Source organism: Trichomycterus rosablanca, chromosome 8 (assembly GCF_030014385.1).
Source record: "Trichomycterus rosablanca isolate fTriRos1 chromosome 8, fTriRos1.hap1, whole genome shotgun sequence".
Taxonomy (NCBI): domain Eukaryota; kingdom Metazoa; phylum Chordata; class Actinopteri; order Siluriformes; family Trichomycteridae; genus Trichomycterus; species Trichomycterus rosablanca.
Genome location: NC_085995.1, coordinates 10,571,421 through 10,643,509, shown reverse-complemented (window position 1 = coordinate 10,643,509; position 72,089 = coordinate 10,571,421). Strand labels below are relative to the sequence as shown.

General features: G+C 40.6%; 4 protein-coding genes and 1 long non-coding RNA gene across 6 annotated transcripts in view; 4 read left to right on the top strand and 1 right to left on the bottom strand.

Moving 5' to 3' along the window:
- Positions 1-4,137, top strand: part of LOC134319192 (uncharacterized) — a 5,481-nt gene extending 1,344 nt beyond the window's left edge. Inside the window, exons 2-3 of the long non-coding RNA XR_010013474.1 lie at positions 2,443-2,531; positions 4,040-4,137. This is a non-coding gene — a long non-coding RNA (uncharacterized LOC134319192). The remainder of the gene's footprint in view (positions 1-2,442; positions 2,532-4,039) is intronic.
- Positions 4,138-9,157: 5,020 nt separating this feature from the next.
- Positions 9,158-11,801, top strand: zdhhc24 (zinc finger DHHC-type containing 24). The gene is made up of 3 exons (XM_062999851.1): positions 9,158-9,472; positions 9,651-9,928; positions 11,196-11,801. The coding sequence occupies exons 1-3, from the start codon at positions 9,168-9,170 to the stop codon at positions 11,486-11,488; spliced, it is 876 nt and encodes a 291-aa protein (XP_062855921.1). The 5' UTR covers positions 9,158-9,167; the 3' UTR covers positions 11,489-11,801.
- A 3,779-nt stretch (positions 11,802-15,580) lies between these two features.
- On the top strand, positions 15,581-40,674 carry slc24a6a (solute carrier family 24 member 6a). 2 transcript variants are annotated; one of them, XM_063000513.1, is made up of 17 exons: positions 15,581-16,031; positions 20,634-20,729; positions 23,213-23,289; positions 24,445-24,519; positions 24,606-24,690; positions 24,778-24,881; positions 25,736-25,810; positions 25,895-25,920; positions 26,028-26,081; positions 26,195-26,337; positions 30,926-31,011; positions 34,241-34,517; positions 37,924-38,090; positions 38,200-38,314; positions 38,553-38,665; positions 40,279-40,344; positions 40,489-40,674. In XM_063000513.1, exons 1-17 carry the CDS (start codon positions 15,944-15,946, stop codon positions 40,597-40,599), a joined length of 1,758 nt encoding a protein of 585 aa, XP_062856583.1. In that variant the 5' UTR covers positions 15,581-15,943; the 3' UTR covers positions 40,600-40,674. The 2 variants fall into 2 exon arrangements, with proteins under 2 accessions (XP_062856583.1, XP_062856582.1); XM_063000512.1 differs by having other exon boundaries at positions 30,926-31,092.
- Positions 40,675-49,309: 8,635 nt separating this feature from the next.
- Positions 49,310-55,965, top strand: urp1 (urotensin-related peptide 1). The gene is made up of 5 exons (XM_063000968.1): positions 49,310-49,406; positions 51,545-51,670; positions 51,754-51,794; positions 53,757-53,862; positions 55,815-55,965. Exons 1-5 carry the CDS (start codon positions 49,310-49,312, stop codon positions 55,844-55,846), a joined length of 402 nt encoding a protein of 133 aa, XP_062857038.1. The 3' UTR covers positions 55,847-55,965.
- Positions 55,966-60,776: 4,811 nt separating this feature from the next.
- clic2 (chloride intracellular channel 2) lies at positions 60,777-71,744 on the bottom strand. Its single transcript, XM_062999850.1, has 6 exons — positions 71,599-71,744; positions 67,248-67,357; positions 66,010-66,135; positions 63,730-63,830; positions 62,177-62,358; positions 60,777-61,101 (listed from the first exon to the last, which is right to left on the bottom strand). The coding sequence occupies exons 1-6, from the start codon at positions 71,638-71,640 to the stop codon at positions 60,940-60,942; spliced, it is 723 nt and encodes a 240-aa protein (XP_062855920.1). The 5' UTR covers positions 71,641-71,744; the 3' UTR covers positions 60,777-60,939.
- Between the last annotated feature and the right edge of the window lie 345 nt (positions 71,745-72,089).

The window sequence follows — 72,089 nt, the reverse complement described above, 5'->3', positions numbered from 1 at the left end:
TTTAACTCTCTATTTTCTCCTCCCAATGAGTTTCTACACTGCTGGACTTGTGAGTATGGGCTGTGGATTGGATTACTGGATACTTGATAAGGAGAAAGAAAAGATGACATCCAAGGTTTATAATCATTATGGAAGTTTACGGCTGTCTTTGAGATCTTGCTTTGCAGAGGTTTCTGCACTGGAGGTTGACACTGAGTTAACCATGTACAAGGAAAGTGATGCTCGATACAATTTTGAAGAGTTTCAGGCATATTTGGTTTGTTTTGTCGGTGGAATAAAGTACTTCTTGGGATCGAATTGAGAGCTGAAACAATACAAAATTGGAATAAATGAATAATATAGTTCTTTAACTGAATATTTAAGAAGAGTTTAAAATAAGAATATGCGCAATGCGCAATGTAGAAAGTTTGATGTAATTAATGTTGTGGCATGACCTGCTAATTACTTGCAAGTGTTCATTAATGATCAAAGACATTTAACTACACCCATTATGCCATGAATTAATAGCTGATGGAACGGAGGTGACACTGCCCATGGTCAAGCCAGCTTTACATCTTCATGAGCTATAGGCTGCCTTGAAGGAAAACAGCTTCTACTCTTAGTCAATGAGATTAGCAACAAACTTTAGGGTGCTCATATTGGAGCAACAGCTCATTTGGTTTCTTAGCAGCCCTTAAGTTCACGGTGATGTTGTCTGTTGACAGCGTCACCCGTGTTCCGACAGCAGTTTCTAATTAAAGGGAGATCTGTTTTGGTGGTTCTTGGGTGAGACATACTGTATATATTGACAATGAGACAATGAGAGACACTCCCTGCACATAGTTATCATAAAACAGAGATGCATATTCAGTGACAGACTGCTCTCACTGAGCTGCTCCACAGACAGACTAAAAAGGCCCTTTGTCCCCAGAGTCATTAGGTTCTACAACTCCAGCATTCGGGGACAGCAGGCGATAGCTAATACATACATTTAGCCATGTATGCATGTGTATATACATGTATATATATAGCCATAACATTAAAACCACTTCCTTGTTTCTACACTCACTGTCCATTTAATCAGCTCCACTTACCATATAAAAGCACTTTGTAGTTCTACAATTACTGACTGTAGTCCATCTGTTTCAGTGCATGCTTTGTTAGCCTGCTTTCACCCTGTTCTTCAATGGTCAGGACCACCACAGAGTAGGTATTATTTAGGTGGTGGATCATTCTCAGCACTGCAGTGACACTGACAAGGTGGTGGTGTGTTAGTGTGTGTTGTGCTGGTATGAGTGGATCAGACACAGCAGCGCTGCTGGAGTTTTTAAATACTGTGTCCACTCACTGTCCACTCTATTAGACACTCCTACCTAGTTGGTCCACCTTGTAGATGTAAAGTCAGAGACGATCACTTATCTATTGCTGCTGTTTGAGTCGGTCATCTTCTAGACCTTCATCAGTGATCACAGGACGCTGCCCACAAGGAGCTGTTGGCTGGATATTTTTGGTTGGTGGACCACTCATACCAGCACAACACACACTAACACACCACCACCATGTCAGTGTCACTGCTGTGCTGAGAATGATTCACCACCTAAATAATACCTGCTCTGTAGTGGTCCTGTGGGGGTCCTGACCATTGAAGAACAGGGTGAAAGCAGACTAAAAAGGTATGCAGGGAAATAGATGGACTCAAGTCAGTAATTGTAGAACTACAAAGTGCTTCTATATGGTAAGTGAGCTGATAAAATGGACAGTGAGTGTAGAAACAAGGAGGTGGTTATAATGTTATATATTTAGATATAAGAATATATCTATTAATTAAATGTATCGATTCCCAAATAAGAAGCATGATAAACGTAACATCATTCATCGTTCATCATTATTTGGTTCAGTCAGTATTAAAATAAAGCAACTCATGACCAGTTTGGCTTTCTTGTTAAAGCATTTAAGTATTTTTTCATGGGTGCATTTCAACTAGTCTTTTGAGTACAAAGAACTTACCAGCTAACTATTAAAGACCCAATACCAGGTTTATACCAGAACCAGAAGGTTTATAGACACAGTGTTCCAATTTTAGTCTCAGACTCAAACTGCCATGAAATTGCAAGTGTACGTGACCTTTTGTCGTAATCCTTAATTACGCAGGCCTAATTATCATAGCTAACATCTGCTGTAAATGAGACAGGTGATACAATGTTGTTACCTTCTCTCCTTTTGTCTCTATGTTCAGATGTGCATGGAAGTGAATAAGAGACGGGACAATGACATGGGTTATGAGAAATTGAAGCAGGAGAATTGACTCTAACATGTTCTTGTTGAGGCTTGTTGCCACCGACTTTTCTTTGATCGTCCTCCTCCTCCATCTTTTCTATACACACGCTCAGGTGCTGATCCATCCTCTGTAAAAGAAAATTGAACAGTGTGTTTATGATCGTTTTTAATGCTTTGTCATTTCAGATCAAAACGTCTCTGTAAAGTACCTTGCGCTGTTCTGACAACCTCTTGTCTCGCAGCTTCTGCTGCCATTGAGGGAACTTTTCCTCCAGGTATGTTTCATACTCCGCCTGCTCAAATGTAAAAAGTAAATTACTATATATTTTATACACTTGTAGTTACAGTGGGCCTGTAGCCCATTCTAGGAACACTAGGAACAAGGCAAAAATACATCTTGGACAGAGCATTAGTCCATTTAAACAAAGGAGAATTTAAAAAATACTTTTGGAATGATTTGATTTCTATTAGGCATTGTTGATTACTAGCCACTGTGGTAATAGTGGCTTGTTATTAGGCAGGATGGTGGATCCAGAAGACATCACAGGGTCCCTAAACACAAGACGTAAATAAACCTTGTGTAACATTCTGTTACACATAGGGTCAATACTTAAGACTAACCGATTCATTTACAAGAAATTAAAATAATAAAAATGGTGAGTACCCAGATAGAAACTCACACAAACACAATCATGCCAAATTTCACAAAAATGTTGAGAATTATTCATTCTTATTTCCAACTTCTTTTGCAAAATGTAGAAGCATATACCTTGCCAATACATGTTTGTACTCAGTTGTTTTTATTAATACTTTCCAAAAGGTTAGTTACTTAGCTGGGTAACACCCAAAACCATGTGTAACTGAGTATTTGGGTATCTTTCTCTCATATTATTGTCATCTGTCCCCATTTCATTCTTAGCTGATTCTTGGTCTGTTTAATCACAGGTTTGTAGTTAAAACTGTCAAGCAGAGATGAATATATGTAACCTACATCAACAGCTCCCAGCCTCTTAAACCCCCCTGTTATAAAAAAAATAATATTGGGACCCCCTTGACACAGGTTAGTCTAGGTGCCTGTATGCCGAGTGGATGGTTGACAGACAGAAAACAGTGTCTCTCCATAAGAGATATGACTGTGAGACTCCATCTCTGGCAGGTGAAAAGAAGCAGCTGGTGTCAAAATAGGTTTGGGAGGGGGTGTGTGATAGTGTTTGGCTCTCCACAATCAGGACAGCGGTGGTGCAGTGGTGAAGGAAGTTACAAACAGAGTACAAAATGCACAAATAGAATAATCAAGTGGCAGGCTAGAGGATGTTATACTGGGATTAAGGAAGAACCACAACTACATGCTCACCGCTTTTAGTGAAATAATACATACAAACAGCAAGTAAACATAGGTCTACTTTATATAAAGGTGTAAGGTGTTATAGTAAGATGATTTATGTGTGGTACTTAAATGTTTCAGCATGTTTTCCCCAACTTCTATCAAATGACATAAATAAAATAATAATGAAATTACAGAAAAACTTCCATTTGGGTTTGTATGTTATTATCAGTCCAAGCATTTCCACAAATACCAAATCTGTGAATACAAGGAGAGAGATATTTACAGACATCTTATCTTGGGTTTCTGCTCACCTGACAAAAATGGACCCCTGGATGGATTGGCTACTCTAAATTGCCCCCATTGTAACCAAGTATGTTAATGGTTAAGTCTGTAATACACTGAGATGGATGGGTGCCTTGTAATATATGTATCCTAACTTTGCATCCTGTGTTTCAGGGCTTCGGACTCAGAACCACCATAATTAGGATGAAGAGGTTTTTAAAGATGAACAAAATTATGTGCTCTCCCATTACAATGTACTCTGTAGATTGTCTTGTCCAATAATTAAAAATATGAGAAGTAGGCATTGTGGTTACTGACCCGTATGGAGTTCATAGCTTCGGTGCGAGCCACCAGATCACAGAGGGTTTCTTGTGCTCTCTGGAAATCCTGCAACAGTTTTCGGTTATGTGATTTTGCTATGCACTCTCTTTCACTGACCTCCTGCCATTGATACTGTAGTATTGCAGCCCTGTGACTATTACTACTATACACACACATATACACACACATCAGTATTTGTAGCAGAAGTCATGCCCATGTCCCATGTGCAGTTAACGTTACTTTGGTCATGTGAGGCAACTACATGATAACCTTGAAGGCAGTGTTATGACAGAACTTGTTAAAGGACTCAGAAGACGTGGAAAACTAAGACTAAGCTGGATTGACAACATCACAATATGTTGTGATGTATACACATATGACATAAGACGTTGGAGAAAGCTGGACCCATCTGTATTACATGACATGACTGATCAGCCATAACATTAAAACAACCTCCTTGTTTCTACACTCACTGTCCATTTTATCAGCTCCACTTACCATAGAAGCACTTTGTAGTTCTACAATTACTGACTGTAGTCCATCTATTTCTCTACATACTTTTTAACCTGCTTTCACCCTGTTCTTCAATGGTCAAGACCCCCAGAGGACCACCACAGAGCAGGTATTATTTAGGTTTTGGATGATTCTCAGCACTGCAGTGACACTGACATGGTGGTGGTGTGTTAGTGTGTGTTGTGCTGGTATGAATGGATCAGACACAGCAGCACTGCTCGAGCTTTTAAATACTGTGTCCATTCACTGTCCACTCTATTAGACACTCCTACCTAGTTGGTCCACCTTGTAGATGTAAAGTCAGAGATGATCGCTCATCTATTGCTGCTGTTTGAGTTGGTCATTTTCTAGACCTTCATCAGTGGTCACAGGACGCTGCACACTGGGCGCTGTTGGCTGGATATTTTTGGTTGGTGGACTATTCTCAGTCCGGCAGTGACAGTGAGGTGTTTAAAAGCTCCATCAGCATTGCTGTGTCTTTTCCACTCATACCAGCACAACACACACTAACACACCACCACCATGTCATTGAAGAACAGCATGAAAGGGGGCTAACAAAGCATGCAGAGAAACAGATGGACTACAGTCAGTAATTGTAAACTGGATAATGTGTGTAGAAACAAGGAGGTTGTTTTAATGCTATGGCTGATCAGTATATACTTATTCTAATCCTGTGTTAGATGTCTCCCTCTACTGTCTGCTCAATAACATTGGCATCATTCACACATAAGAGCACTGTTTTTCCCCTACCAGCTAAGGTAAAAATTGAATCCAGGTACCCAGGACCCATGTTACTATATGTTGTCCAATGCAGCAATATTATAAAAACTACATCACAACATGTTAAACATAGTCTGTTGTGTTAGTTTTAGTAGGTCTGAAGACAATGCTTGCTGGTTGTTTCTTCTGTACTCAGGCTGAATAGTGTAGATCTGACTTGATGAGAAGATTAGAGCAAAGCAGATAAGTCACAGTAAATTAAAATGAATAGGATCTTACCTTGTTAACTTGTTATCATTCCACCAGGTCATCTTTTTTTCAATGTGCCTCATACTACCAGTAAAAGATGTCAAAATATGGCTGATAAATTTCAACCACAAGCACAACCAGCACAGGCTGTAGAGATTAAATGGTGTTAGGATAATCCTCAGTGGAGTGGAGGAGGGCAAACAGGATGAGTAAGGTAAAGGAAAAACTTAAATCAGTGTCAGTAACAACCAACATAATAACATTAGTGTATTGCCTGGGTAGGGTACCAGCCCATAGCAGGGCATCAAACACTCACCCATTCATTCAGTCACTGACTGACACCTAGGGACAGTTAGGAGTAATTAATTCACCTTCTGTATTACTGTATTTTGGATTTTAGAAGGTTGGGGAAATCCGAAGTACCTTGAGAAATCCCACATGGAAGGACATGTCAGACTCAGACTATAAAAGACTTACCAGGGGAGAGTGATTAACTCAGGTCAAGCCTATTTATGCCTACTCAAGCCTACTTATGATCCATATCTGTGTACTGGCTGCTCGGGTGGCAAAGCATTAAAGTAAGCAAAACCACTACTGCTGAGATCCGGGGATACAAGGTTTAAATCTCAGTGGTGCTATCAGCCGGCCATGCATGGACATTATTGGCTAATATCAAAGGAGGGGCATGACCGGAACAGCCTAGGCTTTGAGAGATTTACTGGTTGGTGCGCTCTCAGTGCTGGTCCCAAGCCAGGATAGAAGTATGAGTGTCATGTCAGGAAGGTGGTGACCCTATATACGGGAGCAGCCGAAAGAAAAAAAAGATCCATACCTGTGTACTGTCTTTGCTGTAATAGCTACTATTATTATAGTACACAATATAGAGCATTTACATTTGTTGAACATAATGAAAAATGAATTAATAAATATGTGTATAGATATGCAGCATGGTGGCACAAGGGTCCTGGTAACCTGGACTTTATTCTTGCCTTCAGTCATTATAAGGATAACTTTTTTTATTCTTGTTTTGTCTCATTACCCCAGAAATACTGCAGCTAGTGCATTGGGTGCTCTAAGTTGCTTCTAGTGGAAAGATAGCTGAGTGATTCTCTGTGACTAATTACTGTGTCCAGGATATACAATAATAAGTATTCAGACGTACTGACTTTTTGTGTACTTTATTGTATTGTGTGTTGTTTTTGAATTGATATAATCCTATCCACCCACTAATCTACACAATCAATTATAGGTGATTTTTTAAAAAATATATTAAAAAGCAACAAATTAAATATCTTATTCACAAAAGCACCCTATATTTAATGTTATGTAGAAGCCCCTTGGTAGCAAGTACAGCTGCAAGTCTTCTTGGATACATCTCTACAAGCTTTGCACACCTGAATTTGGGCAGTTTATCCCATTCTTCATGGAAGAACCTCTCATCTTCCATCAGATTGGATGGCAAGTGTCTGTGAACTACCATTTTCTGTTATCTTCCAAGATGTTCCAAGGGAGGTATTAGCCAGTGCAGAGCCTGTTTTCACTAGACATACTGCTTGCTGTTCTGCCTTAAGGGTTTAATATCACAGTAACACGGGTCCTGCTGGTTTTGGTTTGGTCCTTCACTCTGACCACTACTCTGGTTTTGTACCTCCTCCCAAAAACATTTCAGTAGCTGGATTTAATGCTCTATTTTGCCCATAGGTGACATATTGCTGCCATATCCAGGGTCTGTTCTTGCCTTGGGGCCAGTGTTTTGGACTTAATGTGACATTGATTAAATGGCACAGTTATGTAATTATATACAGTAGGAGTAGAATCATAATGACATGACACACATGACATGATGATTAAACATGTCAATGCAACCATTTATAGCAGTGCCATACGGCTTTAGTTTATCGTACGAGTCCATAAGGCTCGGTTAAAGTACTGCTGATGATGCAGACGCCGAGCACACCGTTGGCGCACGTTCCACCGTTGCCACTAGAACCGCCACTGGCTATGGCCATAATATTTTAACTTTAATCTCATAATTATTTCGACTCAAATCTCGTAATTATTTCGACTTTAATCTCATAATTATTTTGACTTTAATCTCGTAATTATTTTGACTTTAATCTCGTAATTATTTGGACTTTAATCTCGTAATTATTTTGACTTTAATCTTGTAATTATTTGGACTTTAATCTCGTAATTATTTTGACTTTAATCTCGTAATTATTTCGACTTTAATCTCGTAATTATTTCGACTTTAATCTCGTAATCATTTCGACTTTAATCTCGTAATTATTTCGACTTTGATCTCATAATTATTTTGACTTTAATCTCGTAATTATTTTGACTTTAATCTCGTAATTATTTGGACTTTAATCTCGTAATTATTTGGACTTTAATCTCGTAATTATTTCGACTTTAATCTCGTAATCATTTCGACTTTAATCTCGTAATGATTTCGACTTTGATCTCATAATTATTTTGACTTTATTCTTGTAATTATTTCGATATTAATCTCGTAATTATTTTGACTTTAATCTCGTAATTATTTAAACTTTAATCTCATAACTATTTTAACTTTAATCTCGTAATTATTTCGATTTTAATCTCGTAATTATTTCGATATTAATCTCGTAATTATTTTGACTTCAATCTCATAATTATTTAAACTTTAATCTCGTTATTATTTAGACTTTAATCTCGTAATTATTTTGACTTTAATCTCATAATTATTTCGATATTAAACTCGTAATGATTTCGATTTTAATCTCGTAATATTTTGACTTTAATCTCGAAATCGAAACTTATCCGACTTTATTCTCAAAATCAAAACTTGAAATAATATTTTTCTTTAAAGTGGCCCTAATACGCTGTTAAGTGCTGTGCCCCCCCCCCCCCCCCCCAAGTAACCTTTTCGTGGACTTTAAAGTGTGACAAAAGTAATAATCTATAAATTAGACGAATGTTTTTAGTGTTTATGCTGCTCTAGTGTCCCTTATTTTTTGTACATAGGAACCTGTGTCGCAGCCATTGATCGTATGGGACGGCTTTAAGTGCAACACAATAATCAAGTATCGAACCAGGTCTTGTTGACTAGCCAATTAGCTCTTTAGCTTTCGTAATGTCACTTGAACTTTACTACAATAGAAATTATTAAATGAAGCGAGGAGCCGGTGTAAATAATACAAAACGATTATTTTAGCCGCTAACCGGCTGCTGGTGTGCAACAAGGCTGCTACCTGTAAAGTACTGTGTGTGGAGTTAGCTAGCGAACTGGCTAAGCTAAGCTATCAGTATTGTATTGCACTGCATATCATTATATTGTATTATATTTACACAGGCATTAATTGGTGAAGACTATCACCACAACTGCAGTATTTTATGAATTCACACTTGTCAATGGGGATCAGCTATGATTTTGTGGTATTACCAGTACCACAGTAATAAGTGCCTCTTTAAATAGTGCAGCAGTGTTGTTGTTATTAAGACAGATCCCATCATAATAATGGTCAGTTTTGGGAGCAGACTATGGTGTGGGGTGGAGAAGTGGTGCCGCCACCTGCCCATCATGCTCAATACAGCTCTGGTATTCTCCATCACTGCTGAAGTGAGCTATCTGGTGTTGGTGGAGGCCCCCCTCGAACCAGATCAAAAGAAATCACAGTGGTCAGTTTATTGGAAGACCATGCACCTGTTGGCGCAGTGCTTCATGCTGGGAAGCATCACCTGGAACGCCTCGCTGTTTGTTAAAACCAGCCCGAGTATCCGAGGAGTCTTCCTCAGTGGGGATAGTGTCGGGCAGGGGTGGAGGTAATTGACCTAATCGTATTAGTAAAGCATTTGACTCATCTTTTCTTCTGTTCGGCTCGGCCTGGATCTAATTTAAAAGCCAGCAGCTCTCACTTGGTCTAACCTTTATTGACATGATGTTGAATTTGATACTTTGAGTGGTGTTACATTAAGAAGCTATTTCTGTTTCGTTCGACAGATATTGTTACACCTGTGAGGCGCACACACCTCCACGCTGCTCGCATTGCTACGACTGCAACGTGTGCGTGCTGCGCCGTGACCACCACTGCGTTTTCTTCGGCCAGTGCGTGGGCTTCCGCAATTACCGCTACTTCCTGAGCTGTTTGCTGTTCATGTGGGCCGGTCTGTTCTATGCTGTTGTGATGAATGCTGGGGTGTTTATCGTCATTCTAAAGGAAGGAGTCACCTTGCACAGTTTGATGCTGCTTTTAGTTCCCTGGATTATGCTGGTCACAGGTACAGCTACACAGTACGCAATTGATCTTATGACCTAATCTGTCACTTCTCTAGATGTTTGTTTAAATGTGCATGGAGTTAAATATTGGTTATAGTGATTACACAGTGAACTACAAAGGCAGATCATGTTTTTCCACTACAAACATTTCCCCATGTTGCCAGAGTCCTTTACATACACTGGTCAACCATAACATTGAAACCACCTATACACTCACTGTCCATTTTATCAGCTCCACTTACCATATAGGAGCACTTTGTAGTTCTACAATTACTGACTGTAGTCCATCTGTTTCTCTACATACTTTTTTAGTCTGCTTTCACCCTGTTCTTCAATGGTCAGGACCCCCACAGGGCAGGTATTATTTAGGTGGTGGATCATTCTCAGCACTGCAGTGACTCTGACATGGTGGTGGTGTGTTAGTGTGTGTTGTGCTGGTATGAGTGGATCAGACACAGCAGTTCTGCTGGAGGTTTTAAAAACCGTGTCCGCTCACTGTCCACTCTTTTAGACACTCTTACCTAGTTGGTCCACCTTGTAGATGTAAAGTCAGAGACGATCGCTCATCTATTGCTGCTGTTTGAGTCGGTCATGTTTGAGATCTTTATCAGAGGTCACAGGACGCTGCCCACGGGTTTTTGGTTGATGGACTATTCTCAGTCCAGTAGTGACAGTGAGGTGTTAAAAACTCCATCAGTATTGCTGTGTCTTATCTACAGTGTCACTGCAGTGCCGAGAATGATCCACCACCTAAATAATACATACTTTGTGGTGGTCCTGTGAGAGTCCTGACCATTAAAGAACAGCATGAAAGGGGGCTAACAAAGCATGCAGAAAAACAGATGGACTACAGTCAGTAATTGTAGAACTAAGTGCTTTTATATGGTAAGTGGAGCTGATAAAATGGACAGTGAGTGTAGAAACAAGGAGGTGGTTTTAATGTTATGGCTGATTGGTGTATATGTAACATGTTTTATTTAGTCATTATGGGTAAATAAATTAATTGAATAAATCATTTTAGATTCATTAATAAACATGTCAATTATGTCCATTTGAAATCGAATCCACAACACAGTATAAGTGTCCAAAATTTAAGGGATCCACTGTAGCTCTAATCTGCCTGTCCATATCTTCACAGTAACTAATGGGATCTTCACAGATTGGTTTTCCATAGCAAAATAACCACACACAAGGCTAAGAGTCACTAAGTGCATTGCTGTGCATCGACCAGAAATATTCACCTTATTTACCTTTGTTCTCTCTGACCAGGTCAGGTGACGGCGCAGGCTTTCGCCTTTGCGTTCATCGCCGACACCTGCGTGGTGGGATTCCTACTGGTCTCTGCCTTCCTATTTTTTCACGTGGGACTGATGCTGAGAGGGCAGACGACGAGGGAATGGTACTCGACCCGAAGGCCCTACAGCCTCGGAGTGTTTTCCAACATCCGTGAGTGCCTGGGTAAGCACTGGTACATCTGCTGGCTCTGTCCTCTCATTCCATCTGCTCTGCCCGGAGATGGCATCAACTTTAGGATCACTGGCTCCCTAAACCCTGCAAAGTGAAAATGCTTCGAATTGAAGAGTACACTGAAGTATTCTTGTTTTTAATTTGATGCAAAAACTGTGAATGCAACACATGATGGGTTTCACTCTGCATGGTCGAATTGGCTGGATATATGAATGTAGAACTATAATTGATGTGAAGTCTTGGGTGTTATTGCAGGTGTGAGCCTGATTATTTTTGCAGCACTGAGTGTGTAGCACGAGCACTGAACTATGTACTTGTTTACCAGCTATTAAGGGACATTTACCAGCTATTTTAGCATCTTGAGTACCAGCAAGAATTTATTTTGCCTAAATTCTGTATGAAGAAAATAAGAGGTTTATTATTAGTGATTTTTATTAAATAATTAATGTGAAATAAATTAAATTATTGCATTTACAGTGTATCACAAAAGTGAGTACACCCCTCACATTTCTGCAAATATTTCATTATATCTTTTCATGGGACAACACTATAGACATGAAACTTGGATATAACTTAGAGTAGTCAGTGTACAGCTTGTATAGCAGTGTAGATTTACTGTCTTCTGAAAATAACTCAACACACAGCCATTAATGTCTAAATGGCTGGCAACATCCCCACAGTGAACATGTCCAAATTGTGCCCAAAGTGTCAATATTTTGTGTGACCACCATTATTATCCAGCACTGCCTTAACCCTCCTGGGCATGGAATTCACCAGAGCTGCACAGGTCGCTACTGGAATCCTCTTCCACTCCTCCATGATGACATCACGGAGCTGGTGGATGTTAGACACCTTGAACTCCTCCACCTTCCACTTGAGGATGCGCCACAGGTGCTCAATTGGGTTTAGTCCATCACCTTTACCTTCAGCTTCCTCAGCAAGGCAGTTGTCATCTTGGAGGTTGTGTTTGGGGTCGTTATCCTGTTGGAAAACTGCCATGAGGCCCAGTTTTCGAAGGGAGGGGATCATGCTCTGTTTCAGAATGTCACAGTACATGTTGGAATTCATGTTTCCCTCAATGAACTGCAGCTCACCAGTTTCAGCAACACTCATGCAGCCCAAGACCATGATGCTACCACCACCATGCTTGACTGTAGGCAAGATACAGTTGTCTTGGTACTTCTCACCAGGGCGCCGCCACACATGCTGGACACCATCTGAGCCAAACAAGTTTATCTTGGTCTCGTCAGACCACAGGGCATTCCAGTAATCCATGTTCTTGGACTGCTTGTCTTCAGCAAACTGTTTGCGGGCTTTCTTGTGCGTCAGCTTCCTTCTGGGATGACGACCATGCAGACCGGGTTGATGCAGTGTGCGGCGTATGGTCTGAGCACTGACAGGCTGACCTCCCACGTCTTCAACCTCTGCAGCAATGCTGGCAGCACTCGTGTCTATTTTTTAAAGCCAACCTCTGGATATGACGCCGAACACGTGGACTCAACTTCTTTGGTCGACCCTGGCGAAGCCTGTTCCGAGTGGAACCTGTCCTGGAAAACCGCTGTATGACCTTGGCCACCATGCTGTAGCTCAGTTTCAGGGTGTTAGCAATCTTCTTATAGCCCAGGCCATCTTTGTGGAGAGCAACAATTCTATTTCTCACATCCTCAGAGAGTTCTTTGCCATGAGGTGCCATGTTGAATATCCAGTGGCCAGTATGAGAGAATTGTACCCAAAACACCAAATTTAACAGCCCTGCTCCCCATTTACACCTGGGACCTTGACACATGACACCAGGGAGGGACAACGACACATTTGGGCCCAATTTGGACATGGTCACTGTGGGGTGTACTCACTTATGTTGCCAGCTATTTAGACATTAATGGCTGTGTATTGAGTTATTTTCAGAAGACAGTAAATCTACACTGCTATACAAGCTGTACACTGACTACTCTAAGTTATATCCAAGTTTTATTTCTATAGTGTTGTCCCATGAAAAGATATAATGAAATATTTGCAGAAATGTGAGGGGTGTACTCACTTTTGTGATACACTGTATATTGCGTTTCCAAGACACTGTATTATAGTCTTAACCAAACTGATGTGCTTGTGGGAAAATGATTTATTTGAATGCACTTTTTTAACTATAATGTTTTGCCTTTTTTGTATGTAATCAATTATAAATGTGCCAAAAATGATAAAACGCATGTATGCCAAGGTTATTTTAATAAAACATTTATATAGCCTTTATTGCTTTTGGTGATTTTATTAGTGAGCAACCATAAACTATTGAAAACATTAATTCATTGCGTAGACTTTTTAGTATGATCAATAAAAGTTGGGACCTCCCATTTCAAAGCATGGGATTTATTATGAAGTTGCACACCAGTGCTTTACTTTTCCAGAAAGGCTTCCTATCTTGTACGCACAGCATCCTCCACAATTATCAGCACCCCTGTTAAAGATAAGTAAAAGTGTTATACCAAATTCACAGTTTTGTAGGGTGAATAAAAAATAAGACAAATTTTACCTTTGACTTAAATGTATTCAAACTAATAAAGAAAACTTATTAATAATAATCATTTTTAACAAAACCACGTGCCACAATTACTGACACCTATTGAAATTCTTAGAAACAAAACAAGCCTTTTTTTACTTATGTTTATTTCAAGCAGTAATTCATGACTTAATTCTTTTATATACTGTAGCCCAATTAGGCATAACATTATGACCACCTTTCTGATATTGTGTTGGTCCAAAAACAGCCCTGACCCATCAAGGCACTAGACTGTTGAAGGTGTGCTGTGACTTTTGGCATCAATATATTAGCAGCAGTTCCTTTAACTCCTGTAAGTTGTGAGGTGGTTCCTCCATGAATCAGACTTGTTTGCCCAGCACATCCCACAGATGCTCGATTGGATTGAGATCTGGGGAATTTGAAGGCCAAGTCAACACCTCAAACTCGTTGTTATGCTCCTCAAACCATTCCTGAATCATTTCTGCTCTGTGGCAGGGTGCATTATCCTGCTGAAAGAGGCCACGGCCATCAGGGAATACCGTTTTCATAAAAGGGTGTACATGGTCTGCAACAATACTTAGGTAGGTGGTACGTGTCAAAGTAACACCTTTCTATCAGAACCAGCATTACATTGCAGTTGGTGCCTAACAGCAACATGTAGAAGGTGGATTGGCTGCTTTAAATGGTCCCTTTGAGTGAGTTTGTTTGTTTGTTTATTAGGATTTTAACATCATGGTTTACACTTGGTTACATTCATGACAGGAACGGTAGTCACTCATTACACATGGTTCATCAGTTCACAAGGTTTACATCAAACACAGTCATGGACAATTTAGTGTCTCCAATTCACCTCACTTGCATGTCTTTGGACTGTGGGAGGAAACCGGAGCACCCGGAGGAAACCCACACAGACGCGGGGAGAACATGCAAACTCCACACAGAAAGGACCCGAACCGCCCCACCTGGGGATCGAACCCAGGACCTTCTTGCTGTGAGGCGACAGTGCTACCCACTAAGCCACCGTGCCGCCCGTTAAAGATAAGTAATACGATAAGTGTTACAATTTTGTAAGGTGAATAAAAAAATGAGAAATTTAACCTTTGACACTGTGATGAGTTTGGCATGTTCTCGCTGTATCCGTGTGGGTCTCCTCTGGGCCACCTTCACCCTGATTAAACAATGGGTGATGCAATGCGATGCTCAGGTGTCCTGTTTAGGGTGTGTTCATGCTTCACATGCAGTGTTTTCAGGTTGCATCGAGACCGGCACCTATCCGGTAGAGCTGCCGCACTTGTGACAAATGACTGTGATTTTGAAATTTGGCATGTTCTCACTGTATCAGCGTGGGTTTCCAATGGCTGACCCTGACCCAGATTGAATGAACAGTAAATGGCATAATGAATGCATTACATTTTCCCTAGGTGTGAGTGAGTAAATGGGGTAAGTGTTTTTTTGCCCTATGATGACTTGACTGGGTGCTGGGTGCTTGGTGGACCCACTGCGACCCTGGACAGAGTAAAAAAAGTAAAAAAAAAAAAAATGCAAAAGGAATTAGGTTTAAATATTGACCATTGTGGCTGTTATTTACAGCCTGCATACAAACTGTATGAACAGTGTTGTGTTTGCTCGTCGTTGCTCCACGAGGGCGCACTAGTGGACCTAGGTTCGGGGAAACACCCTCACTGACTGACGAAGCCTGCGAAATGTGCTGAACACTGAGGGATGCACAAACAACACCTAGAGACTGAATCACAGGATACACGAACTTATCCTGTCTTCAACATACTCTATCCTTCCATACTTGTGGCTGCCATTGTTTTGTACTGACAAGTAACGACAAGAATCTAGTTCCCTCGTTTCTGAAGAAGAGTGAAGATGCTAAACCCAGCGACTCGTGTCTGAAACGAAACCGAGGAGTCGAATAATGTTGAGGATAATTTCGTGGTCGACTAAACAGGCAAAAACGAAAGAAAATATCTGTTTTTTTGTGTCTAATGGCCGTGTTTGGAGCGGTGTTTAGGCTGTGAGCGGAGTGATGAAGGCGGTGCGGATGAGGCTCTTTTTTTGGCGGTTATGTGTCTGCGCCGGACTCCTCGCCCTCAGCAGACTTCTTCACCAAACAGGTGCCCGATTTTAAAACTCGAAATGTATCGTTTATATGATTTATTTCAGTATATTTTGATGTATAATTTTGCTCGAAAGGGTCACAATTGGTGCAGAGCCGAACAACAGCCATATGTGAAGAGTCTGCTGAGGATGCTGGCAGAAAGTAGAACACTCAGCAGCCTGTATCAGTCCTCATGATTCTATACATATAGAATATAATGTCAGTTTTTAAGCTTTGTCCTTATACTACTGGTCATTTTAACACATATACCTAGTTAGGTACACGTAGTAGGTATACTGTTACTGACTGGTGCCTGTTGCTATGCATAATTTTAAAATGTCAGTCCCCATCCATGGAAATGGACCACCAATGACCTGATATAACTTGGGTGGTGGACCATACTTAGCTGTATAGATGGACCAATTCAATACTAAGTGCATGAGCTACAGGTATTACTGACCAGGATCAACGTTCAACAGGCTAAAGTCAAAAGATTACATACTCTTGTAAGGTACTTGTATGGTGGGTAGCACTGTAGGCTCACAGCGAGAAGGTCCTGGGTTCAATTCCCAGGGGGGAGCGGTCTGGGTCCTTTCTGTGTGGAACGTGTTCTTCCTATGTTCCCACTGTCCAAAGATTAATTGGAAATGACCCTAGGTGGGTGTGTTTCTTACCTTTCGCCCAGTAAATCATAGGACTGGTGGGCTAGCATATTAGACTAGATACTAGGCTCACAGCTAGAAGGTGGAGCTGTTCAGGTTCTGGTTTCCTCCCACAGTCCAAAGACATTCCATCAGGTTAATTGGAAATTGCCCTAGGTGGGTGTGTTTCCTACCTTTCTCCCAGTACATCATACCCACTGTGACCCTGAAGGATAAAGTGGTGGTAAAACAGACAATAAATGAATGAAGGTGTTTCATCAACCATTGTATTCTGGTCTGTGTTTCAATCCATTGCAAGGCTTTGGCCAACCTCCATCCAAACATAGACAATCATGTCTGTGTAGATGCCCGACTGGCTGACAGGATTGATTGGCTAGCATAATAGACTTCCAGTGCGCAGTTTAACTTTAAATTTACACAAATAATTAAAGAAAAAACATCCTCTGTATTTATACTTATAAATATGGACAAGAATGTAATTCTTAGCACCAGCAAAGATGTTTATAATACTAAATACCATTATTACCTTGTCTTCAATCCCCAATTGTCATTAGCATCCCTCTAATGGACACCCGTTTTTAATAATGCCTTAAATATTTAATGAGATTCACGTCATTAGATTGGCAAGGCGAGAGCTATGTAAGAACTCTCACATTTTTATTAACCCATTTTACGTTATTTTGGTTAGTTTGTGGATGTTGTCTTGTCGTCATTTTTCACTACAGATTTGGTTTCCTGGCAAATAAGAGTAAATCCTCCCTAAAAATGGCCTAGTACAGTGCCAACAGTTTGGGAAAGGCCCTTTGCTCTCTCAGTATGACTTGCACAAAGTGAGGTTTATAAAGATGTGGTATATACTGCAGTGTCCTGCAAAGAACCCATGACTTAACCTAATTGATGTATTGGAATATCGATTGTGAGTCTTCTGGTCCGAATCAGTGCCTGACCTTATAAATGTTTTTTTTTTTTTTTTTTTTTTTTTTTAGTAGAAAAAGCATGTTTACAGATTCTTTATTCTAATTCACAAAAGAAGCCAGCTGATGTATATGGTTTGGTTTTATTTGGCTCAACAGCTCAGTGTCACGAGAACCATCTTATATCTGTGATTTATTGCTTAATAGGGATGTAACGATGCACCACAAGACAGTTAATAACCGATTCAAAAATTCCACGATTCAAATCGATTTGACATGTAAAAAGAATTGATGTTCACTTTAAGCAGCAGAGGGCACTGGCGCTATACACCTCGCCTGGTTGACGTCACTGTGACTATACGTCTGGTTGCCAGATTCGGGGTTTTTTCAGCCAAATTGGGCTAATTCTAAATTGTTTTGCATAGTTTGTATCTACCTCAGAAATAAAAAAGCATTAATTATTTAGATAAATAAAAGATAAGCACAAATACAGTATTTTTTTTTTTTTTTCAGAGAATAAATAAAAGGAAACTTTGTCATAATTGTCTTTAATTTCAGTTTAAAAAATCGGGGAAAAAATTGTATCATGAACCCAGTATCGTAAATCGCATCGCATCGCATCGTGGGTAGAGTGTATCGTTACATCCCTATTGCTTAACCTACTGAACATAAGTCAAAAATATTTGATTCTAGATCTACCGCGGCTATGAAAAACAGTGTCGGCAGCTGAAGCCTCTGAGCCAACTGCTGCTTTGGTTTAAACTAATTAGCTTACGAAGGCAAATGAAGACTTGTCCGGTGACCACTGTTACAGCAGCTGTTGAACCAGTTCCATCTCCTCAATGAATTTGCATTTGGGTTGCTACGGAGACCTGTTTTGTGTACACTGCAGATCACATGATTTGCCAAATGTATTCAAATGTTGCTTGTATTCATCAGTAATTGTGCACAGAATGCACATATTTCACACAGTACACAGTGTAGAAGAAACCACAATAGTGCTGGTGTACCATTGCACCAGCTACTTGATCCACCAGTGAACTACAGCCCTAAAGCTTGATAGAGAAACAGTCAGGGAACCAGGCAAACCGGCAGCAGCCGGCAAGCTGCCATGCCACCACTGTACAGAACCAGGATGGGGTTCTGTGTAGCTACACACAGAAATGCCTTGCAAAAACACAAGAAAGCTGCCAGAGCAAAAGAATACTGGGGGATACGCCAGGCTGGTCGTCAGGTCCGACCTTCATATCTGCTAGATGAACCACAAACACAACCAGCAAACACAGGGAAAGCAGAAGACTCTGCACCAAGCTGAAATTCCATTTCCACTCATAAAGAGCTAACTTGTTTTCAAAGCAACTTTTGATTAGGTGCAGAGAATGCTTTTGAAGTGCTGTTTAAAGAGACTTACACTTTTCAACAATCTGCACCTCCACCCCCCTCCTTGCTGTCTGTCCAGCGTGGATGAGACAGCAGGGGTGCAGAAGGCATGTGTCTGCTGAGTCAGATTTCTGTGTATATGGTTGAAATATCAATCATAAATGATAAAAACTCATTATTTATTAATACTAATGAAGGCACTTGGTAAATTACGCTAGCTCACTATTATTCAACTGTGCTACCGTCCGGGCGTGCGTCTACGTACAGACAACATTGGCTAAATCTGCGCAGGGAGGGGGAGTATGATGTGGCAGAGGGCCCTCGATGGGTTGGCGTCTTGTCCGAGGTGTGTTACTTCATTGCACCCAGTGATTTCAGGGAAACCAGATCCACCACGACCCTGACCAAGATTAGGGCTGGGTATCGCCACTAATTTCCTGAATCGATTCGATTCCGATTCACAAGGTCCCGATTCGATTCGATTTTCGATTCGATTTTCGATTCGATTTTCGATTCGATTTTCGATTCGATTTTCGATTCGATTTTCGATTCAACACATTTAGGCATATTTGAGTTACATTAACAGGTTTTGTTTAAATATGTACAGATGTTCAGAGAACGAATGTGATAATTGTACAAAGAACACTCATTAAAAATATTTGTGTATTTTGTTTACATAAATAATTAATACAAAACAGAAAACAGTAACATTCATTTTTTATTATTATTTTATATGTCTGACACGCTACAACATTGTAAATGTAATGTAAGCATACACCTGGCTGTTGAACAGCTTATGCCAAGTTTACACTACACGACACTCTGATTAACACCTGGTCGCTGTAATGTTCACACTACACGACTGATCGGCGATGGGGGGTTTTACACTACACCATCTATCACCAGGGGGAATCACAGGCGAGCTTCTCTGGTCTCCAAAACTACGTTTTGTCACGAAAACACACGTGAGAAGTGATGAAAGGTTTAATGATACCACGTCCAAACATGCACATCAACAAGTAGCGAGAGATGAAAGTTTGTGCGCTGATGAAATAAATGAATCTGAGTGGATTAGGCAACACGAGCAGCATGGCTTGTTCTACAGTATAGTGAGTTGGAGGTTAATAAATATTTTGTTTTGTAGAGAACGATCAGGTCAGAAATACTGTAAAACTCGCGTGTGCTGATGTATTCTGATAGAAACTATATTGCGCTCCACCACCTGTTTACAACCTCCCCCCTGTGTTTCCCCTCGCTGTTTCTCACATTGATTGATTGAGTTTTGATCGCAGAGCGAACACCGAGTTCCTCCCGAATCCAGCACCGACCCGTCGCCGGGCGAAAATCAGTGCAAAAAGTTGTGTAGTGGTCATAACTTGAGCTTCTGCCATGCTAAACTGATGTGCAGGTCAGATCTCGTTGCATGAAAAAACACTGGCTGGTCACGCGAAATTAAAGGGGGTAACAGATTTCCGTGTGCACCGTAAAAAGGGGCGTATTTAAAAGATCGATCTCGCGTTTATATGAATCGATATCGGATCGTTCAAATAAAGATCGATTCGAATCGAAAAATCGATTTTATAAACCCACCCCTAACCAAGATAAAACAGTGGTAAAACATAACGATAAAATTACTAATGAAACCATTTTGTTTATTTTCAGGCCACCTTGAAAAGGATTTCGATGTCATTTGGTCAAAACGAAAACTGACTGAGCAGGGTGGAGAGGAAAACCAGACGTCCAGCGAACCCCGAACTGGTGAGTTCCAGTAAATTAAATATACATTCGCATTCAGTCAGGGTTAGAGGTGCTGCTGCGGATAGAAATGCTGCGAGACTGCCAGCCAGATGTCCACACACAACTGCAAATCTGTTATTGACGGACATAAAAGAACCACAGTAACAGAGCTGCTTCGAAATCCAAGTCTGAGGGCAGTACTTAAGAGGACTACAAATTGCAAATTGTACAGATTGTTCTCTCTCCCTCTCTCTGTCTCTTTTATCCTTTATTTTCTCCCTTCCTTACTCCTCCATACTTTTCTCCTCCATCATTTAAAGACAGCTACACCCCGCCCCCCCCCCCCATCCAAGCAGAGCCCCTTTTGAGGCTACGCAGCAGAATCCTTAATTTTAGAACAGAGGAAGCTTTGTTTTAAGTATGCACAGTCTGCTTCTTTAAAGAACACGGATTATTCTGTCCTTTTTTTCTACTGATCGACCCTTTATTGGCTCACCTGAAGCAATGTGTTCCCATCTCGCTCTCTGAACTCAGCTTTCTTTGATCAGGCAGGCTCATTTCATCTGTGTGAAGCTTGGTTTCATCACTCCTCTTATGCGAGATGTATAAAGGCCGTTTCACGGAATGGGTGCCATTTGTGTGTAGTAGGTCAATGAAATTAAACTTAATTTTTTATCTTTGATCAACACTGAATCTAGTAACGCATACTTAACTACTCTAAGTTTCTAAGTGGAAGATGGTTGTATATGAGTTTTAACATAGAATTAGTAAAAACACCGATCAGCTATAACATTAAAACCACTGTCCATTTTATCAGCTCCACTTACCATATAGAAGCACTTTGTAGTTCTACAATTACTGACTGTAGTCCACTGTTTCTCTACATACTGTTTTAGTCTGCTTTCACCCTGTTCTTCAATGGTCAGGACCACTACAGAGCAGGTATTATTTAGATGGTGGATCATTCTCAGCACTGCAGTGACACCGACATGGTGGTGGTGTGTTAGTGTGTGTTGTGCTGGTATGAGTGGATCAGACACAGCAGCGCTGCTGGAGTTTTAAAATACGGTGTCCACTCACTGTCCACTCTATTAGACACTCCTACCTAGTTGGTCCACCTTGTAGATGTAAAGTCGGAGACGATCGCTCATCTAGTGCTGCTGTTTGAGTTGGTCATCTTCGAGACCTTCATCAGTGATCACAGGATGCTGCCTACTGGGCGCTGTTGGCTGGATATATTTTTTTTTTGGTGGACTATTCTCAGTCCAGCAGTGACAGTGAGGTGTTTAAAAACTCCAGCAGTGCTGCTGTGTCTTATCCACTCATACCAGCACAACACACACTAACACACCACCACCATGTCAGTGTCACTGCAGTGCTGAGAATGATTCACCACCTAAATAATACCTGCTCTGTAGGCTAACAAAGCATGCAGAGAAACAGATGGACTACAGTCAGTAATTGTAGAACTACAAAGAAAGTGCTTCTATATGGTAAATGGTACTGATTCGGAATGGAATAATGCTTAAAAAACTTTTTGAAAACATTTAATTCACCATTTCAGATTTCAGGCTTTTTATTGTATTTACTGAGTGTAATTAAGGTTGCCAGGTCTGTAGGATTTGCTAAAAGACTGGGTTTCCACTTCCACCAATGTGCATGCACACAGCCTGCTTTACACTGAATTAGGAATTAAAAGTAATTGAAGAATCCTACATATTTCTATCATTATTATTGAATTTAAATGTCAGTATTTTCTAAAATCTGGCAACCCTAATTGCAACCCGGCCAGCTTCCGCTTCTCCACAGCAAAGAACTGTTTGCACACAGGCTTGTTTTCAATCACACAATCAGAATTTCTAATGACTTCCTTTTTACTACCTAAGCACCAGTCCATCACAGAGCAAACACACACACACACACACACACACACACACACACACACTCATACACACACACTCATACCTATGGGGACTTTAGTAGCTCCAGTTAACCTGACTGTATGTCTTTGGACTGTCGGAGGAAACCGGAGCACTCGGAGAAAACCCACACAGGCACAGGGAGAACATGCAAACCCCATACAGAAACGACTCAAACCACGCCACCTGGGAATTAAACCCTCTGAGTAATATCACATTAAAACTGATCTTCGAATAGGGCTTATGATAAACATTCACTTATTATGGATGGTGCTTCTTTGGCTTGATAACTTTAACCCAGATAATTACACACAGCTGTCTAATAAAGAAAAAGGAAATGAAAAGGCTTACAAGATACATTACCCTGCATCAATACGCTATTCTTACCCTGCCTGTATCTGAACTTCTACAAATGGGTTTGCAGAAGTTTCTTAATAGGTATCTACGGCATTTGTTCATGTTTCTGCATGAGAAGAAGTACCGACGTGGTTTTCATCTGTGTGTCAATATTCAAAGCCCTTGACATCTCTAACCCACCACTAATGGACTGTCTTTCTCTTTCTCTGTATCCTCATGTGCCCTCAGCGATCAATGAATTTCCTGAAGATGTCTTCACCAAGGAGCAGAGAAGGCATGGCGCGTTGCTGCTTCACGTTCTGTGTGTGAGTACAGCAGTTTTTTTTTTTTAAGAAGACCCCCCCACACACACACACAAACACACACTGCACTGTCAACCCCAGCCCATACAACAACATCCATTCATGTCTGAGTTGAGACAGCAAAAAGAAATTAAATGAGTGAAAGGTTTTTAAAAAATATAGAACTTTTGAAGCATTCCATAATAAGCTGGTGATTTGGTAACATGTGAGAGTATCATGATTGGGTTTAAAAGCAAGATCCACCAAAGACTCAGTCTTGATAAGCAAAGATGGGCCGTGTGCAACCAATTTGTACCTGACTTTGTGAAAGAATGGTCAGTTAGTTAAATAAGAACAAGACTTAATGCAATATTTCAAATTATTAGGTGTTTCACCATCTACAATACATGATATTGTAAACAGATTCAGTGCGATCTGGATAAATCTAAAGCCGAAAATCACTTTTGAACGTGTGTGAACCTCAGGTCGTTAGAAAAGACGGCATGAGATACTGTTAATCTAATCTGATAAATATAGCCACATTGTGACGTAGCTTAGCTCAACTGCTAAAGGAGTTCGGCAGTGAGCCACGTTGGAGTTGCGTCCTTCTGCATTGTCGTTTTTGGCCGGCAGAGGGGGCACCGAGGCGCAGATGATTAATGGATCAGTTTCTCTTAATTCACAATCACCTTTGCTTTGTTGGCATTAATTTGCTTGTATCCAAGCTCATCTCATATGGACCAAAATACTAAGGATATGTGCTATGGGGAAAGATGCGATGAGTCCATGTTTCAGCTTGTTATAGGGTAAAACAGACGTCGAATTCTCTGTACCAAAGACATCCAGACTGTTATCGGCGAAAGACGCAAAAGCTAACATCTTTCTTTCATGGTGTGGGGGTGCATCAGTGGCCACAGCATGTGAGCAGAGGTGTATATTGGGATTTTAGAAAAACATGCTGACCTCTCGTCCTGGAAAGTACATGGTTATCTCAGCAAGGACAATGCCTGGCCTCATTCTGCACATACTACGAGTGTGGCCTCACAGACACAGAATGCATGTGCTTGACTGGCCTGCCTGCAGTCCAGATCTGATGTGTGGTGCATCATGAAGGGGAGACATTTAGACATTTATGGTTACAAATGAGTGTCCCATTTTTTCCCCGTTTTACTTCTACAGGCTGTGTACATGTTCTACGCCCTTGCCATCGTCTGTGACGTGTACTTTGTACCATCTCTGGAAAAGATCTCCAAGGTCAGATCTGTTTTCTCATCGCGTTCTGATAACACACACATATTTAACAGCCCGTCCGACATCATCAATGCTATTCTGGTTCGCAGAACCTGCACTTGAGTGAGGATGTCGCAGGAGCTACATTTATGGCCGCAGGAAGTTCAGCACCGGAGCTTTTCACATCACTGATTGGTTAGTATAGCAGTCATACTAAAATGAATTGGGATTTATTGTCCCTGCTGATGGAAGTAATGGGAATTTTATATAACATCGTTTCAGGTGTATTCATCACCAAGGGAGATGTAGGAGTCGGGACTATAGTGGGCTCAGCAGTTTTTAATATCCTAGTCATCATTGGTGTGTGCGGCATCTTTGCCGGCCAGGTACGATCTGAGTTTGGTCTGGATTTTCTCTATAGACCACTGAAGTCGTGCATCATTCTGTAGTTCTCGTTATGCCCATATTTGGAGACCTGGGTCTAAGCCCGATTTTCAATGGCAAAAATGAATGGGGTTTTCAAAAAATCGGCTCTAACGCATCCTGTGCTAAATAAACACGTTCAGAACCCTGTACGTTTTGTCCTGTGTACATTTCTCTCCTGTACATCACTGGATCCTATAGATTACGAGGTTGTTAAAGGGTCGTAATACTAATAATGCTACACGAAAGCTAATGCTACTGCGCATTAATTAGACGTCACTGAACTACACCAATCGAATTGACGGAAAGAGCAGCCCGCTTTTGTCGAGTACAACGAAAGGCGTAACACCCGACCATCCTTGCTTTTTACTTTAATGGAGCTAGCTTCTAAAAATATGAAGTAAAACTTGTGAATATCACTCCACTGTTACTCTGGTGAATCGCGCTGCTTCGTGCACTTATTTAAGAGGCTTATAAAAGAAAAAGAAAAAAGAAAAATTTAAGAGGCTTCCAGTCTAGTGACGTAAATTCAGTGCGCAGTAGCATTAGCTTACATAATATTCAATATTCATATTTTGACTCTTTAACGACTTATGATAATAGACAGAAGAATCTCCATAAAACAAAACGGAACAGCTTTGGAGTCAATTTTCGAAATCTCCATTCATTTCTCCCATTCAAAATTTCTCTTAGACCCGGGTTACCAAATATGGGCATAACAACATGGCATGGACTACAAAATGATGACACGACTTCAGTGGTCTATTGCTTGGGAAATAGTATTTTACATTTAAATCTACTTATTTTCCTCATTTAGATGATTTCTCTTACATGGTGGCCTCTATTACGAGACTGTGTTTACTACATCTTCTCCGTCTTAGCCTTGATCCTGGTAAGACTTCACTGATTGACGTTCAAAACACAGTAAATACTGTTAATTCTAAGCTTGATTTATTCATGTATTTCTGACCTGCAGGTCATTTATGATGAAAAGGTCCTCTGGTAGGTTTTTACTAGAACTTCTGCTCTACTCAAGATCAAAATACTTCAACAGTGACCAATGACTGATATCAGTGTAAGACTTTGTTGACTTTGCTTGGTTGTCACAGGTGGGAGTCTGTAATCCTTATATCCATGTATGGAGTTTACATCCTAATCATGAAGTATGTAATTATCATTATCATTATAACTCCATGCTTTACAGTATTTTTTATAGTATAAATAATGGTGCAGGTGTTGCTGTGCATGTCTGTATTTGTGTGTATTTATGTTTCAGATTTAACAGCCAGATCTGGAGCTGGGTGGAACTGAGGTGTGGGGTGCCCGGGCATCAGTGTTTGGTCAGCAGTATACAGCGAGATATGTCAGCCGGAGAGGCTACCGCACATTCGGACACTTCTATGATTCTGGTGAAGAAAGGTGTGCATGTGTATGGGTTAGGTCAGGTGATCTGACCCTAAGTGGAACATGGGCAGGTGGGCTGCACAAGGCGGACAGTAGTCCTGTTTGAGTCATTTGATGAATCATTTGATGAATCATAAAAGTTGGGGTTAAAGGGGTTTAAGTAACTGGTGTCAATGAGACGGTGTGAAAGTACAGTTGCAATCAATGACATCCCCCCCTATGGAAGTAAATCTGTCTCATCAGATTTTGAAATTTAAAAGCCTTTGAATTTTGATTACTGAACTTTAAGCCTTTGAATTTTGATTACTGAACTTTTTTGCCTCAGAATTCAACCCACACATTTTACAATAACTCATTTTCACTTTCATTTTTTGATGTTAACAAATTCAAAATCAAAAATTCAAGTTTATAAAATTCAAATAATATATATTCAGGTTGCTCAAATTCGATAGGTCAAATTCAGATCACAAAATTCAGATTAAAAAATTCAGACTAAACATCCGGGACACGCAGGATGAGCAATCGATTCCAGAGCCGTAGAGAGAACAGAGTAGCGACACTCCCATAGAGAACCGCTGTGACGGGGGCGGGACATTTCTCTGCACAGCTCCGGGTGGAGCTCTGTTCATTTCCACTACTGAGCAGCATTTTCAGCTGTATGTTGCTTTGTTTTAAAGAAATAATGAATTTGGTGTCATTAATATACTTAATACTGTTATTGTTTAGCATTTGCTCAGCACTAAATGTTACATGTTTATCTTATTTAATAGGTATAACTGAATTTAGCTCAGTCAGTTAAGCTTAATTAATGCCACACGAGTCTTTTCACCTAAAATGAGGTGATTAATCAAGAGTCTTGTTACAGAAATGATAATAAAACATTAGAGCCATAATAAATCATACTACTTTTACTTTCACACTTAAGTACATTGGAAGGTAAATAGTTTAGTACTTATACTCAGTGAAGTGGAGGTAAAGAGTATTTTACTTTTACTACTACTTTTACTGGAGTAATATTTTACCTACTTCTAATCAACTACATGGTTTGTGTACCTTGTCCACCACTTACATTAGACAAAATGAACTAGTGCATATTATTATGAATTAATTCATGTATTACATGTAGGAATGAATTATTAATCACTCATGAAATAAGAGATGAATGAAGCTATTTCATGTACCTGCACAATAATGTTAAAGGTACGGGAGTGTGTTTATGAATCTGTTCATTCAGTGCAGGTAAACCTTATGAATCCAGCCACATGGCTCAGTGTTTAACCAAAATGATTATTATTATTATTATTATGAATCCTCAGGAAAGTGAAGGGAGATTATAGTTTATGCAAAAAAAAAAAAAAAAAAAAGCTCTTTAATCTCTGTACTGTATATTGTTTATACTACTTAATGATATCACATTATGTAATGTATGCTAATATAATGTACTGTGTGTTAACAAGAACAACCTATTAAGTCATTATAAAAATCTTCCACTTCATATACCAAACTGACATTAAAGCAGATGCAGTAAATGTAAAGGCAGGTGAAAATACCCAGAAATTGTACAATATTTTATTATTTGCCGTTTAATATTTCACTCACTGCTGCTTGTCCCATGACAGCGCCGGGTTTGTTCGGAACTACTGGAGGGGTACATAAACCACGTGACCGCGAGAACAAGAAGTGTCGCAACTCTCTCTCTCTACGGCTCTGCTGTAAACGAAGCCGCTTCGTTGTCACTTGATCGCTGGAGTGTAACTTGATTGGCTGGGTGTCGGTTCGATTTGAGACAGAATCGATCAGAGCCGTAGATAGAGAGAGTTGCGACACTCCTTGTTCTCGCCGCCACACGGTCACGTGGTTTATGTATCCATCCAATAGTTTCAAAAAACCCCGCGCTGTCATGTTCTCATATCCCAGCTAGCACAATCATCTGGTCCAGCTCCCTCTTTTCTATCGGCACAGTCGGCCGAGTGTCAGAATCGGCCAGAATCAGTGTAGCCAGATCCGGTCCAGTTGTTACCACAGCTGGGTTTGGCTGGTGCTCGTAGAGACGCGGAACAACGTCACCATAGCAACAGTGCGATGCGAGCCGTTAAAAAAGAGGACTAATTATTTGTTCGTGTTTGGTAAATTAACGTTGAATCTTAACATTTTACTTAGCAAAATGTAAGCAGAAAGTCTATTAATGAGTTTTGGATTAAGATAGAGAGCAATTTGGAAATGGAAACTGTTAGGTAATGTTATCTATTGAGTTTCAGGTTAACTGGTAGTCTGAACTAATACACTTCAGGTAACGTTAGCTAAAAGGTAAACAGTTTCTTGCATTAGCCAACAGCTGCAAAATAATTAAAGCTCATTCAATAGTGTATTAAATACTTAATAATAATAATTAATAATATAAAATACTTATTTCCACCACTGTATATATATATATATATATATGTGTGTGTGTGTGTGTGTGTAAAATATTTATGGTATGTATGTAGGCTGTATTAGTAGATGTAGTTGTAGTAGTAGTATGTTTAGTAGTATTGTGTATGCGTAGTATAGTATGTATATTTACAATATTGTTCACTTTGATAATTATCATTCTTATATGCAATTATATGTTATTTTCTATATATAATATTAATATAGTTGTCATTTTGTTTCACTTTTATAATTTGTCTTATTTTTAATATTCTGATTATTATTATTATTATTATTATACTTGCTGCAATTATCTTAATAAAATACTTTCTGCTGCACAATCTGTAGTTAATCTGTAGTTAATCTGTAGTTAATCTGTAGAATAAATGTATTATTTTATCTATGAGGATGTGAAAGGAGAAGAAAACGGGAAATAAATGGTATCGCAGTGTTTTGGGGGCTATTCCGGCCCAGCTGCGCCGGAAGTGGGCCACAATTACAAGGCTAGCTGGGATGGGACAAGCAGCAGTGAATGAAGTATTAAACACTAAATAATAAACATTTGTACAATTTCTGGGTATTTTCAACTGCCTTTACATTTACTGCATTTGGTATATGAAGTGAAAGATTGATGTTTATAATGACTTATAATGAATAGATCGTTCTTGTTAACACACAGTACATTATATTAGCATACATTAAATAATGCCATATCATTAAGTAGTATAAACAATATACAGTACAGAGATTAAAGAGCTTTTTTTCTTTCTTTTTTTTTGCATAAACTATAATCTCCCTTCACTTTCCTGAGGATTCATAATAATAATAATAATCATAATTTTGGTTAAACACTGAGCCATGTGGCTGGATTCATAATGTTTACCTGCACTGAATGAACAGATTCATAAACACACTCCCGTACCTTTAACATTATTGTGCAGGTACATGAAATAGCTTCATTCATCTCTTATTTCATGAGTGATTAATAATTCATTCCTACATGTAATACATGAATTAATTCATAATAATATGCACTAGTTCATTTTGTCTAATGTAAGTGGTGGACAAGGTACACAAACCATGTAGTTGATTAGAAGTAGGTAAAATATTACTCCAGTAAAAGTAGTAGTAAAAGTAAAATACTCTTTACCTCCACTTCACTGAGTATAAGTACTAAACTATTTACCTTCCAATGTACTTAAGTGTGAAAGTAAAAGTAGTATGATTTATTATGGCTCTAATGTTTTATTATCATTTCTGTAACAAGACTCTTGATTAATCACCTCATTTTAGGTGAAAAGACTCGTGTGGCATTAATTAAGCTTAACTGACTGAGCTAAATTCAGTTATACCTATTAAATAAGATAAACATGTAACATTTAGTGCTGAGCAAATGCTAAACAATAACAGTATTAAGTATATTAATGACACCAAATTCATTATTTCTTTAAAACAAAGCAACATACAGCTGAAAATGCTGCTCAGTAGTGGAAATGAACAGAGCTCCACCCGGAGCTGTGCAGAGAAATGTCCCGCCCCCGTCACAGCGGTTCTCTATGGGAGTGTCGCTACTCTGTTCTCTCTACGGCTCTGGAATCGATTGCTCATCCTGCGTGTCCCGGATGTTTAGTCTGAATTTTTTAATCTGAATTTTGTGATCTGAATTTGACCTATCGAATTTGAGCAACCTGAATATATATTATTTGAATTTTATAAACTTGAATTTTTGATTTTGAATTTGTTAACATCAAAAAATGAAAGTGAAAATGAGTTATTGTAAAATGTGTGGGTTGAATTCTGAGGCAAAAAAGTTCAGTAATCAAAATTCAAAGGCTTAAAGTTCAGTAATCAAAATTCAAAGGCTTTTAAATTCAAAATCTGATGAGACAGATTTACTTCCATACCCCCCCCCCAAGAAAAAAAAACCATTTATAACACTGAACATTATAAACTCGAATTGAATTGAATTATGCCTGAAATGCTGAAATGACTCATTTGAATCGCCATCAGAGATGATGAGAATGATTCATTTTATGCATCATTCAACTCATAAAGACTTCATTTAAAACAAAACCTCATTCTGCAGATATTGTATATACAGTTATAAATCCTTGTTTGCTGTGTGTGTGTCTGTGTGTGTGGGGGGGTGGGATTGCAACTGTACGTTTACACTATCAAAAACCGTGTCCCTCAGGTCAGTGTGCGGTTGATCAGGACTCTCCAGTGGTGATGGTGGATGACCTGACGAGTCTACACCCTCACCAGTTCTCCTTGTCAGAGGCAAGCCTCCGTATCATGATCACCCCTTACTTCTCCCCCCGCACACGCCTCAGCATGGCTGGACGCATGCTCATCGCCAAGGTAATGCTCGTACCGCACACCTACCGTGTCCACCGACCGGCCATCACAGGACTGCTGGACCTGAACGTTTTCACTGACCAGTTTATTAATATTTTGTAAATATAAACACATTCAGAATTTGATGCCCAAGAGCCATCAACAAATAATTATTGGCTTGTTGTTCTGGGAGGGTGCCTTAGGGGATTCCTCAAAACTGATGCAATTACGACCTCTGCTGGCTAATTGCTGCCGCCTGCACAGAGACAAGGGATAAGGTAATCAGGGTGTGTCTCTCCGTACACAAAGCTGATCCACATATGAACTCACTTTGTACAGGTGAAAAGATGCAGTCGGCTACTGCACATGTATTAGTTAATCACACATTCTTGATTGTATTGCCCTATATAAAATGCACCCATTTTTCCCTGCACCATCCAGTCTTTTCATGCTTCTCTGCCTGCCCTGAAAGATCCTAAATGCATTATATGGTTGTCATTAGTAGTTTTTTGTGTGTTATAAGCATCTGGATCAGCACCTTGTTGAGTGTACACTAGGGAAGAGAATGAGGAAAGGGATTTGGGAATCAGCCAGGAAAATTGAAATAGTAATCACAAAAAAAGAAATGTAATTTCTCTCTCTCTCTACACACACACACACACACACACACATGCTGCTTTGGAATTGGCTTGTTGCAGGTTGTGTGTGTGACATGATACGAGATTAAAAGAATCTGGAAACGCAATGTCCGAAAAGTAACGCCTGCTTGGATTTGTGTATCTTGGGCTCAGATAATGTATCAAATTTCTAAAGCCTGGATCCTCGACTACAGAAAATAGTCAGCTGGTCATTCAGCTCTATGAATTCCATGATTTGTTTGATTTGTCAAATTACACATATTCAGCAGGTTTTACCAGGTGTTCAGATATTTTTCTAATAGTGCATTAGTCATTACATACTTCTTGCAGTTTATACCATGCAAAGAATAGCATTTATTTTCTACCTTTGTTAAGCCACGACTTTAATGCAGATGTTCACATTTAATTTTTATATTTTTATATTTTTTTTATATTTTTTGGCTGTGATCAAACTGTACTTTATGTGCTACATAGTGTGTTTTGTATGACTGGGACTTTTTACATGTCTGGCTTATTCTACCGTCATAAGTACATAGAATATAAAACAAGTCATTTCAGGTTATAAGGTTTGACAGGCCCCACAAAATGACACAATATATGATGGAATCAGTATGTGTGAAACAGTTGCAATAAATACATTTTTTATTGTTTATTTAATATTTTAGTATTATACAATTACCCTCTGCTCTCCCTTTAACAAATAAAACGCTGTTTGCAAACTTTACTAGACAACTTGACCACAGGGCTGTTAGGAAAGTGGACGACTTTAAATATCTCCGTTTGCAGCTTGCATCGGATTTGTTGGTATAACGTTGGAATAGCAACTGACCTAAAGTGTTTTTTCGGCCCGTCAAGACATCCCTCGAATCCAGTGTTTAATCATTGCTCTGGAAGCAAAGCTCTATTTCTCGCCTGTCTATAGAGGAATCGTGTCCTTGCATTGGTGGATTATAACTGCGTTAGTAACGTCGCTCCACCGTTTACTTTTTTGCAACAGCTGTGGCTCGACAAACCGTACAGTATATGGTGTTTTAGTCTGTGTAGAAAGCAAAAAAATTCTTACCTGCGACACAGCTCAACACATTTCTTTGGCAGGTTCATCTAGTGCATCTTTGGTCTCCCTCTCTTCATCCTCCATCTGTTTTCTACCATATCAAGACAGCGTCTCTCATCTGTTAACACTGTTATTATAATGCTACCTGGCTAAGTGTTCTGTAGCTAATCTGCAACGCTCCATAGCACTAAGTGGCGAACAATATTAAACGATTTGCGTCCTATTGAAGCCTACGGCTGTTGTATTAACTATGTTACTAATCCATACTGTGGGCCGCTCAGGTGGCGCAGCGGTCAAAAAACACACGCTGCAACCAGAGCTGGATCTCCAATACATCGTATGAACAACGATTGGCCTGTTGTTCAGATGGGCGGGACTAAGCCGGATCAAAAAATAAAATCCATACTGTACGAGGATTCGAAGCCGGTTTACCGAATGTACTGTTATACCGCCCAGCACAACTTTGAGCCTTGCTTACAGGAGGCATCGATAACCCACCTGATTCTCAAAACTAGCCTCTCTTCTGCCATTGAATTTCATTTTGCTTGCTTGGGCTCAACATGTTCTCCTGCTTGTCTTGCATTCATGCATGTTCTCTTTAATAGATTCCACTATGCTTTGCTTCTCTTAAGAGTTACACAAGCTAGCTTTGCAAGATCTACACAGAATAGTTTTAACCCTCATGTTCTGTTCCCTAATTTGCAATGTATCTCCTGATGTTAACTGCTAAGATGTCATTTATTTCAAAATAACAGACCTGCCGCTCAGGTGGCGCAGCGGTAAAAACACACGCTGCAACCAGAGCTGGATTCCGGATACATGGTATCGAATCTACCTTACTGGCTCGAGGCTGAGTGGCTACATGAGCAACGATTGGCCGGCTGTTCAGTTGGGGGGTGGGACACTGGGCCGGAAGTGGGTTTCTCTCCTTCCGAATGGTGCAGTTACGACCTCTGCCGGCTGATTAGAGGCGCCTGCACAAGAGATGAGGTAGGGGTGCTCCAAGGGTGTGTCTCTCTGCATGCAACGCTAGGGTGCGCAACACTTATCAATGTGTAGGTGAAAAAATGCAGGCGGCTGCTGCTCATGTTTCGGAGGGGATGTGGGTTAGCTTCGATCTCCTCGGTCAGGGCAGAGTTCGGCATGGGCAGAGAGGAAGCACGATGCAAATGAGATCATTGGACGCGCTAAAGAGGGGGAGAAAAAGGGGAGAAAATGCAAACAAAAATAAATAAATAACAGACCTTACTAGTTACTAGTGTAGTAAGCAATATTTATGCAAATAAATCCTCACAACTCATATATCCTACTAATGCTAGTTTACAATTAGGACTAATAGTCAGAAACGTATCACCTAAAGTGGATCAGGACTGGTACAGAACATGTGGGTTAATTGGTTTCCCTCAATCCATTTGCTTCGTCCTATTTCAACCTTTTTTTTAAATAGACCTTGTCTGACGTCCTTCCTGTAATCCCGTAGAGGCAGAGGCTGATCAGAAGCCGGTGCTCAGGGGACAGTATCAGCGGCGCCGCAGACATTCCCACCCAAGAGAGCTCAGGGACCGATGCAGCACCCTGGGTCCTGGAAAACGGCGACACCGTGGACGGTGACACGCAACCTTTAGAGGAGCCGAGGACGAGGGGCGAAGCAGGAACGACAGACAGGGGAGAGGATGCAGAGGACATGCAGCCCAAAGAGACGGACGAGGATGACGAGACGGAGCATGAACAACCCTTGAGCCCTCTGATTGTTCCAGGCTAGTAAATGCACAGTGCTCGAGCAAAGAATTGATGCTGGATAGGCTGGAAAGGGTTTGTGTGATATTTTTAGAAATAGCCTGATGAGAAAAGTAGTGCTTGTGTTAAATTGTGCAATGACCAACATCCTGTAGACAAAATCACATGACTAAGATTAGTGGATAATGAAATTGGAGATATGTAGTGGGCCCGGACTACATCGTCATGCCCATCTGCCTTGCCGCTAATAGTCAGCAGGGTGCTTGGATGTATAGATCTGTGGTGGTCTCATCGGCTGTAATGTGCTGCACCTTGGAGATCCTTTTAAATGTCGTTTTTGTTGGGCTTTTGCTTGCTGGCTTAATGGTTTTGTATTAGTTTGTCTGTACCACAGTGGCACCCGCATGCATTTCCTTTTAATTGGCTCTGATGCCGGCATTCCTTTTTGATCCTTTTTTTTTTTTTGAGGAACTCAGCTGGTGTTGCTGGTTGTCATGGAGCTGCCATCAGAGGTGACATGACCGCACCCTTTTGAATAGAGCCCCACAGACGAATCCACACTGGATGCGGACTGCGTCAGTGATGGAGTGGCTCAGCATTGTCAACTTTTACTTAAGCATTATCCATTTAATGTGCAGTAAAAACAGACTACACTAGGGCTGCACGATATATCGTTTCAGCATCGCCATCGCGATGTGTGCATGCGCAATAGTCACATCGCAGGACGTGCGATGTCACTTAATGCAAATTAAATCAAATACGTCACGCTACAACTATTTTGCTGCTTGACACAAAACGAAAATTCACACCGTTCTCATTTTCCATGACATAATCTACCAGTGTGTTCGAAAACCTAGTGAGCCGCCTCGCTGTCTTACTACCTACATGTGCAGCTGCCTCAATAGAGAGGATTCTAATAAGTCATTGACTTTTATAAGGCAGGTTATTCGAACGCGCTACTTAGCGATTCCATCGGGTTTCGCGTTTAGCATTTAGCATCTTGCCATTAAAACCAATGGAATGAGGTGGGACAGCGCTAACATGTCAATATAACATCTCGAGTCGTGTACAGAAAACGGTTACATTTGCTGACAAGCCCAAACTTGCAAATAAAAACACTATAATTATTTATTCACGTTAATAAATAACTTTGTCCGCACTGTCAGCCATGTTTATTTTTCTGTGAGAGAAGAGATGCCGCGATGAATTCTGGGATCGCCTTCATCACTAAGGACGCGTCCGATTCTCACTCGTTCTTGAGTCGAAATAACATTGAAATATTAAGATGCCTCAGTAGTGAGCTTAGTAAGGCATCTCGGATTTCGAACAGGTGTATAGCTGCTCTTTTGTTTGTATAGTTTTTTTTTTATAATGTTTACTACATGAAGAGGTTTCGATTGTGAAATAAAATATTAAACGACCCATTTTGTCAATCCTGTTAATTCCCTCATGTGATATTGAAGCTTTCTTAGTTTAATTCTCAGTTTCAACCGAGTACAAAGATGTAGCTTGTCATAATCTTTTGTATCTCTTGTAGGCACCACCCTTTTTTACAGATGAGCCCCTTATTTAAAGTAAGATACATGCATTATTAATATTATTAATAATGTGGTGAAAATTCCTGCATTTTTTTAATATCGCAATATATATTGCAGGAAAAAAAAATCGCAATGTCAGTTTTTTCCAATATTGTGCAGCCCTAGACTACACCGATTTAAACTATTGATCAGGTGATGTCACTTTGTCTACATTATGGGATTTAGGGCACTCGGGTGGCTCAGCAGTCTCACGTTTGGCTGTACCTGAAGCGAGGGAATAGGTTAAATGTATTGGCACTATACCATAGTCTTCTGCACGAGTGATGGATGATCTAGAGGGCTTAGTGTGTCTCACCATAGGCTATGCATCTCTCCATGAGACTCCATTGCAGCTGGGTGATAAGAGGTTTTTTTTGATGACTGCATGTGTGTTTGGGGGGGGTCATCGAATATGGGGTAACAAGGGATTTAAGCCAGTGTGAGAGGCATTTTGGAGATGTGGACATGCACATTTTGTCCATGATTTTTACCACAACCCAGGCAACACAAACAATGCATCAAAATTAATACCTAATTAATGAAAATGGTGGCAATCTGGTCCCACTGTGGTTTACAAGATGTCACGTAAAGCCTCCATAAGGGGGCTTTACGTGTCTGTACAAGTTCATTTCGTGTTTGTGCCTGTTGAAATTTGTTGATTTAATTATTGTTGTTTTTCTCTGCGACCCATTTTTGTTTGTTCTACAATTACTGACTGTAGTCCATCTGTTTCTCTGCATGCTTTGTTAGCCCCCTTTCATGCTGTTCTTCAATGGTCAGGACCACTACACATTAACATTTTCGGCATTTAGCAGACGCCTTCATCCAAAGCGACTTACATTACAGTTAGAGTATACAGTCTGAGCAATTGAGGTTTAAGGGCCTTGCTCAAGGACCCAACAGCAGCAACCTGGTAGTGGTGGGGCTTGAACCAGCCACCTTCTGATTACTAGCCCAGTACCTTAACCACTAGGCTTTGACTTGCCCCGACTTGCCCCAACTACAGAATAGGTATTATTCAGGTGGTGGTGTGATAGTGTGTGTTGTGCTGGTATGAGTGGATCAGACACAGCAGCGCTGCTGGAGTTTTTAAACACCTCACTGTCACTGCTGGACTGAGAATAGTCCACCAACCAAAAATATCCAGCCAACAGCGCCCCGTGGGCAGCGTCTTGTGACCACTGATGAAGGTCTAGAAGATGACCAACTCAAACAGCAGCAATAGATGAGCGATCGTCTCTGACTTTACATCTACAAGGTGGACCAACTAGGTAGGAGTGTCTAATAGAGTGGACAGTGAGTGGACACGGTATTTTAAAACTCCAGCAGCGCTGCTGTGTCTGATCCACTCATACCAGCACAACACACACTAACACACCACCACCATGTCAGTGTCACTGCAGTGCTGAGAATGATCCACCACCTAAATAATACCTGCTCTGTAGTGGTCCTGTGGGGGTCCTGACCATTAAAGAACAGGGTGAAAGGGGGTTACTACAGTCAGTAATTGTAGAACTACAAAGTGCTTCTTTATGGTAAGTGGAGCTGATAAAATAGTGAGTGTAGAAACAAGGAGGTGGTTTTAATGTTATGGCTGATCGGTGTATTCCAAAACAATGAACATAAATATAATTTTGGCCCCAGTTTGTAGCTATAAAAGTCTCCACTTCTCTAAGAAGTCTTTGCACAGGCCATTGAAATTTTCTCAAAATCCAAAGCATTTAGTTCTATTTATTTCTACACACCCATTAGCAATACGTTTTTATTGTGTAATACTTTCTCTGTCCAGTATAGGGCGCTATTCGTTTATAAGAAAGCTAATCTAACCAATTTTGATGTTTTTCCACAGGAGGGCGCTGTGAAAAAGCAAAGTGGTTGTTTTCTTGGCCTTTAATCTTCCTGCTGTATTACACTGTTCCTAACTGTGCTCTGACACGCTGGGAGCGCTGGTTCATGGTCACTTTTGTGCTGTCCACTCTCTGGATTGCAGTATTCTCCTACCTCATGGTTTGGATGGTATGTATCAACCCTAATCATCTCCTATTCATAAATCATTTAAAACAGCACAAAAAAAACGTTGTCGGTTTAATGATTGCTTATTTTGGGGTATTTTTTTGTCTTTTAGGTCACTATTATCAGCCACACACTGGACATTCCTGATGTAATTATGGGCATCACGTTTTTAGCAGCGGGCACCAGCGTCCCAGACTGCATGGCTAGTCTCATAGTCGCCCGTCAAGGTGCATAAACGCTCCTCATAGTGAAATAAGTCCACCTCCCAGTTACTAGAATGTTCAGCTGTTTCTCACCAGATATAACCAGTCATGTCTGTATAGACGCCCAGCTGGCTGATAGCACCACGGATCTCAGCATTAGTCGGCAGCATGTTTTGCACCTTTATACTGCATGTCAGGCAAATAAAATATTTAAACGTGTAATTCCTGCATGGTTTATGTACATGTGTGTGTCTCTTCGCAGGTATGGGTGACATGGCTGTGTCTAATTCAATCGGCAGTAACATTTTTGACATTCTGTTGGGTCTCGGGTTCCCATGGGCTCTGCGAACGCTTGTGGTGGATTATGGGTCTACGGTTAGTTTCTTTTATGAGCTCTACTATTGTCTCTGTACTTTAGCATTTAGCAGCCGCTTTTATCTAAAGCGACTTACAATTGTGACTGAATACAAGTTCAACAATTGAGGGTTAAGGGCCTCGCTCAGGGGCCCAATAGTGATAACTAGGCAGTGGCGGGGCTTAAACAAGAGACCTCTGATTACTAGTCCAGTACTTTTTTTTTCCCCCTCTTTTTTTCCCCCCAATTTTTATCCTCCAGTCCAGTCGTGTCCAGTTACCCTGATTGCGTCCTCTATACTGATTCGACCCTTCACCGCTGACTGAGGACGCCTCTCAACTGCCTCCGGCACGTACAGTCAGTACAGACTGCATTTTTCACCTGCACGAGTTAAGTTCATACACTTGACAGGCACTGTGTACGGAGGGCCACACCCCCATCAGCGTTATTCCTCAGCCCTGTGCAGGCGCCATCAGTCAGCCAGCAGGGGCCGCAGTCGCACCAGTTATGAGGACCTATGATCCGACTTTCTAACCCTGAACAACAGCCAAGTGTTGTTCATACAGCCGCCTAGCCCAGCCGGAAAGGCAGATACGATGTATTCGAAACCCCAACTCTGGTGAGCTAGCATACTTTACCGCTGCGCCACCCGAGCGGTCTACTAGTCCAGTACTTTAAGGACTTTAACGAGCTATTACCTTCACATATATGTAAAGATACCATTGATGCAGAGACATATATTGAAGATTTAAGTATAATAGGTGATAAAATGAACATCTCTAGTAAAAGTCATGAAAGGATGGTCCTGGAATTTGATTGAGTCAAAGAATTTATTTTATTTTTTTGGTTGCTGTGGTCAGATGACTTGTTCTCTACATTTCAAGAGTCAAGAGAGGCTTTATTGTCATGTCCGCTATATACAGGTACATATTGAAACAAAACAATGTTCCTCCAGGAACAGGGTGCAACATAGAACAAAAAGTTCAAGACAATACAGTACACAGTGCAGATAGACGACAGTACAATAAATACAAAAGGCCTAAAATAAATACCAAAAGACACTTTTAATCTAAAAAGTAATAAATAGAGACAAGACCAAAGACAAGTGTTGGTCAGTACATGGTACTGAGTAAATGGTACGTGAGGTAGATAAGCATGTTCTGATATGCAGTTAGCAGCGTAGGGTTTTTGTAGCAGCAAAGATGCAAATAATACAGTCACAGTAGTACAATACAGTAGTTGTATGTATTTAAGTTGTGTGTGAGTCCATCATGTGTGTGTGTGTGTGTGTGTGTGTGTCAAAGTCAATTTCTGGATACCAGTAGTCAAACTGGCACAGCGCTTTTAGTAAGACGTCACAGCGGTCAAATGACCTGTGTGCGGCGCTTCTAGTGTTAAGTCTGTGCTTTGGTTGGGCCATTTAGAGGCATTCCAAGACTTGCCCTGAAACCACTTGGGTGTTGTTTTGGCTCTATGCTTTGGGTCATTGTTGTGTTTTGTTGAATGATAGGTAAAAATGGTAATTATGTCAGTTCAAAAGCAAATCGACAACACAATAAAATGTGCAAACAATCAGTAAGTCTGTATGTCATACTTTTTTTCTCAATATTTTTTTTTGTTATGTCTTTCTCAGGTGTCTATTAATAGCAGGGGGCTGGTGTATTCAGTCATTTTACTTCTTGCTTCAGTCTTTCTCACAGTGAGTACTGCTGATGTGCTGTATATTCTTTTGTTGTCATCAAACTGTCTATTCTAAATTATTAGTAAAATGATTAATTTAGACATAAGAACATTTACCTGAATTCTCTTTTATATGGATTCTTGTCTCTCTGATGTGCTGCAGGTTCTCAGTGTACATCTTAATAATTGGAGACTGGACCGAAGATTAGGTCTGGGTCTTATGGTCCTCTATGGTGTCTTTCTTTTCTGCACCGTCTGCTTTGAAAAGCTTTAGATCAGCTCAGATCAGACTTAACTACTATGAATTTTACTGACTAAAACATTTGATTAGTCATTAAACATCAGAATGTTACGATAATCTTATGTGAATTATATAAGAATAAGAGCAGGATTTAGTGTGTGGGTCAATTTTAAACGAGCTGCGAACAAAATAATTGGTTTGTTTAGAAGGGAAAGACAAACTGAGGCAGCCTCTTGGCAAAATTTTTTCATTTGCTGACTGTTAAAAAGCCACATTCTTTCACCCCCAAAAGACCTTTTATTGGAAAAAGAAATACGACACATAGAAACCAAAATTAAAAGTGCTGTTCATTTTTTGATCTACTGTATAGGGAAAGTTTGACTAAATGCCAAGTTCACACTACACGACATTCGGATCTGTCAGATCACTCTACAGTTCACACTACACATCTAGATCTCTTGCACTCGGGAGTCTTTTAAGTCGTTCTGGTTTTCACACTACACGACTGATCGGCGATAGGGGTTTTACACTACACGAACTACCATCAGGAGGAATCTCAGATGAGTCTGTCAGGTCTCCCAAACTACGTTTTGTCACGAAAACACATGTGAGAAGTGACGAGGGGTTTAATGATCCAGTGAGCAAAAATGTACATCAATAAGAAGCGAGCGATCAAAGTTGTTTGTGTGCTGATATGTAGCGTTAAAGCAAGTAGGACAAATAAATGAATCTAAGTGGGTTTAGCTACGTGACCAGCAGGGATTGTCTATTCTTTTTTTTTTTCTAATGCATTTCCTCCCGATTTAGCGCACTCAATTTTGTCTTCCGCTGCTGAGAGATACCAGATTGCATCCGAAGAGAGCACGCCCTCCTCTTCTCGGCCCTGCATTCTGCACAGGCGTCTCCTCCGCCAATCAGGGTCCTTACACAGCGTATGAAGACCCACCCACACATAGTCCGGCCCCCACCCTGCAGATACGGTGGCCAATTAGTATCTGCTGCAGGCACTGTCAATTATACCCACCAGATGGCGCTCAGCCGACCGGTGGCAACACCGAGCCTCGAACAGAAACTCGGTGCTGGTGTGCTAGTGGAAGATCTATTGTCTGTTCTGTAGTAAGTCGGAGGTTAAATATTTTTTGCAATGCAACGTTGGTATTATGGTGTGGCATGGACGATAAAGTCACAAATACTGTAAAGCTTGTGTGTGTGCCGATGTATTCTGGGTTTACCCTCATTCTGTATCTTGCGTTCTCATTGGCTGTAGTTCGACACCGCACTCGCAACCTGACCACAACACTCTTCACACTACAGGATTTTGACTCGCCAACAGGTCCAGAAATTTAACATGCTAGATTTTTTTCTTGAGTCTGCGATCCGAGTTTCGATCCCCGACCGAACTGCGAGTTGCATCTGAGCCGGCACATCTAGCGGCGACCTGTCAGCAAGCGAAAATCAGGGCAAAAATCGTGTAGTATGAACTAGGCATTCGATATGCAGTGGTACCTCGGTATACGTACTTAATCCGTTCCAGATCCTTGGACTTATACCAAACAAATTTTTCCCATTAAAAAAAAAAAAAGGAAAATAATTAATCCGTTCCCATGAAAAAAATCGTATTGTTATTGGCATATTATACGTTGATGAGGTTGTATAAAATCATTTATAAAACAGATAGTTCCGGTCCTAAAATCTGATTGGCTGAGCTGCGTTCAAAGCCGTTGTAAAATCCCCGATATACGCACACCTATGACCACCTCACATCATTCCATATTAATACGCCACTGAAAAGAAGAAGTACAAACTTGGTTGAACACTATTTTAAGTCATGTACTAAACATGGTTTCACAGAGAGTTATAGCGCGGGTTGTTTACTAAATGGTAGCAACTGGCGTAATGACGCTCGTGGCTTTGTCTCGCAAGAGGTAAACAAGGGTAGCGCGCGATGTCGTGACTCATATTGATCCATACAAGTTCTAGCACGCGAGTCGTATTCCAAACAAAGATCGTATACCAAGCAAAATTTTTCGCGTCCAAACAGGATGTATACCAAGTTGGACTTATTCCAAAGCGGACGTATACCGAGGTACCACTGTACTGACTGTAAGATCTGTTTTTCTGGTGGGGGGTATGCTTGAAGCCCTGAGATAGATTGGGCACTCCTGCACAAAGTGATTCCAGGTGGGAATAGAGCAACCCTGAACATTTTAGGGACTGACAATGAAATATCTGCACAAAACGTGTTAAGTCTTCAGCTAACCAAGTGTTTTGTTTGTCATGTTTGACTTCATGTTTATATATGGTGTGGCTTCAAATTGAACCAAGAAGAAGGAGGCTACATCTGTGGTTCAACTAAAGACATTACCTAATCTTACTTAGCCATTCTTACTTAGAAAAGCAAATAGGGGAGATATTTTCCACTATGTCCTGAAACTAATTGTCATTATGAGATGTCAGTAAGAAACATTTTAAGACGCATGGTCTAAATGTGCTGCAAAACATGGCATTTCTCATCTGTGATATACTGTCTTACGAAACAGGACCTTAAATGTTTAAGTGTGGTAATTCAGAGAGCTGAAAGTGTTCTTAGTCATGTGTGATTACAATTTCATAATATACTGGCCATAATTTAATAAATGAACCAAAAAAGCCATAATATAAGCCAGTAGGTGTGATGTTTACAAAGCATGAGTCACTACTGCTGTAATCAGAAATTAGATAAGTGTTTATACACATGTGTTTATACACATGGCAACCAACCTGCTTTTATACACAGTACATAATGTTACTATAAATTTGAACCCTTATTTATCAAATATACTTTGGGATGTGACCATATTTGGTGTTTCTTCCCTCAATATGTGGATTTGTTAGAAAACCAGTTTCAGTATTCATGTGATTGATAGTTTCTCTATTTATTTACCAAAATTGTGAAAACCTAGCAATTTTTATTTGCTTTACAGTTGTGGTCAACATTACTGGTACCCTTGAGTGTTTAGTGTAAAAAAAAGCCAATTCTGTATATTCTGAAATAAGTGGACATGTACCAACTTTGTATTATTAAATACTTTAATAGCATGTAAAATAAAATACATTAACAAAAAATTGACCTGTGAACATACATGCAGTCATTTAACATAGAATCGTAATATATGACATGGACAGGATGGATTAATGTGACCCTTTATTAATACATTTTGGCAATAATGCCATCCAAATATTTATCTTACCATCTGTAAGCTTCTTGGTTTGTAGGGTTCATTTTCTCATTAGCAGATTTCACCTCTCTCCAAAGATTTCCAATTGGATTGAGATCAGGACTTTTTTCCCTCATTAGACTGCTGCAGGACCCATTTTTCCCTTACACTAGGGAGCACATTTCACTCTCATAATCACTCTGACAATCCTTTGATTTCATAATTCTTGTGACATGTTTAAAGCCTCCAGTCCCAGAGGCAGCAAAGCAACCCCAAAACATTATCGATCCTCCACCATGTTTCCCTGCACTACTTTGCCCAGCCTGCAGTTAGCTCAACCAAGATTACAAACCTCAGACCCATTGGTTTCTAGGAATGCTGGACTGGGTGTGGTACAGCAACAGTGAAAGAATGTTGTGTACGTATTATATATATTTAATATTAAAATATACTTAATATTAAAAGGTACCATAAATGTTCACTACAACACTATACAAATTCATATATGTTTTGTAAACACTGAAATATGTATCACTTTCTATCTGGATCAGTATTCCATAGTGAGATTTTAAATAATGATGCCCTCCAAAATGTACCACACGGTCATTTGATGAATTTATAAGGCCACGCACAGTTTGCGTCTGGAAAGAATATGTTGTGAGAACATTAAGCACTGTCTTATTATTAAATGTTGTATAAAAATGTCTCATCACTGTACAATCATACATTTTAAGGGTTATTCTAATGTTTTCTTGAAGTAAGTTATGGAATTAATATACATAATGGATTTTTAATTGATTCAGACAGCAATTGGGCTCAAAAAGCATAACATTTAGGATGTTTTTGTAATACACACTCACAAAAAAGATGAACATTCCTAATCTTAAAACCCTTTAGAGTTTAAATTACTGTACATGTTTACAATTATGAGTAACTGCACTGGTAACTATGATTAAATGGAGTGGACATTTTCTTACATTCTGTTATTTATTCCAGGATCTTATGTCACATTTGACTTAAAAATCTCACAGCTGTTACAGCTCCGTACATCTGCAATGTTAAAATATAAACACTGTATGTTTAAAGTGAGATTAAACAAGAATGCTGAAATTAAACACTTTGTTTTATCAAGTTATTTGATTATCATCAAGTATAATGGTGTTAAAATTGATCAATACTGGATACTTGGGTGGCGCAGTGATAAAACACTCTAACACACCAGTGCTGACATCTGAAACTCACAAGTTCAAATCTCAGCTCTGCTACTGACAGACAGGATAGGATTGCCGATGGTGGCTGATTGATGGCACCTGCACAATAAGACGGGGGATAATGGAAATCATTGCGTGACTCTCCATGCGCAATACGGATCTCCATATAAACCTGCCTCATGCTGGTAAAAAGAAGCAGTCTGCTACTGCTTGCATGACGGAAGGGGCGTGTGTTAATCACGGCTCTCCTCAGTCAGGAGCGGAGGTCAGCAGCAGTGTAGAGGAGGCGTAATGCAATCAGGGTTTGCATCCCAGGCTGAGCTTAGAATACAGAAGGCGCATGGTGGTACATGATCCTAGCTTGGGGGGGGGCATATATCATTGCACCCTTAGTGCACTGATAGAAGTTGCATCAAGGGTCTTGCTCAAGGACCCAACAGTGGCAACCTGGCAGATGTGGGGCTTGAACAAGCAACCACCCAATTACTAATCCCATACCTTAACCACTGAGCTATGAAGTCAAACAATTTATAGTAAATTACATTAAGCTTGGCCGTCAATCATTATTATTATTGTTATTATTAATAGCATTTTTTCACGTCCTTCTATTCTCTCGATCCAGTCATATCCTATTCCCAGTTCCAATTCATCTGCCTCTTGTGCCACCCCCACACTGACCACAGAGGGCTGCATTTTTAAACCTGCTCCCTGAGCCATACCACACACTGCGAGCCACGCCTATGCCCTATGAGTTTCTCAACTGTTCCTGCCAGTGCATTGACAGCAGGAAGCCCTGTTGGAGCAACAATGAACACAGACCCAAATCTGAAGGTTGCTGGCTCAAGCCCCACCACTGCTAGGTTGCTGCTGTTGGGCCCTTGAGCAAGGCCCTTAACCCTCAATTGCTTAGACTGTATACTCTAACTGTAATGTAAGTCGCTTTGGATAAAGGCGTCTTCTAAATGCGGAAAATGTGACTGGCAGTTGTAGCCTAGTGGTTAAGGTACTGGACTAGTAATCGAATGGTTGCTGGTTCAAGCCTCAGCACTGCCAGGTTGCCACTCTTGGCCCCCTGAGCAAGGCCCTTAACCCTCAATTGCTTAGACTGTATACTGTCACTGTACTGTAAGTCGCTTTGGATAAAAGCTACAGTGCCTTGCAAAAGTATTCAGCCCCCTTGAACTTTTCAACCTTTTGCCACATTTCAGGCTTTAAACATAAAGATATGAAATTGTAATTTTTTGTGAAGAATCAATAACAAGTGCGACACAATTGTGAAGTGGAACGAAATTTATTGGATATTTTAAACTTTTTTTAGAAATAAAAAACTAAAAAGTGGGGCGTGCAATATTATTCAGCCCCTTTACTTTCAGTGCAGCAAACTCACTCCAGAAGTTCAGTGAGGATCTCTGAATGATCCAATGTTGACCTAAATGACTGATGGTGATAAATAGAATCCACCTGTGTGTAATCAAGTCTCCGTATAAATGCACCTGCTCTGTGATAGTCTCAGAGTTCTGTTTAAAGCGCAGAGAGCATCATGAAGACCAAGAAACACACCAGGCAGGTCCGAGATACTGTTGTGGAGAAGTTTAAAGCCGAATTTGGATACAAAAAGATTTCCCAAGCTTTAAACATCTCAAGGAGCACTGTGCAAGCGATCATATTGAAATGGAAGGAGTATCAGACCACTGCAAATCTACCAAGACCCGGCCGTCCCTCTAAACTTTCAGCTCAAACAAGGAGAAGACTGATCAGAGATGCAGCCAAGAGGCCCATGATCACTCTGAATGAACTGCAGAGATCTACAGCTGAGGTGGGAGAATCTGTCCATAGGACAACAATCAGTCGTACACTGCACAAATCTGGCCTTTATGGAAGAGTGGCAAGAAGAAAGCCATTTCTCAAAGATATCTATAAAAAGTCACCTGGGAGACACACCAAACATGTGGAAGAAGGTGCTCTGGTCAGATGAAACCAAAATCGAACTTTTTGGCCACAACGCAAAACGTTATGTTTGGCATAAAAGCAACACAGCTCATCACCCTGAACACACCATCCCCACTGTCAAACATGGTGGTGGCAGCATCATGGTTTGGGCCTGCTTTTCTTTAGCAGGGACAGGGAAGATGGTTAAAATTGATGGGAAGATGGATGGAGCCAAATACAGGACCATTCTGGAAGAAAACCTGTTGCAGTCTGCAAAAGACCTGAGACTGGGATGGAGATTTATCTTCCAACAAGACAATGAACCAAAACATAAAGCAAAATCTACAATGGAATGGTTCACAAATAAACGTATCCAGGTGTTAGAATGGCCAAGTCAAAGTCCAGACCTGAATCCCATCGAGAATCTGTGGAAAGAGCTGAAAACTGCTGTTCACAAACGCTCTCCATCCAACCTCACTGAGCTCGAGCTGTTTTGCAAGGAAGAATGGGCAAAAATTTCAGTCTCTCGATGTGCAAAACTAATAGAGACATACCCCAAGCGACTTGCAGCTGTAATCGCAGCAAAAGGTGGCGCTACAAAGTATTAACGCAAGGGGGCTGAATAATATTGCACGCCCCACTTTTCAGTTTTTTATTTCTAAAAAAAGTTTAAAATATCCAATAAATTTCGTTCCACTTCACGATTGTGTCCCACTTGTTGTTGATTCTTCACAAAAAATTACAATTTCATATCTTTATGTTTAAAGCCTGAAATGTGGCAAAAGGTTGAAAAGTTCAAGGGGGCTGAATACTTTTGCAAGGCACTGTAAATGCCAAAAATGTAAATGTTGAGCACCCAACCAGGCTAGGAGCAATGCTTAGACTCCAACTCTGGTTTTTATATATCAATGGATACATTTTATAAATGGCTGAAAAACACAAGGATCAAGAAATTGTTTTTCACACATTCCCAAATACACAGAGAACTGCGAGGTCTTATATCTAAAACTTAAATGTGTTGCTGCACGACTTCCATTGCAGTACAATGTGCTTTATCAATGACAGAATGATGAGCGATAATGGTAGCGTTAGATACTTTCATCTGCTGTTTCACAAACTTTCATACAGCAGTATCGATCACCACGCAGCGGAGTCGATCTAACACCGGTCCGGTCTGTCTGTGATGTATTATACATCTTTCAGTTTGATAAATGAGTCTAAAAGAAGCTGCAGTGACCTGGATCAAACGTCACTACTGCTTAAGGAAGTAAACTTTTTAACCAACGGGACAGTTCGGACCAATAAGAAAAAATATTTATGTATAATGGATGTGTTATTAGTGCTATATACACCGATCAGGCATAATATTATGACCACCTCCTTGTTTCTACACTCACTGTCCATTTTATCAGCTCCACTTACCATATAGAAGCACTTTGTAGTTCTACAATTACTGACTGTAGTCCATCTATTTCTCTACATACCTTTTTAACCTGCTTTCATTCTGTTCCTCAATGGTCAGGACCCCCACAGGACCACTACAGAGTAGGTATTATTTAGGTGGTGGGTCATTCTCAGCACTGCAGTGACACTGGTGTGGTGGTGGTGTGTTAGTGTGTGTTGTGCTGGTATGAGTGGATAAGACATAGCAGCGCTGATGGAGCTGAACATCTACCTTGTGGGGTGGATTAAAAAGAGTCAGAATAAAAAAAATTACATTAGTAGGCATTCCTAAATAAGATTTAAGAATCAGTGGTAACAGTGGTAGCCTAGTGGGTAGAGCTTTGGGCTGTCAGTTGAAAGGTTGAGAGTTCGAATCCCAGCTCTGCCATGCAGCCAATAAGCAAGGCCCTTAATCCTCTGAGCTCCAGGTGTGCTTTACAGCGGCTGACCCTGCACTCCGACCCCAGCTTCCAAACAAGGTGGGATATGTGAAGAAAGAATTTTGTTGTACTGTACATGTGTATGTGTATATATGACAAATAAAGGCCTTCTATTGTATTCTATTCTATCTGGTCGAACAATTTTCATTTCCTAGGCATCCTAGGCCTTTGAAATCATCCTGACCTTCCCCCCTTTACGGCACCCCTGCATACAACCCATACGTCTTTAATGCCACGGAGGCCATAAACAACCCGAGCTGGCTAGGCAGTGGCTGATGGGTTGGGGAAGGTAAACATTTGTTAGGGATCACTGTGCAAGCACAGATAGGCACCCTGTGAATTGTCAGCCGATGCTGAATTGCACCTATGACGAGAGTCCTGTCACGTCAAAACCATTTACGCCAAGATGGGGTGACATGAGCGGTATCGATCCGACCAGGATGAATGCTCCTGGAAGATATAAAACTGAAGTCCTGTTCCAGGGCAGGCATCAAAGACTCAAATGACCAACGATCTTCTCAACATGCCGTCTGTGGTGCTGCTGTACATGCTGGCTGTGCTCTTCCATGCAGCTAACGCTTTACCGTTATATCCCGACGATGCGCTGGCACCGCAGGAAGGTGAGTTCAGTCTATACTAATTCAAATTCTATTTCACTGATTTTGAGTATTGTGTTATGTCATTCGGTTGGGCAAAATCATTACCAAATATCGAATATGCTGTTATGTATCTGTAGCAACGCATTAAATTGTTTATAAATAATGTGCTTATAGTTAATGAAACATCGTAGAGGAATCTGGGGAACGTTTGAAGCTACCCACTATTGTAATTGAAGACGTAGCTAGACACATAAAGTACGATTTAAATCCCTCACGATACAAGTCATGATTAATCTGTTAACGCTGGTGCTACCTTGAGTGAGCAGTCTCTCTCAGAAGAAAATTGAACAGCCATATATACAGATATACAATAACACATGCTATAAACTACACAGTAATAACACTATAAGTATAAAACAACACTATGTACAGAATTTACAGAACTAGAGTCTTTTGGAAATTGGTTATATGTCATGCTACTTTGTGAAAGAGGTCTATTTCTTCCTTAAAGCTGTTAATAAATATGAAATTACATGTTTAAAGGTCATAAGTATTAATGTGAATACATTAGGAATACTATTCCTTACTGCTATTGGCAAGGATTGAACTCATAGGGTTCATGGGTGGAACACTCACTCACTGTCTTAACCGCTTATCCAATTAGGGTCACGGGGAAGTGGGGGAGGTGCTGGAGCCTATCCCACACTTATTTACCTATAGGGCATTTCAGTGTCTCCAATTAACCTGACTGCATGTCTTTGGACTGTGGGAGGAAACCGAAGCTCCCGGAGGAAACCCACGCAGACACGGGGACAACATGCAAACTCCGCACAGAAAGGACCCGGACCGCCCCGCCTGGGGATCGAACCCAGGACCTTCTTGCTGTGAGGCGACAGTGCTACCCACCGAGCCACCGTGCCGCCCATGGGTGGAACAGCACCATTTAAACCTATATATCATAGGACATGAGGAACTGAGGTAGTTTATAAGAAAAGACCACCTTATATTTACTATTTTTGCCCTTTAAAGCAGCGCTCAGGTGGCGCAGTGGTAATCAAGCTTGTCCACTACTGCTGAAATCTGGGGTTCAAATATCAGTGTTGTTATCAGCTGGTCGGTGTCTGCACATACACCATTGGCCATGTTTCAGGGGTGAGATGGCCAGATATTCTAGCAATTAGGAGGTCCACTTGTAGGTGTTTGTCAGTGCTGGTCCAAACCCAAAATAAAATAAGAAGGGTTGCATCAGGAAGGGCACCTGGCTCCTAATGCTGCTGAAAAGAAAAAAACATGCACCTGGCAACCTTGCCTTTAAGAAAAAGAGCTATTCTGTCCCTAAGATGAGTGTGTGTGCATTATTATAGTACATTAATACTGTATAATAAGGTTTGTGTGATATTTTTTATAGCATATATTAGTGGGGATTTGTAATGGACGTGTTTGGCAATGCAGTCTTAGAAGGTTTTTGTTTAAACCCCAACACTGCCCATTAGTCAATATTGGACCCCAAAGCAAGGCCCCAAGGTTTTTTTGCATTGTTTCCAGTCACAATTCAGTCTTGTAAATTCGACAAATTTGACTGTCTGGTTGTGTGTTGGAAATCATGTGGTATTACAGTTAAAACATGGATTGAAGTCTGAATTATCAAATAATAATAATAATAACAACAGAATAAATCCATTGTTTGCCATTATTTTTTATTTTTTTATTTAGAATATGTTTATTATTATTTAATTACATTTATATTATTTTATTGTATTTATATTATATTATTTTTTATAATATTTATTAATATTTACAATGTTAGTTTTTTTTTTTTTTTTTTTTTCACCTTTTTCAAAAATGAAAAGAATATTTTTGTTTTTATGCCAATATTCATTAATCTATCTTTAGTTGCTGTCTCATCCTGATTAAGGTCATAGTAGGACTGGCACATATCCCAGTATTACACAGGGTTCCATTAGGGATTCTAAATGGCTTCTTTGTTTGAATGAATGAACGTGTGTGGCCCTGTGGTGGACAGGCACCCCATCCTGGACTACAGCGGCCCTGACCAACTGATGAAATTTGAATGAATGAATGCATTAATGATAATGTATAATGTATATTGACATAGTTGCCACTGAAGAAATGTTACAATTTTTGTACATATGAATCAGAGGTTCTTCGTAAACTTGTATCAGAAGTGGTCGAGGTACCGGACGATGACCCCAGTGCACAGAAGGATATCAAATCCATCTTTCCCCTCGTACTCCAGCATGAAAGAGACAGAGACTCCTGGAAAGGTACAGGGTTCAAATACTTAGAAATGTCCATTCATTTTTTAGAGAACAAAATTAGCTCTAATCTGATTCCTGCTGTGTTTCAGAAGCAAAGGAAACTCCTCGGCATGAGAAAGCAAACAACATGGTGAGCATTGTTAATTTATTTTATATACATACCAGTGGCGATTTCTCTAAGACTGCAAGGGAAGCTCAGCTTCCCCTAAAATGTCAAAAATTAAATGGTCAAATATGTACAGTTGTGTTAACATTTCATTGACAAATGCGTTAGAACACGTTCATCTCGAAGACGAGTTCGTTCAGAATCAGCTACTTATCACAAATCGACTGACTCGAACTTCTCATACATTCCCGGAGCCTCAATGCATTTGCCCGCAGAAGCTGAGCGTCTCTTCACTTCTTTGGGGCTGCATGGAACGGTTTTTTTCATTGCTTCGAAACTCGTCGGTCATTGGATAAATGCCGTGATTTTGTCCCGCCCCCGGACGCTGAGCGTCTCTGGGGGTGAATGGAGCTGTGGGCGGGTCTGGACGCTGAGCTTCTGCAAGATGATTGGAGGATCAGTCGAAAGGCTGAATCCCGTTTTGATTGACAGCTATCACTGAGAGCTTCAGTCCCATCGCGGATTTTGAGAGTGAAGTCGAAAGACAAACTGCAACCCATTTCAGGCCATTTTCTTGAAAAGGAACGGAGGGCAGAATTTATGTATAAATAAATTGACAAATTTTATAATGTAAGCCGACAATGAGCTTCCCCTCTTTGAAAGACCAGCAGCCGCCACTGATACATACATATATGTATTTACATTTGAAAATCAAAGCCAAAGACATATGGGGCTAAATAAATGCCATACATGTCATGAGAAATAAATAATTAAAGGTCCAGTCCTTGGGTGGCCAAGACGATTAAAGAAGTATTGGTCAGTAATGTCATTAGTTAGAGCAGCAGTAATTAAAAACCAGAATTGCTCCTCCTGAGGGTGTGGGAGAACCACTGGTAAAGCATGCACCTGCCAAATACAATACAGTAGGGATAGTTAGGGGGGGATTGTTAGTGTGATGTATTTGATATGGGGGGAAGGGGTACAAGATGGTGGGCTAGACAGCTGGAGTTCGAATCTCAGCTCTGCTACCAGTCGGCTGGGCGGCCCCTAGCAGGCCCAATTGCCAGTGCCTCCCGCAGACAGAATTGGCCACTAGTCTGCTGTGTGGGTAAGAGACCGGACTAAAAAGTGGGTGGCGGCCGCTCAGGTGGCGCAGCGGTAAAACACGCTAGCACACCAGAGCTGAGATTTCGAATACATTGTTTCGAATTTCAGCTCTACCATCCGGCTGGGCGGCCACATGAACAACGATTGGCTGTTCCAGGGTTCCTCATAACTGGGGCAATTGTGACCTCTGCTGTCTGCACCGAGTTGGGGAATAATGCTGATCAGGGTGTGGCTCTTTGTGCACAGAGCTGATCCGCATATAAACTCGACTCGTGCAGGTGAAAAGAGGCAGTCGGTACTGCACAAGTGTCGGGGGGGTTGGATGGTGTCAGTTGCGAAGCTCCTCAATCAGCAGTGTAGGGTTGTATCGGTAGAGGTGAAGTGTAACCAAACAGGGTAATTGGATACGACTAGATTAGGGGAGAACATTGGGGGGGGGGGGGGGGGGGGGTGATCTGAGAAAAAGAGGGAGAAAAAAGTGGGTGGGGTCTTCGACGCTGTGTACAGACCCTAATTAGTAACCCGAGGGTGCCTGTACAGAAGAGGAGGAACGCAGAGATCAGTGCGTGACTCTCCATGTGCAAGACTGGCATCACATACAAATCCATGAGTGTATTCACCCATCCATGAAGTATGGGTAAATTAAAAGGGGATGTGCGTTAGGCAAATACACCCTCCTCGGACATGATCCGGGTCCCCAGCAGCAGAACACTAATTGGCAATTCTAAATTGGGTAAAAACGGTAGTAATACAATAAAATAGTAAAAAAAAAAAAAAGGTCAGAGTTTGTTTAGTGTTATTGATTCATATATTTGTTTCCTGTTGAGTTATTTATCTGACTACTTTGTATCATTAACATTATCATTAACTATCTCTCAGGTGGACGACTTAAAGATGATGGTATTGAAATTAGCAGCAGCGGATAATCTGCGCTCTCAAGGCTACGTCCGATCTAATCAGAATTTAGCAAAACCCAACAAGAGAGGTAAAATCTGCCTTGGTGAAGGAATGCATGATTTGAATTACAACTGTTGGTAATTGTCTGTATGTAAACTCATATAGATATAACCTTTATTGTCATATACAGTCGTGTGAAAAAGTTAGGACACCCCGTGAAAACCTTTGTCTTTTTGAACATATTTAAACATATCAACATTTAATCTTCATTTGAACAGTATTGAGAGATGCAGCTTATATAACTAAACAAATAAAACTGAAAAATTACTTTTAAAAAATGGAAATTTATTGTGAGGAAAAAGTTAGGACACCCCCACATTTATTACTACTTAAAATGTCTAAAATTAGAATCAGCTGCAATGATTAGACCATCGTTAGAGGACTTTGGAGTTTTATTTAAACCTCAGACATTAGTTTGGTTTGCTCTTGATTGTTGAAGTGAGTGTTATCACCATGGTGAGATCTAAAGAGCTCTCTGAGGCCTTCAGAAAGAAGGTTGTAGATGCATATGAGTCTGGGAAGGGACTTAAAAAGATCTCAAAACAATTAGAAATCAGCCATTCCACTGTCTGGAAAATAATTTACCATTGGTGAACATTTAAAACAACTGCCAACATGGCCAGGTCAGACCGTCCTAGCAAGTTCAGCCCAAGAGCAGACCGCAAGATGCGTAAAGAAGTCTCCAATAATCCTACAATGTCATCACGGGACCTACAGGTAGCTCTTGCCACAGTTGGTTCATGCATCTACCATCAGAAACTGCACAAGTTTGATTTTCATGGGAGGTGTGCAAGGAGGAAACCCTTGCAGTTCCTCATGACTGATGCAATTACAACCTCTGTTGGCTGATTGATAGCACCTGCACAAAGACAGGTGATAATGGGGATCAGGGTATAATGGGGTATATACACTATAGACAAAGCAAATCATATTGGTATAGTGCCTGCACAGAGACGGGGGATAATGGGGATCAGTGCGTGACTCTCCGTGTGCAAGACCGAGCCCCATATGAACTCGCCTCGTGCAGGTGAAAAGATGCAGACGCCTACTGCACACGTGTCGGAGGGGGAGTGTGTTAGTGGCGGCTCTCCTCAATCAGGAGTGGAGGGCTGCAGCTGTAGACAAGAGGCAAAATGCAATCTGGTAATTGGATACGACTAGATTGGGAGGAAAATTGGAGGCAAATGCAAAAATAAAAAAATCTTAGTGTTTGTTCAGTCTCTGCCTAGTGTGGGTGCTGCACAGCCTCATAGACCTGGGGACCGGTATTCGGGTGATTTTTCTCTTGTACAATGGCTTCCACCCTTGGAAACATGACAGTACATAGATTGGCTAGTTTAAATCCCCCATATGTCAGAATGGTCCAACTGGTACAGTGGTTACGACACAGCAACCTAGGTACTATGGACCTGGGTTTGATCCTCCCATCTGGTCACTCTGTGAGGAGTTTGTCATGTTCTCACCAAGTCAGTGTGGCTTTTGGTTCCTCAGGTTCTTAGCATCTTTCAGAACATGCAGGTCATGCATTGGCTTCCTTCCACCCTTGAAACATGACAGTACATAGATTGCCTTTTCTAAATCCGCCATATGGCACAATGGTCCAACTGGTACAGTGGTTACAACACGGCAACCTAGGTACTATGGACCTGGGTTTGATCCTCTCCTTTGGTCACTCTTTGAGGGGTTTTACATGTTCTCATTAAGTCTCTGTGGACTGGTAATTATGAATCACCTCTATAGGGGAGGTATTGAGCGAATGTGTGAGTGTGTGTTGTCCGTAAGCCGCCTTTTTCCGGTCAGGGTCATGGTGGATCTGATGCCACCTAGAAATACCTACAAATACTAAGTGCAAGGCAGGATTGCACCTTGGCCAGGGCAATAGCTCATACGAGCTGATCCCTCACACCAATTGACTCCAATAGTGTAGCATCAAATGTGTCATGAGTTTGTAAATATGTAATATGTTTTTTTTTCTTACAGCCTGTTTCTGGAAGTACTGTGTAACAAATTAGAAGCGGATCCATTTGGAATTCCAACCCAATCCAACCAACCCAACTCAACCCAACCAATCCCATCCTAACTGTACATACAGATGAGATCATTAAATATCAATCCAACCTCCCTTTAACAATGTGTATATTTATTTTATTCATTTTACATTGAATAAAAACATGGATGTATAGAACAAATTCTAGAAATATCTATAAAAATATCATTATGTCTGGTAATCCTGATTCATTTCATACTAAGTCAGCAGTATTTATTTACAGTGGTACCTTGTAACTTAGCATCTCCTAAACTCAAAATCTTTGAAACTCAACGGCCTTCATTGAGAGATTTGTACCCTTAAACTCAACATGTTCGGTTTCTTTAAAAAATGATTGATTTAATTTAAAAAACATCCGCTTTGTTCAGCGCTTGGCTTAAACAGTGTAGTAAAACGTCATCTGCATTTGTGTAGAATAACTGTCACACATGCATCCACATGTATCTGTGTTTACCTGGATTTTTCTCCTGTTACACTTTTAAACTTGTGTTATTGCTCGGGGTGCTGAGAAATTGTAAGAATCAGCTTTTTTTCGAGAAAGTGAGCTTAACGTGAGCTAATGTATTAAAAGAACGACAAAGAAACACTAAACCTCTCTTAATTATTACTGCTCATAAGTTCTCTCCACCTACGCTGGGTTTAGTACTCATGTGAATGCGCCTTTACTGAACAGAATACGGTATTCCAGTAAGATCAAGCATCTCCATGATTAAGAAGCATAAGGAAACAATAAAAAACCAGAGATAAAGTGCGGGTTTTATTGTATTTTTATTTAACTGTTTTTAACTGTGTTTTTTATATTATATTTGTGTTATGGTATAAGTGTAAAAAAAAAAACCCATTATTTTACATTAGCCTGAAATATATGCAGTTCCACAGGACCATAGAACACATTAACAGGTTTTCCATACATGCTTATGGGAAAAAATACCTTAAAACTCAACGCCTTTTAAACTCAATGCCACTACTAGAACCAATTGACATCGAGTTTCAAGGTACCACTGTATTTATTTATCTTTATTCATATTAACATGTGCATGTCTGTAAACACAGAATAATATGATAGATAACATGCAGACTTGTTACTATGAATGTAATTCTTTATTTATAATTAAACTGTAAAACCAAACGTGACCTTCTTCTTGAGAAATGGTTCTGATAATTGCTAGTATATGTTATGATGTGGGGAGGAAGGACCCAAGGATGCGGAGGTTTAACTAAAAAAGGGTTTTATTTACAAAATCATAAACATAATATACATAAAATAAAAGGAATAACAATAACAAAAAAACACTTAGGGGAATCCCGAAGGCAGCCGGACGTCGGGGGCTGAAAAGGAACAAAAAAAAGCATACAAAAGAAAAGGGGAAGCGCGAGGCGCGAACCCAGGACTCTTGCCTCCCGACCGGGAGCTTTAACAGCCTGCCACAGCGACGCTAGTGGCAGACTCGCTCCCGGCGCTCTTGAAGCAAAGAGTGGGTTCGCGAGATGGACCACCTCGCGCTGTTGGCCGAAGAAGGGGGGGTAACACCGACAATAGCTGCGTGGCATGGCGCTTTCCAGCAACTAATGCTGGCTAGAGCCATGCCAGCTACCGGGTGTGATCGATTTGCGGGTTTCAAAAGTTAATGGCAAAGGCGCTGTCACCAGCCAGGGTGGCTGGGAAGTGGCCATTTGCTCCTGCGCTCCAGAGGGCGGAACGTGACGCTGTCACCAGCGGTAGCTGGGAGGGGGTCACGTTCCTCTGGGCGCAGTCATGGGGTCTCTAGGTGGCGGCGGCACGGCGGCTCGACGGCTCGGCGGCAGCGGCCCGACGGCGACCTGAGAGCGGCAACCAGGCGGCGGCGGCGGCACGACAGCTGCGGCACTATGGCGGCAGCTTGGCGGCGGCGGCGGCGTGGTGGCGCCCACTAGCGGTGGCCCGGCGGCAGCGGCACGGCGGCGGCGGCACAGTGCGGCGGCACAACCTAAAGATAAAAAAAACAATAAACATAAAAGGACACCGCAGTGTCAAACAAACTCAAAGAAAGAAAAAAGAATCAGCCAACAAGAGCAGAAGGTGCGACGGCTACAGCTCTGCACCTATCCCTTAAATAAGGGAAGGCACAGGTGTAGCCCATTCGCCCTAACGAGCTGGCCAGGTACTTAAAGGCACAGCTCGTTTCTGCTCTGTAAGGCCTGTGGCGTCAGGGAGAGATGGTACATTCCCCTGATGCCACAGAGCCTAACAGTATATACAGTAACATTTTCTCTCTGAGTACAAAGCATGGACATGGACACCACAGAAAGATTTGATTAATGTCACCTTAGATGTGCATTACTTCGGGTTAGCATAGTGTGTTCCAATATATTAATAAAAACATACAATAAGAGTCAAATATAAGGCTTTACATGTACATTAATGTATGATTTAACATGAAATGCATAAACCTTCAGATGAAATGTAGTTACCTTTTTATATGTAAAAAATATGTACTGTATATACACTATAGACAAAGCAAATCATATTGGAAGCACATTTCATTGCACGTCTGGCCTATCGAATAGGGTGCGAAGAAAAAGATGATTTAAAAAGAGATTAAAAAAATCAGACATAAATACAGTGGGGGCGAAAAGTCTCTATTATAAAAGCCTCTAGCATTTGTCTAAAATGTAATACAATGAGATTAAATAATCATTTATTCATTCAGACATTCATTCACTGTCTGTTTTACTATCGCTTTATACTGGTCAGGGTCTGATTCATTGGGCGAAAGCTAAGAAACACATGGCCACATAGACAGTCTATCACTAGTAGTCTTTGGACTGTGGGGGAAAACAGAGTACCCGGAGGAAACCCACATGGACATAGGGAGAACCTTTCAAACTTCACCCAGGACCTTCATGCTGTGAGACGACAGCACTACCCACTGTGCCACTGTTCCGCCCATCATATAATCAGTGTAATACAAAGTGGATTTATATATATATATACAGTGTATCACAAAAGTGAGTACACCCCTCACATTTCTGCAAATATTTTATTATATCTTTTCATGGGACAACACTATAGACATGAAACTTGGATATAACTTAGAGTAGTCAGTGTACAACTTGTATAGCAGTGTAGATTTACTGTCTTCTGAAAATAACTCAACACACAGCCATTAATGTCTAAATGGCTGGCAACATAAGTGAGTACACCCCACAGTGAACATGTCCAAATTGTGCCCAAAGTGTCAATATTTTGTGTGACCACCATTATTATCCAGCACTGCCTTAACCCTCCTGGGCATGGAATTCACCAGAGCTGCACAGGTTGCTACTGGAATCCTCTTCCACTCCTCCATGATGACATCACGGAGCTGGTGGATGTTAGACACCTTGAACTCCTCCACCTTCCACTTGAGGATGCGCCACAGGTGCTCAATTGGGTTTAGTCCATCACCTTTACCTTCAGCTTCCTCAGCAAGGCAGTTGTCATCTTGGAGGTTGTGTTTGGGGTCGTTATCCTGTTGGAAAACTGCCATGAGGCCCAGTTTTCGAAGGGAGGGGATCATGCTCTGTTTCAGAATGTCACAGTACATGTTGGAATTCATGTTTCCCTCAATGAACTGCAGCTCCCCAGTGCCAGCAACACTCATGCAGACCAAGACCATGATGCTACCACCACCATGCTTGACTGTAGGCAAGTTACAGTTGTCTTGGTACTTCTCACCAGGGCGCCGCCACACATGCTGGACACCATCTGAGCCAAACAAGTTTATCTTGGTCTCGTCAGACCACAGGGCATTCCAGTAATCCATGTTCTTGGACTGCTTGTCTTCAGCAAACTGTTTGCGGGCTTTCTTGTGCGTCAGCTTCCTTCTGGGATGACGACCATGCAGACCGAGTTGATGCAGTGTGCGGCGTATGGTCTGAGCACTGACAGGCTGACCTCCCACGTCTTCAACCTCTGCAGCAATGCTGGCAGCACTCATGTGTCTATTTTTTAAAGCCAACCTCTGGATATGACGCCGAACACGTGGACTCAACTTCTTTGGTCGACCCTGGCGAAGCCTGTTCCGAGTGGAACCTGTCCTGGAAAACCGCTGTATGACCTTGGCCACCATGCTGTAGCTCAGTTTCAGGGTGTTAGCAATCTTCTTATAGCCCAGGCCATCTTTGTGGAGAGCAACAATTCTATTTCTCACATCCTCAGAGAGTTCTTTGCCATGAGGTGCCATGTTGAATATCCAGTGGCCAGTATGAGAGAATTGTACCCAAAACACCAAATGTAACAGCCCTGCTCCCCATTTACACCTGGGACCTTGACACATGACACCAGGGAGGGACAACGACACATTTGGGCACAATTTGGACATGTTCACTGTGGGGTGTACTCACTTATGTTGCCAGCTATTTAGACATTAATGGCTGTGTGTTGAGTTATTTTCAGAAGACAGTAAATCTACACTGCTATACAAGCTGTACACTGACTACTCTAAGTTATATCCAAGTTTCATGTCTATAGTGTTGTCCCATGAAAAGATATAATGAAATATTTGCAGAAATGTGAGGGGTGTACTCACTTTTGTGATACACTGTATATATATACAGTGTGTATATATATATACAGTATATATATATATATATATATATATATATATATATATATATATATATATATATATATATATATATACATTTCAGAATTTGGTTCTAGTGTAATAAAATATATAGTATAAAATTTTAATACTGCTTAATTGAAGCATTTTATCAATAGTGGTCGCAGACTTTTGGCTCCCACTGTGTATATATATATATATATATTCTTTTTATATATATAAAAGAATATTCCTTTTATTTTTAAATACCATTTCTAGCCAATTATTTTCAGAATCATTTCAGAATTATTATTATTATTACTCTGTCAGTCATAATTGTAATTATGGTTAAACCATTACAATATACTTTAGTACAATGCAGGATATTAACAGTATTACAATCTTATACCAAATCTAATCTGGCTTTTTCATTTAAACATATCTACAGGATTAACATTATTCATTTGTACAGAACAGTGGCACAGCAGGAAATCTATGACCTCTTGTTGGCGACACTCAGATAGGCTTTCTCGATCTCGATGTCGGCCGGGCACGTCTGGCTGAACTCCTCTCTCTCGTAAGCGTTCTGCAGGTAGCGATGTACTCCAGTGAAATGAACAGGAATGTCAAAGTTACAGTACCTCTTAGCTGCAACCTTCAAAATCACAGAAAGCAGAAGAGGACTGTAATTAACATCGTTAATCATTTTACCCAGAGTATACCAAATTCTGTAAATAAACCTATCAAAAACTAAGACTTGTCATTATAGATGATTCATCAGACACACTGGTCAAGATACAGCTATAGGATCAAAAATATTAGAACATTTTAAACAATCATCATGTACCTTCCTCGAGAGTGGAACATGTTGTAAACTACTACATTAAGCACAGACTATGTAAATAGTATATTTAAATTTTCTACATTCAACCATCATCTAGATCTTATCTGTCCACAGTCAAGCAAGCTGTATACACTGCCTGGCCAAAAAAAAGGTCACCACCTTTTTTAACTAAGCAAATAGGTAAGAACCTCCCATTGGATAATTACTGCATGGGTGATTATGTTTCAGGGTTTCTGCAGTTGGTCAGGTCTAGGTTCAGCAACGTTATGTGCCCAAAGAATGAGGTCAGCTGACTACCTGAATATACTGAACGACCAGGTTATTCCATCAATGGATTTTTTCTTCCCTGATGGCACGGGCATATTCCAACATGACAATGCCAGGATTCATCGGGCTCAAATTGTGAAAGAGTGGTTCAGGGAGCATGAGACATCATTTTCACACATGGATTGGCCACCACAGAGTCCAGACCTGAACCCCATTGAGAATCTGGTCCAAATCTCCCATCATCAGTACAAGATCTTGGGGAAAAATGAATGCAACTCTGGACAGAAATAAATGTTGTGACATTGCAGAAGCTTGTGGGAACGATGCCACAGCGAATGCGTGCCGTAATCAAAGCTAAAGGCGGTCCAACGAAATATTAGAGTGTGTGACCTTTTTTTGGCCAGGCAGTGTATATTCATGAGCTAGAACTAGCAACAACAGTTCATGTTGTGTTCCCCGGTAGAACTGGACCCGCCATGACCCTGACCAAGATAAAGCAATTGATGAAAATGAATGGATGAACATTTACATTACTAGTGAATGTAGAGCTACATCCTTTTAAAACAGTCCAGTTTATTCTGTATGTTTTTTTTTTTTTTTTTTGATGGGCCAGTCTTACCTTGATAACATGTAATTTGGGCAGCAAGTTGCAGTCAGCCAGCGTCAGGCGATTGCCATCGAGATACTTCCTCTTGGAGACTGTAACATCCACAGTGGAGTTGTGGTCCACCTCCTCTGGTAGGGGTGTGTTAAGAAATATATCCAGACGTTTAAACTCCTTTAGCAAAGCCTGTTCTTGTACTGTGAGGAGAATCAACAAAGGAATCGTTGTTGTCTTTATTGTACATACATGATTGCAAATAAGCAGGTGATGCTACCAAAAATACATTCTATGGCTGAGAGTATGTGGACACATGATCATTATCTTGTTGGAAAGCCGGTTCTATTACTATATGATAAAAAAAATGACAAGATCAAGCACTGGACGGGAATGGGGTTGAGGTCAGGGCTCTGTACAGAGTGGTGAGTAAAACACCTGAACTCAGTAATGAAAAAGCCTGGGTTGGCCTTGGATTGGGTCCCTTAGATCGGTGATCTCCAACCACCGGGCCACGGACCGCTACCAGTCCGTGGGTCATTTATTACCGGGCTGCACAGAAATAATAAATATTAAAAACACTGCTTTCATTTCCAACATCCTATCTTTGTGAAGCGGGATGTTCTACAGTGACGGCAACCAAAACAAAGTCATAGAGTAGACTGGACATAAGGAACACACTTAGGGTGTTATTGTCCTATCACCCCTAGGTGGGAGTGTCTCATTGCAAGTTCAGAGCTTCCATCATTGCTGAGTAGTATTGTTATGCACTTTTTTAGTATTTTTTATTATGCTCGTCATATAATTTTATTTTAAATCCTTATATGTTGTGCAAAAAAGGTTGGGGGCCGCTGTTAATGTTAATGCTATAGCACACAATGATTCAAAGCAACAGTTTAAGTGCTTAAAACTTGGCAACAGTTCAGTGAACACCCTTATTTGTTTTAGCTTTATAATGGTCTTGCACTCTGGTGAGGTTCATGAAGAAATCATTTACTGTTTTTGACTGGCCTGCTCAAAGTTGGATTTGATGCGTGGGATAAATTGGAATGCTACTTGTGAGCCAGGCAGTGTTTGTTAAAAGTGCTAAATAGAAGTGAGTTACCCCCAGTCTTGTGTCAAAATCTAAAGCTTGTTTTAAAGCAGTAAGGGCTGTTTCAGCATTAAGTCTATAATAATGATCATGCTTTTGGGTGGCACGATGGCAGGGTCTTTTTTCAGCAAAAAGGTTCATTCCCAGGTGGACCGGTCCAGATCCTTTTTGATTTTGCATGTGTGGGCTTCCTCCTGGTACTCCAATTTCCTCCCACAGTCCAAAGACATGCAGTCTGGTAAACTGGAGATACAAATGTGTGTGTGTGGGGGTGTTTTTGCTCTATGATAGACTGGCAACGTGTTCAGGGTGTCGCCTACCTTTCACCCAGTGAATTGTACCCTCCGTGATCCAATAAATAATCATGGTTTTTTTTCATGTTATGTGTGTCATGCATCCACAAACTCTTAACCCTTAATTAAATTAAACAAACATATTGTTGAAATATATAATTACATTAATAAAAAATTGATAAACTAACCTCTGTTGTTTGGACTGTTCTTGATGAAGGCTGAAAACTTGGCGAAAATATTGGCACCCACGTCAAACGATTCTTTATTCACTGGACTGAGACTAGGATATCTGAGACCAGAAGAGATAAAGTAATATTTCAATTAAAATGTCATCATTCATCAATCATTTACTGTGGTAATTAAAACATATTACAGTACATTTGCTATAACTTATGTAAGCTCTTAAAAGAATGTGAACAAATACAATTGTGATGAAGTGTAAAATCATATAACAGCATGCAGTTTAGACTTTGGCGGTTGCCAGATTTTTCCTGACTAGAGTTCTCAGGACTTCAGGTTCTAATTTACAATAAGGTAATTGCTTTTTAAGAACCAATTTGCATTCTGTCCCCTCCAAAACAGGGTTAAAAGTAAAAATATTGTGTAAAATCAATATCAATGTTTCCCAATCAAATTAAACCATAACTGGTAATCCTTTCATTTATTTAGCTTAAAGCTTAGTGACTTAATCTTCAGATAGATTGTATGACTGTTCCACAAGTGAGATTCATGTCAAGTTTAGGAACATAAGGAGGTAAGCTGCGATCCCACAAACACAAATGGGGGTACTTAAGCAAAAATGAGAGGGACTATGATGATGCAAGGAAGTCTGCTATTTTTTGCATTTTTTAAGAAGTATGCACTGATCAGCCATAACATTAAAACCATTTTATCAGCTCCACTTACCATATAGAAGCACTTTGTAATTCTACAATTACCGACTGTAGTCCATCTGTTTCTCTGCATGCTTTGTTAGCCCCCTTTCATGCTGTTCTTCAATGGTCAGGACCCCCACAGGACCACTACAGAGCAGGTATTATTTAGGTGGTGGGTCATTCTCAGCACTGCAGTTACAATGACATGCTGGTATGAGTGGATCAGACACAGCAGCACTGCTGGAGTTTTTAAATACCGTGTCCACTCACTGTCCACTCTATTAGACACTCTTACTTAGTTGGGCCACCTTGTAGATCTATTGCTGCTGTTTGAGTTGGTCATCTTCTAGACCTTTATCAGTGGTCACAAGGGCACTGCCCATGGGATGCTGTTGGCTGGATATATTTTCGGTTGGTGGACTATTCTCAGTCCAGCAGTGACTGCGCTGCTGTGTCTTATCCACTCATACCAGCACAACACACACTAACACACCACCACCATGTCAGTGTTACTGCAGTGCTGAGAATGATCCACCACCTAAATAATACCTGCTCTGTAGTGGTCCTGGGAGAGTCCTGACCATTGAAGAACAGCATGAAAGGGGGGTAACAAAGCATGCAGAGAAACAGATGGACTACAGTCAGTAATTGTAGAACTACAAAGTGCTTCTATATGGTAAGTGGAGCTGATAAAATGGACAGTGAGTGAAGAAACAAGGAGGTGGTTTTAATGTTATGGCTGATCGGTGTAGATTGCAATAAAGTAAAGCACTCTTGTGGTCACGTCCATAATGTGACTGGCTGATGGATGTAAACAAGCAGGCCTGATATAAGGTTTTTAACTACAAACGAACTACAATTCCCAGAAGCCACAGCGCCGATTAGCACTAAATCGCTTCACCTGCGAGTTAATTTATTTAACTAAACCCCGAGAGTTGCTCTGTGCTGAGTCAAACTCAGTCGGTAATGTTGTTGGCTGGTGTACGTTCGCTCATTCCGTACTTTATTTAGAAGAGTATTTTTCACATTTATCTAACGTAAAAATTTGCACTTATTTAGTCGCCTGCTGCTTCTGTATTGTCAAGCCATTACTCATATTACAGTGAATCTTCTAGAGAGTCGATTCTTCATCTGACTCATGAGTCGATTCATCGCTTTAACTACTATTTCTCAGTTTTCTCTCTTGTTTCAGTATTCAGGATTCAGGTGGATTGAGTAGCTTGTTGCCTGACCAAGGTTGCCAGTCCCACCTAGGACTTTTCCCTTCCAATAGTTGTAGTTAGGGTCTTACACATTTTTATTTGATCCTTTTTTTGTTCTCTGTACCTTGTGTCCTGTTCCCCACAGCTGGTTTGTCTCTGTTGTACCAGCCCACCAGCTCGGTGTGTAACGTTTCCAGTTTGTTCTGCTGAGGTTTTCACTTCATTAGCAATAATAAGGACGATTTAAATATTGCACCTTTAAGTGCATATTTACATCTGTGATAGGGATTAAATAGCTGCTACGTGAACCCGACTGTCCTCAAAGAAAGGCCTGAACTGATATTTGAGAATGCAAACATGGATTATCATTTGGAGTGTATATTAATAATACCTGGGAGGGGCAAGGGTTGCCTCCAGGAACTCTTCAATTTTGATGAAGTCTGTTTTAAGAACCCCATTGTATAGTAGGAAAGGTGGGTTCGTTCCTGGTGCCAGATCCTTCAGTTCCTCTGGTTTCCTATAAAGCAAAAGTTGGGAGTTAAATCACTAATCATGCATAAAATCTGGACAAAAGTACTGGGACGCCTTTTCAAATTTTTTATTTTATGTGTTTCAGCCATAACCCTTTGGTCTAATTGGTCTAATAAAAAAACTATATAAGGGGCGGCACGGTGGCTAAGTGGGTAGCACTGTCGCCTCACAGCAAGAAGGTCATGGGTTCGATCCCCAGGTGGGGCGGTCTGGGTCCTTTCTCTGTGGAGTTTGCATGTTCTCACCGTGTCCATGTGGGTTTCCTCCAGGTGCTCCGGTTTCCTCCCACAGTCCAAAGACATGCAATGTCATGAATTTAACCAAAAGTGTAAAACATGATGTTAAAATCCCCGTAAAACAAACAAAAAAACTATATAAAATAAATTATATGCTTCCAACTTTGCAGCAATAGTTTAGGGAAAGCCCTTTTCTGTTCCGGCAAGACTGTGCCCATGTGCACAAAACAAGGTCCATAAAGATACGAAGAAAAGCTTGGTTTAAAGAAACTCCAGCGGCCTCAGCCAATCAACTGGACCTGAAACATCATTCAAGGCTTTCTTGACCAACATCAGTGCCCAGCTGTAGAAATCTTATTATTACTCAATGGGCACAAGTTCCCACAGATATACTGTACTCCAAAGTCCAATGAGAAGCCTTTTCAGAAAAGTGGCTTACGCTTATGGTCAGGTGTCCAAATACTTTGGACCATTTAGATTATTTTTCTTATTCATGCTACTAATAATTGATTCATCTTTTAAATGTTTTGTTACTGATAAAGCTAAGCTACCAGGTACAGTAGCGGTAGGCTGTGACAGGAGCGAACTTTCATTTCTTAGCAACAGAACAAACTGATTTTATTTGCTTAAGCTTCACGTATTAGGATAGGGTTTAAAAACCACTCCAAAACACATACCTATGCTCCCCTCCCAACTTTCCAATTACACGCAAAGCCAGGAATGCAACAGGACCATTATTCATATGAAATTATGAAACAGGAATGCTTTCTTTATCTTATCAGTGTGTTGAAATATTAGTAGGAGAAAATATGAAACTCTGATTCCAGACGGTGTTTTATAATCAGCCGGAGACATCGCTTACTTTCTCATGTCCACTGTGGTCACTGTGAATTTAACTCCCTTCAGCCACAGCACCATGAAAAGACTCTGACAGAAGGGGCAGTTCCCCACGTTCTCCCCGTCATGGCCTGCCTAAAGACACAAAGAACAAATCCATGGTTAATACAGTAAATACTGTAGTACTGTAAATCAGGGTCACTCATAACTAAGAACATACACTGATCAGCCATAACATTAAAACCACCTTCTTGTTTCTACACTCACTGTCCATTTTATTAGCTCCACTTACCATATAGAAGCACTTTGTAGTTCTACAATTACTGACTGTAGTCCATCTGTTTCTCTACATACTTTTTTTCACCCTGTTCTTCGATGGTCAGGACCCCAACAGGACCACCACAGAGCAGGTATTATTTAAGTGGTGGATGATCTCAGCACTGCAGTGACACTGACATGGTGGTGGTGGTGTGTTAGTGTGTGTTGTGCTGGTATGAGCACTGTCCACTCTATTAGATACTCCTACCTAGTTGGTCCACCTTATAGATGTAAAGTCAGAGACGATCGCTCATCTATTGCTGCTGTTTGAGTTGGTCATCTTCTAGACCTTCATCAGTGGTCACAGGACGTTGCCCATTGGCTGGATATATTTTTGGTTGGTGGACTATTCTCAGTCCATCAGTGACAGTGAGGTGTGCTGTGTCTTATCCACTCATACCAGCACAACACACACTAACACACCACCACCGTGTCAGTGTCACTGCAGTGCTGAGATCATCCACCACTTAAATAATACCTGCTCTGTGGTGGTCCTGTGGGGGTCCTGAACATTAAAGAACAGGGTGAAAGCAGGCTAAAAAAAGCATGCAGAGAAACAGAAGGACTACAGTCAGTAATTGTAGAACTACAAAGTGCTTCTATATGGTAAGTGGAGCTGAAAACATGGACAGTGTGTATATATTATATATATATTTACAGTTAAAGCTGATGTGTATCTAATCCAACCAGAAATAGACATTAGAGAAGCAATATCAAAGGCATAGAGATGAAAGCAAACAGATAGCTGTGTGTGTGTGTGTATGTGTGTGTGTGTGTGTGTGTGTGTGTGTGTGTGTGTGTGTAGCTATTTAAAGAGGATGATCCACAAAGAGGAAGAATAGTAAATGCACAATGACTTCATTGTATTCACAGCCTTACTTTTATTGTTCTACTCACAGTTAGATAAACATGTATAAGAACGTAATGATATTTCACTGAAAGAAGTTACACTACACGGCCAAAAGTATGTGGACATGTGACGATGAGCTTGTTGGACATCCTGTTTTAAAACCTGATGTATTATGTAAAGTTGTTCTTTCTTCTTTGTGGCTTTAACAGTCTCCACCCATCTTTACTGTTTTTTCTACAATATGGAGTGTATTTTTTGGGGGGAAAAGAGCATTGGGTGTAAGTTAGGCACTAATAATGGACAAGTGTTCCAATTCATCCCAAAGGTGCATTCCATATCATTTATTACACAAGGAATTTATTGTATTAGCAGTAAATAGTAGTAAATAGTGTCCATAAAGTTTTGTCCATATAGTGAATATCGTTTAGCAGTGCTGTTAAACAGTATGCCATGGTAAAGTTATGGTTATATATGTTCATCCCAGTCGGGTCCAATTCCCCATTTAGCGGACGCTTTGTGACCCATGCTGTTGGTTAAAGAGAGCCTTAGGCTTCCACACACCTTCAGTGAGAGTTACAAAAGAAAACAAGTATGGAGGAGCCCGCTAGTCTCTATGTACTCATCCCTCATTCAGGCTAGAGTTTATTGCTTATCCTACACATTTCAATACAGGGCGTTTGATAAAGGGGGGAGGTGTGAAGCTGTGTGAAGAATTAGCACCCTGTCCAGGATAATCCTGCTTTGCTCCCAGCGTTTCCAGTAGAACTGAACTCTCTGCGATCCTGACCAGAATAAAGCTTGATTTAACAATACAAATGAATAGAAACTCATTCCAAACAACCAAATTCTTCACAGAGAATCCACGTAATTTACATTTTTGACACATAGCAGATGCTTTTATCCAAAGCGACATACAGTATACAGTCCAAGCAATTGAGGGTTAAGGGCCTTGCTCAAGAGCCCAACAGTGGCAACCTGGCTATGCCTATGCTTACTAATCCAGTACCTTAACCACTAGGCTAGAACTGCCCTAATTTCTGTATATGTTATTTTAAAATGTTCTAAAACTCTCAAGGACTCAAGGACAGCAGCCAACTATTCATTTTGTGACATTGCAACATATAAAGGCATGTCAGTTATTCTGTCTACATTGTACCCACATTAGCTGGGCAGCACAGCTGTGCTACAGTTTTGTATACCCAAACATATTGTGAAAACATTTCACGTTACTATTACATTTGTTTACTTGGACGTATACAGTAGCTAAACTGTGAATAACTGTAATCTGATTACAAAGTTCCCTTAAACATTGAGCATCAAATGTAAAAGCAGATTCGGTAACATGACTACGTATTGAGAGAAATGTAGGGTTTAAGTTTGTTTACAGAGTTGCACTTATCTCAAATGTATTAAATGTTTTTTTTTATTCATTTATTTTCTTGCTTTACCACCACTGTATCCTGATCAAGGTTGTCATGGCTTCATTTTCCCTAAATGACTGGGCACAATGCAGTAACACACACCTGACAGGACACCAATCTATTGCAAAGTCTGCATGTAGATTTGAACCATGGATCCCAGCGCTTAGTGGGCTAGTGTTATTACCAATGCACCGCCCAAATGCCCAACATGAAAAAACGTTTTCTATATTTGTTTTTAATACAAAATACAGTTAGTATTTGGTCATGAATACAAGGCGCATTGTGGAATATCATTGGAAGGAGTTCCAGAGAAGTCATTTGCATGTAGTGAGCAAATACTGTAAATAAAACAATTTTATCTGATTTGAATTTGAGTCTTTGGATGAAATTAGTTTTACATTTTGGAAGCTATGTCTTTTTTTACAATTACTGACTGTAGTCCATCTGTCTCTCTACATACCCTTTTAACCTGCTTTCACCCTGTTCTTCAATGGTCAGGACCCCCACAGGACCACCACAGAGCAGGTATTATTTAGGTGGTGGATCGTTCTCAGCATCGCAGTGACACTGACATGGTGGTGGTGTGTTAGTGTGTGTTGTGCTGGTATGAGTGGATCAGACACAGCAGCGCTGCTGGAGTTATTAAATACTGTGTCCACTCACTGTCCACTCTATTAGACACTCCTACCTAGTTGGTCCACCTTGTAGATGTAAAGTCAGAGACGATCGCTCATCTATTGCTGCTGTTTGAGTCGGTCATCTTCTAGACCTTCATCAGTGGTCATAGAACACTGCACACGGGGCTCCGTTGGCTGGATATTTTTGGTTGGTGGACTATTCTCAGTCCAGCAGTGACAGTGAGGTGTTTAAAAACTCCATCCACTCATACCAGCACAACACACACTAACACACCACCACCATGTCAGTGTCACTGCAGTGCTGAGAGTGATCCACCACCCAAATAATACCTGCTCTGTAGTGGTAGTAGTCCTGACCATTGAAGAACAGGGTGAAAGCAGGCTAACAAAGCATGTAGAGAAACAGATGGACTACAGTCAGTAATTGTAGAACTTGTTGAGCTGATAAAATAGTGAGTGTAGAAACCTGGAGGTGGTTTTAATGTTATGGCTGATCGGTGTAATTTTGACCAGAGCCTGGTGTTTACAATTTAAGTATGTGGACATGTGTGCTTGTGTGCGTGTGTCTGTGTGGGTGTGTCTGGCTCAGGAAGGGGCCATGGATTTCCACTCCGTTCCCCTGTGTGTGTGTGTTGGTTGATAAGATGACTCCTTATTGGTTTGTATTCTGTGATAAAGAGGTACAAGATGGGGAAAGTACAAGTACTTCCCTGTACTTGTGTGTGTTTCAAATGTTTTTATAGATGTTAATATAGATGCAGTGTTTTTTATTTTATTTATTATGTATTTTTGGTCAAAAATAAAAGCCAGATTTAATCTAAATGTAATTTAGAATTATATTAGGGTGGGGGGATTTTAAAAGACTTGTAAAAATCATATGGCTTTATGGATTAGTGTCAAAACTTAATGCATTACTTGAATTTTTAATGTGTGTTAGTAATAAACTCCAGAATATCCAACATAACAAACTGGAAGCTACACACTTATAGCAGATATTTCAAAATTCCCCAAAGTTAAGGATGACTTATCAATTAAAACCTTAACACACTTAATCACTTTTTCCTTTAAATTCCAAATAAATATAAATTTTCTGTTAGAAATTACACCTTAATTCTTGAATAAACCATAAAAGCAAACAAAAGCACCAACCTTAATGAAGAGCTCAACACTTGGTTCTCTAGACGAAGCCATTTTCCCAAAAGCCAAATCTAGTTATCCAACAAATTAGCACTGACCGAGCCTCTAAGTTACCACAGAGACTTTAAAGCCTGTATATTTAACAGCAGGAGTTAGTCGGACCCTCCCTTTACTGGGTTGTGCTCTTCCAGGCTGAACACATGAATAAGAGGGAGGGCGAGCAAGGGTGTGGCATCCGTTCATATAAACTGGCTGCCAAGTAGAGACAGTGCTCAAAAATAGCTCACATTTCATCACTCGTGTATTAACTAAAATACATAGACGTCAGCGAGCGTGGCTTCGACTCACATACTTTACCTCTACAGTGACCACATTAAACTTAACCCAAGCTTATGTAGGTTAGTTCAGAACCAGTAATGGTACACTCTCACAAGTGCTTGGTTCTCACAGCACAAAGCCTCTACTGTGTCCAATCACAATGCTCTCTTTTCTCACCTAGTTTC

Bases quoted from the DNA above. Each gene is read 5' to 3' on its own strand.
- zdhhc24 (XM_062999851.1), top strand. From the start codon at position 9,168: ATGGTCAGTTTTGGGAGCAGACTATGGTGTGGGGTGGAGAAGTGGTGC. The intron at 9,473-9,650 runs GTAATTGACCTA...TTCGTTCGACAG, and splicing joins AGTGTCGGGCAGGGGTGGAG to ATATTGTTACACCTGTGAGG. The intron at 9,929-11,195 runs GTACAGCTACAC...CTCTCTGACCAG, and splicing joins CTGGATTATGCTGGTCACAG to GTCAGGTGACGGCGCAGGCT.
- slc24a6a (XM_063000512.1), top strand. From the start codon at position 15,944: ATGAAGGCGGTGCGGATGAGGCTCTTTTTTTGGCGGTTATGTGTCTGC. The intron at 20,730-23,212 runs GTGAGTTCCAGT...ATGTGCCCTCAG, and splicing joins GTCCAGCGAACCCCGAACTG to CGATCAATGAATTTCCTGAA. The intron at 26,338-30,925 runs GTGTGCATGTGT...CGTGTCCCTCAG, and splicing joins TATGATTCTGGTGAAGAAAG to GTCAGTGTGCGGTTGATCAG.
- urp1 (XM_063000968.1), top strand. From the start codon at position 49,310: ATGCCGTCTGTGGTGCTGCTGTACATGCTGGCTGTGCTCTTCCATGCA. The intron at 49,407-51,544 runs GTGAGTTCAGTC...CATATGAATCAG, and splicing joins TGCGCTGGCACCGCAGGAAG to AGGTTCTTCGTAAACTTGTA. The intron at 51,795-53,756 runs GTGAGCATTGTT...ACTATCTCTCAG, and splicing joins ATGAGAAAGCAAACAACATG to GTGGACGACTTAAAGATGAT.
- clic2 (XM_062999850.1), bottom strand. From the start codon at position 71,640: ATGGCTTCGTCTAGAGAACCAAGTGTTGAGCTCTTCATTAAG. The intron at 67,358-71,598 runs GTTGGTGCTTTT...TTGTGTCTTTAG, and splicing joins GTGTTGAGCTCTTCATTAAG to GCAGGCCATGACGGGGAGAA. The intron at 61,102-62,176 runs GTAAGACTGGCC...GTGATTTTGAAG, and splicing joins CCAAATTACATGTTATCAAG to GTTGCAGCTAAGAGGTACTG.